The sequence below is a fragment of the Nomascus leucogenys genome, chromosome 14, assembly GCF_006542625.1.
Source record: "Nomascus leucogenys isolate Asia chromosome 14, Asia_NLE_v1, whole genome shotgun sequence".
Lineage (NCBI taxonomy): Eukaryota > Metazoa > Chordata > Mammalia > Primates > Hylobatidae > Nomascus > Nomascus leucogenys.
The window spans coordinates 78,457,965-78,529,586 of NC_044394.1; the positions used below are offsets into that span (position 1 = coordinate 78,457,965).

The window sequence follows — 71,622 nt, forward strand, 5'->3', positions numbered from 1 at the left end:
ACTGGCCCTCGTGTGGGAGTCCAGGCATGAGTCGGCTTGCTCTCCTGGCGGAGATGCTAGGGCAAGTTTCCCAGGCATGAACTGTGGCTTTGTTACCTGCTTCATGGAAAAGTGCAGCCACGTGTTTTTCCAGTCTGATTCACACAGGCAGCTCCAGGTCTTCAGAGGAATCAAGAACAACCAGCCCTGAGATGGCTCCAAGGTGGATTTTATATCACCCCTTTGCATCCTCTTTCTGGGACAAAGAGCCTAGATGGGCATGTGAACAATAATATCACATTATTTACTAACACATCAGAAATAGGCCTCTCTCAAACAGTGAACAAAATGGTAGCATTGATCCTAAGCACATATGCATATTTAAACTGGCACCAGGCTGTTAATTAGGTTAATGCCTTTATTGCACAAAAATGTAAAATTTACTATTAACTTGGGGGCTGACCTAAAGAGCTGCCAAATCTCCCCTATCCTTCCCTATCTGGCTATCTTGCTGGGCTTGCAATGCCAGGGCCTACTTAGAATAGCCACAGCCACACATGGGCATCATGGGAGACCACTGGGGGCAACTTCAGCTTCTTCCTCTGAAACGATTCCCAACTCCCAGAAATCAGCAGGTGAATTAAACCCAGCATCCTTGTTTGCACATATAAATTGCACAGCTGCCAAGTACAGACTCCTTGAATATTTCCCCAACAAAAACTTGCTTTGGCTTGCCCTCCCCATAGTCTCTTTCTTTCCCTCACTTGCCCCTTTTTCCTGCAGAGGGTCTCCTTTTGTTCTCACTGGGCCTGCTCCTCCCAGCTGGACTCTGAGGCTCCCTGTGTGTGAGCTAAAGCCTCAAGGCACGAAGGCTTTCTCCTTCTTTGGGCCACAGCACCCTCTCTCAGCCATTCCTACCCCCACCTCCTGCTGCTTTCTTGCACCCACAGAGAGGACACCATGACCTGGTGCTGCCTTGGCTCAGCCTGGTCTCCCCTCTGCCCTTGCTCTGCTGCCTGCTACATCGCGTTGGATGTAGGGTCCCACTGAAACTGCCTCTCTTCTGAGAGCTTCAGATGGAAAGGGGAAGAAAGTAATCTTTCAAGACTCTATAAGAGTAAGGCGCACTCTGGGTCTCACCTTCCTATACCAAAAATGCCACCCTATCAGCAGTCAAAATATGCTAATAAATAAGATGAACATCATAGTGGCAATCATGGTGGTAGTAGTGATGATGAATGATTGCTCCTCCAAACTCTGCATCTAGGATCAGGGCCATCAGGTGTGTGCTCAATAACTGTCTGCCCCATTAGTTCTGCTCCAGCCAGGAGCTGCTGTCCTTTCTCTGCATCCACGTGCCATTTGTAAATGAGGAAGCGTGACCTGTCCAAAATAAACGAATTCTCGATACAAAGCCAACTGGCTGGGTGAAGCTGTACTTCTCATAAAGGAAGGCTGTGATTCTGCAAGTGCCAAAGTGCTGGTTCCAGTCTTGGTTGGAAAGTGTTCTGAGACAGCCTGTGGATGCTCAAGTCAACATTGGGTTTACATGACTTGGAAATTCCCAGTCATCTCTGTGGTTTAGATGGTGATAGTCAAGGAAGGTGTGCATGTATTAGTTGAACTCATCTTTTGAAAATATTTATACATCCAAAATATGTGCAAGTGAGGGGAAAATACCAGTTTCTCAATCCAAGTGAATCCACCTTAAAATAGGTAGGGTTGAAAGGCAGTGGTCCTATGTGGGCCATCTCTGCCGGCTGCCTAGCAAAAGCACACCGCAACAGTGAGGGTACCTCTGCAAAGCCACAGAAGAGTTGTTGTCATGGCAAGTAGGCCTGCTTCCACAAATGACACATGCTCATGCTGGTAGAGATGAAAGAACCTTTATGGAATTTTTGTGGGAGACAGAATTTTTGTTTAACTTTGTATGTTACCACTTATACAGACAGAAATTTTTAAAAGCATTTGATAGAAAATCAACAACCCTCAAGCGGAAACTAAAGCCATGAATTTTCCAGATAGACTCCTAAAAATTAAGATGGTGGCTTCCGTTTGCAGGATGCAGATTTCAAGGAAGTCCCTCAATGAGTGACCTTCTCTGTGATTAAGGCCTAGGCTGGTGGTGGTGGTGGCAGCGCGCAGAGGATTGGGGCAGGAGAAGCAGCCCCTCACTAGCGAAAAAAAGCTGGACTCTGAGAAAGAAGCACCATCCCAAGAACGTCCACATGCACACTTCCCTGCAGCCTCATTTTCAGCTCTTCACTGTATCTGTGGATGCTATAACCTGGGGGGTTACTTCCTTTAATTCAGGCAGAGATTCCCAAGTTTGCATCTGCTGATATCTGGAAGGCCAAGCTCTCGGCTTTGCTTTAATTCAAGTTGTTTGCCAACTGGATCTTGGTACAAAGCCCAGACAACTCGACTGCCTAAATGGGAAATGGGCCTGATGTGTTTGCTCTGAGCAGGGTCATATAGAGCCATTGTATAGCAGCCTTATATTGGCTTAGGCATCTTCTTTTCTTCTTCTTCTTTTTTTTTTTTTGAGACAGAGTCTCGCTCTGTCACCCAGACTGGGTGCAGTGGCGCGATCTCGGCTCACTGCAAGCTCCACCTCCTGGGTTCACGCCATTCTCCTGCCTCAGCCTCCTGAGTAGCTGGGACTACAGGGGCCCGCCACCACGCCCAGCTAATTTTTTGTATTTTTAGTAGAGACAGGGTTTCACCCTGTTAGCCAGGATGGTCTCTATCTCTTGACCTTGTGATCCGCCACCTCGGCCTCCCAAAGTGCTGGTATTACAGGAGTGAGGCACCATGCCCAGCAGCTTAGGCATTTTCAAGAAGAGTGAATTAAATTCAGTAATACTGATCAAGTTGCAAAGTGCTGTGAACACAGATTCAAATGTCTCAGTTCTTGCCCCTAAGGAGCTCACGGTCTTTCCTCTGTTGTTATAAACATGGGAAAGAAGGAGTGGACTGGTCAAAAATGAAGCTATGATGGCTACCCATGAAGCCTTCCTAGCGGGGATACCTTATTTGGTCTAAGGATAAACAGGAGTCCACCAGGAAGAAGAGAGTGAGGAAGGGAGTTCCAGGAGTCACAGGATGAAAGGCTCTCCCCTCACTGGCTGCAGGTAGAACATGTGAGGTGCAGACAGAGTGAGCAGCAAGGGCTCTCAAAGACTCTCTCCTGCGCAGGTCGCAATGTCTGCTTTCCTGACCTCATCATTTTCCAAACATATTCTTAGAAAAAGAAAACCTCTCAAGCATTCTTTCCATCTGCTTCTACCCTGACCTGGAAATTCAAGGGACCAGAAGCAATACAGCAATACAGACAGACCCTCCATGCAAAGAGCGTGAGACAAAGAACTGAGTCCAGAAAGTGTTAGCAAGCCCGGGGAGCTAGATTACATTACAGCCATGTGCTAAATGGAAATTGAGTTTCAAGTTATTAAAAGAAAGGCAAAAAAAAAAAAGATAAGAAAATAAAAAGCTGTCAAGTTTAAAGATGGCTACATGAATAGTTTAAATATCTGATGGTGATTCACCGCTGGAACCCCTCCGGCCCTCCGTGGAGACAATGACTCCTCTGGTCTTACTGAGGAGTAATTGCTCAGCATCTCTGACTGTACACACGATTCCAAGTATATTTATAGTGTTAGGATGGCCCAGAATTTTTGAAGGTTTTTTATTTTTGCCAAACAGTCCTGCCAGGAGATGCTGAAGGTCAGATATTTTAGAAAATCTGTTTCTGATACATTCAGCAGTCAACTACTATTGCAATGATGAAGAAAGATGCTTGGTTGTTCCAGGAAGTTCTGTCATGACTCCCAGGTCCAATTTTAAAGTACCTTCTGAAATAGGTGAAAGATATTCCTGAACATGCTCTCTAGAACTTAAAGCATAGCTTTTCATCACACACAAATCTGTACCATGGGACAGAATTAGCCACAGGAGATATTCTCAATTGTTAATTAGCCATAAAAGTGGCTTGAGGAAAAACTAGATAATGTGAAATAACTCTTTAAAGGAAGAAGAGTGGTGGTACCTTCTTTATTTCACAGGTAATGTAAAGAAGACACACAAAGGTGAAGGGTGTTACCTGTGGCCACATACACTGCTCCATAGGGGCTCCTGGACCTGGGGTTCACCCCCTGCCTCCTAGAGCCTGGCCAGCCCAGGCTCTTTCTAGTTAGACCATTTGGATTTGCTGTTAATGACCCTAATCAAAGTGGAAATAGCACAAAATGACCTTGGTGGCAGTGGAGAGAGAACTTGGGATTTCAAATTTTTAATGTTGACTTATAAAGTTAATTCACAAAGAATAACAGATCTTGGTGTGGTTTAAAATAAACACTCTTGCCAGGCATGGTGGCTCACGCCTGTAATCCTAGCACTTTGGGAGACCATGGCAGGAGAATCGTTTGAATCAGTGAAGGCAGAGTTTACAGTGAGCAGAGATTGCTCCACTGCATTCCAGCCTGGGTGACAGAGTGAGACTCCGTCTCAAATAAAATAACATAAACATTCTGAGGAACAAGTGAGGCATGAGACTCCCCCATTTCAGAAATGCCTGGAAGAATCTCCCATTTCAGGTATTTTAGGGAAGCAAACCGTTCATTCAAAAGAGAATTTTGCCAGGTTTGCACAGACTTTAGACATTAATACTTACTTTAAATGGATTTTGGAATCATTGACAGAGGAAAAAAAGAGTAAAACTGCAAGAGAAGGCAGGCAGAGAAGTGAATGGATTGCTGCTGAAAAGGACTGAAATCAGAGACAAAGAGATCTCAAATAAGAAGCAAAGTTTTTCAGAGTCTACCTTACAACTACTTTTCATCTGAAACCATCCAGCAACATTTACTGGCCCAAATGAACTATGGGTGTGAATAGTTTCATTCTATTGGTCATTAATGTACCAAACAGAGTCTTTCTTAATGAGGTATAAAAGCCACAATGGGAACTGTATCTAATGCTCCAAATAAACGCTAACCAAGGGTGGGAAACTCGGAATCATGGAGTTGTTTGTGGATTTGGCTCAAAGTCAGGCATGTTTTGAGGCTTTAAACACTGATTATTTGCATCCAACAAATCAGTTCGTGAAAAAGGAGAGAGGGAAGAAATGGGATATGGAAATTTTGTATCTCAAGAGAGAGCCATGCATTTTCCCTCCTAACCAGAGCATGGCAGAAGGGAGAAAAGGAAAAGAGCTTGCCCTTTGTGGAAAGCTGAGATTTTCCTGAAAGTCTGACAGGCAAAGGAACAAAATTTGGATCCTGCAAGATCGTTCCTGTAACCAGATCAAGTTCCTCCTGTTTGCTGGAGGCCCTTGGGTCTCCCGTCACAACTGCACCCAGCTCATGGGCACAGGCAGGTGCACACTCTGCCCGTAGAGTCATCTTCTATAGACTTTCCTGCTGGATCTGGGCAAGTATGTTTTCAGAAAAAGCGAATCCAGCTTTCTGTGGCATCACCCTGGGATCTGGTACTGTGTCATGGGAAGGCATGCAGGGACTTGCCTCCTGACCCCACTGCCAGGAGGGGAGCTGGTTTGATCACTCCTGACCCCTTCCGGCCAGCGTTTATGATCTTAGACACTTACTCACCTTCCAACCATGTGAGGCAATTAAGAACGATTACCTCTGAATCAAGGGCAAATCATACACCAGTTTCCTGGCCAAGGTTTGAGGAACAGCTTGTGTGAAATCCTTTAACGGTGACAAAATGCTTAACAATCTTGATGGCAGTTATCAGTTAGGGTAACGAACATAGGGGGGTCTGACCTCCAGCTCATGTTTTCCTGTGTTCACTTTCTACCTGGTAATAGTGAGCTCATCCTAATCCCCCTGGGGTAGCCCCCATCCGTGTAGGAGGCTACTGTTTGCCCCTGCACAGATGGGTCTAGCCCACCAGCCTCCCCCGCCACGACCCCACCACAGGGTGGCAGTTGCGAGCACACGCCTAGAAGCCCTGCCTTTCTTTGGCCTCTCCCAGAGAACGAAATTTCAGCATTTGTACAGCTCAGACCCACTAGCTGAAACTTTTCTACCTCCTGCTTCCCTGAGTGAAGTAACTGACAGAGGAAGTAATACTTCCAACTGGATTTTAGAGTTCCTGAGTCTAGTCTGTGTTTAGTCTATCTCTATTTCACTCTCCCTCCCCAACCCGCTAAATTGACATTTCGTAGGTTTCTGGTAAATTACCGAGTCCAGAGTTGGAAGCCCTAAGTGGTATTTATTTTACTTCAAATCACCTTTAGTCATCAGAATCACCTGGAGGGCGTGTTAAAGCAGGAGCTGACCTGAGAATGTGCACTTCTAACAGGTGTGCAGGGGATCCTGCTGCACTCTGGGACAAGGCTTTGAGACCTGCTAGCCTAGCCGCAGGAAGTCTTTTTCCTCTCTTTCCTCCCTTCCTAGCTGTGCCTCTCCCGGAAGCCCACCTACAGGAGAGACGGGAGACGTTATGGGCAGTGTTGTCTCAAGAAGGAATGTCGGGATAATTGGAATAAACAAAAGAAGAACTTGAATAACTGATCACAGTCACCATTGATCCTTTCCCCAGGAAATAGGAAATAGTACTTCTTAATGTTTTTTTTTTTTTCTTCCATGACCTAGCCTTTTATCCATAGCAGAGAGGTTTTCTCTCAAGAAGACAACCTGTCATGTTTAGAACAGGTTCTGAACGTTAATTCTTCTTCTGGTGGGAGTTCAGTCCATTTCCTTCTTATTCTGGATTAATTTCCCCTTTGCCATTGAATAAAACAGAGGACTTCACTAAGGGCCTACTTCATGCCAAGTAATGTGTTAATAGTGCTAAGTGGTTTATGTGCATCTCAAAAGACCTTCGCCACAATTTCACAAACTATATGTTATTAGCCCATTTTACAAACTAGCAAACTGAGGGTTAGGGAAGTTTTGTAGTTACTGGGGATCACAGAGCTAGTCATAGGTAGAACAGAGATTCAAATCCTGGCTTGACTTCAAAGATCAAGCTATGCTGCCATAGATAGCATTACACTTTCTATAGTGAAAGACTTGTCACAAACAATTCTGTGATCTGTCGCCTACTCAATATACATATTTATTAAGCACATACTATGTGCCATGCTCTATAATTAGGTCCTAAGAATATAATGATGTACAAGATGGATGGAACTTTTCAAAACACATTTTCCTAGATTGTCTCATGAAAATTTGTTTTTAATACTCTGTCCTTCGATGGAATTGCTCATGAAAACATACATGTCATTAAACCCAGAAATTGCATTCCCCTCCTCTATTTCTTGCCAACCTCCTTTGACTTACTATTAATCTCAGTTTAACAAATTTGTTTCCTATTTTCCTTAAAGGAGTCTGTTGCTTTTATTTTTAAAATACATTTAGTTTTTAGGCCAGGCATGGTGGCCCACACCTATAATTTCAGCACTTTGGGAGGCCAAGGGGGGCGGATCACAAGGTCAGGAGATCAAGACCATCCTGGCTAACATGATGAAACCCCATCTCTACTAAAATTACAAAAAATTAGCCGGGTGTGGTGGCACATGCCTGTAGTCCCAGCTACTCAGGAGGCTGAGGGAGGAGAATCGCTTGAACCCGGGAGGCGGAGGTTGCAGTGAGCCAAGACAGTGCCATTGCACTCCAGCCTGGGCAACAGGCTGTTTTGTGTAATCACATTATCACCCCTAAAATAAATTATTCATTAATACTAGAAAATACCCTGTCAGTGTCATATTTTCCCAGATTGTCTCATAAAAATTGATTTTCTACTAGTTTATTCTTTGATTAGAATCCAATAAGATCCAAAAAAAAAAAAAAGAATCCAATAACATCCATACATGGCAGTTGGCTGTGTCTTTTTTTAATCTATTGGTTTCTCTCTCCATCTCTCTTCTTTTTCTTTGTGCATTGTTGTTGTAGAAACTGGGTATGTTTGTTTCCAGAGTCTGGATTTTACTGACCCTATCAAATGACCACAGGGGCATTTAAAATGTTCTGCTACCCATTAGGTCAAAAATTAAACACAAAATTAAATTGCAGAATTTCTTAATAATAAAGCACAACATAGCTGAACCTATGTGACACAGCTAAAGCAGTTATTAGAAGAAAAATAGCAGAACTAAATAACTCTATCAGTAAAAAAGCAAAGTTAAATGGATTACACCCTTAAGTCAGAAAGCTAAAAAAAAAATTAAAATGTAAGATAAAAGGAATCAGAAAGAAGATAAATGCAGAATTAATGTTTCATCATTTTAGGGCTTGTTTTTACAAACTGAAGCTTAAGGCTCACCATTTGAGAACTAGGAGACCATTTCCTAATTTGTAACGATATCGACAACACATCTAGGTAGCTGTCAGGGGCTGGGAGCCTTTTCTACACAAACTTTGCTCTGAATTTCAAAATACTAGCCTGCCTTGACACTTAGTGGAAATTCAGGTGGGGTGGACTTAACTCAGGTTCTTCAGGAAAGTGTCCTGTTTCAGGGATACAGTGGGGTGGGGTCGTGGGAGGGCTGTATTCCACACATCTAGTTCTGGCTGGGCTTATGGCAATTCTCAGTCCTCTGGAGTCACCTGAGTAACTGAGGGATGAGAGGCATTTCTGATCCCGTAATATACTTACATGGCTTTGCCATCTACCAGATGCCAGCTCAAATCTCAGCTGGCATAGTTACCTTTCACGTGGCCTTGAGCAAATCTCTCTGAGCTGAACTTTCCTCACCATAAATCTGGTAAAAATCTTTACCTTAAAGGAGTGTGGATCAAATGAGATACCAGGTAGAGCTAGTGCTCACCAAGTGGAAGCTAAGATGATGAAGCCCTTGATTCTCAAGTTCTGCGACTCCATGATGGAGATCCGTGAGGGCTACCGGACGGAGAGTATCAGCTAAAAGAAAGCAATCACGGAGTTCTTCCCGCCTTCTCTGGAGGATGTATTCCTATGAGCTGCCCTGAATGTTAAAAATAATACACCTGCCCCCAAAGTGCCTAGGACGCCTTTGTGGTCCACCTGCTCATCGTTCACCTGCTTCTGCAAGGGGACCGACCGGTTACCTGCTCAGGAGCAAAGTTGTCCATCACGACGCACCCTCTCCCAGGGATGGGCTCAGCCTGTGCTCTCCCTGTGACAATGTCGAACAGTGCCATCTGTCCCTACCCAGCGTCAGCGTCACGAAGAGGGCCCGGGCTTGGAGCGTGGGAAGTATGCTCCCAGCTCACTTTGGTTTTCCCACCCTGGAGGGGAATCCAGGGTGTCTAACTAGTCTTCTGGCCCCGAGAGGGAGAGGTGGGGATAGGACCTTCCTTTAGTCCCCTCCCTAGTGGAACGAAGGATTCTTTATGGTCATCTGTGGGGTTCATTTCGTAAAGAAGCATCTGCAGAGTAAGAAGGAAAAAAGTCCACCGTGCAAATATATCCCAGGCACATGCCTCCTAAGAAGCGGCCCCGTCCTCCCTCCGCCGCCCCCGGCACCTCCTCGGGCTTCGCCAGCCTCCCGCTCCTAGGAGCAGGCAGAGATCCCGGCGTGGGCAGACCCCTGCCACTGCGCCCAGGCCTCGTCCGAAACTCGCGCCCGAGAGCCCACGCCGGAGGCGACGCTCCCGATAACCACTGTGCTCCCAAGACCCGGAGGGCAGGAAGAAAGATCCCTGGCAAACAAAGGGTACGGGCCGGGACCGCCGCAGCCCTGGGCGGGGGCACGGCAACCGCGAGGCCTGGGGCCGCCCGCCCCCGCGCCCCACGCCGGGTGCCAGCGAGCCGAGGCGTGCTTCTCCTTATATGGTCAAATGACACGGCGGGGGTTCTCGAGGGCGGGAGCCGCGCAGCGCTCCATTCGGCCGGCAGAGGAGCAGCAGCCACTAGCCGCCCGCGCCCGCCCGCCCCGTCCGGGAGTCCCCGGCCCGCTGCGGCGCCGTAAGTACCTTCAACCCCCTGCGGCCCGGAGGGAGGCCGAGGGGCTTAAGCCACCAGAGCTCGGAAGAGGGGGCCGAATCCGGTGCGAGACCCAGGGAGAGGGGAGCAGAGTCGGAGTTGGGGAGACTGGTGAGAGGAGAGCAGAGCTGTGGGTCGGGGAAGACCACTGGGAGAGGGGAGCCGAACCGTGCGCGGAGAAGCCGGGAGAAAGGAGTTGAGCTGTGGGGTAGACCCGGGAGAGGGGAGCCGATCCCTGGGGGTTGGGGGTGGGGAGACCACGGGGAGAGGGGAGCGGAGCAATGGGAGGGGTCTAGATCCTGGGGGCGCTGGAGCTCAGAGGAGCCCACCAACCCATCCCCAGAGGGAGGACTGCAGCCGGCGTCCTCACCAGGTGGGGCACCGCCATGCGGGCAGGGACCGGGCGAGCCTGGGTAAAGGCTGGCCGCGGGTCCCAGCCGGCGGCTGCGGGGAGGTGACGCTGTCCGCCTGCTTCCAGGCGCGACCCCCAAGCGGGCTGTCCTGGCACGGTGGTCTGCGCGGGGGTGTCCGGGCCATTTCCCTTTAGTAGAAATAAGTGGAGTCTGCAGTGTGACCTCGCTCCTTGACTCGTGTAGACATTTAATAACTGAACCATTCGGTTAAAACAAAAATGACTTATTTTAAATGAAAAAGATTCTAAGTTTTTCTTAAGTCGCACTCGTGATATATCAGCATACCAGAAATTGAGGGAAGAAAATATTGAGTGTTTTTCTGATTTTAAATGAATCAGTCATATTTATTTTCATATCCTCAGTCGGGTTTTAACTGGAAGTAGGCTAATCCGGTTAGCTGAAATGTGTAGCTGGCCTCCAAGCAGCAGTGTACTTAGACATCACTGAACTTAAGGCCCGCACTCCCTTCCACATGTTTTGGAAGGTAATAAATCACAATTTGGGTTTAGAATCAGGAGAACTGTCTTGAAAACACAACTCCCAATATATCTCACATTTTTGGTGCTGACTCTACCAATGAGTGTTTTATAATAATATATTAAAGAAAAGAGGTTTTGCGCTATCCTAAAGATGTTTTAGACAAAACAAAACAAAAAAACCAAAACCATTTGCCGCAAGTCTTAGAAGTCCAGAAATTCCTAGTGTATCAATTAAACTTTAATAAAACCAAACTCAAAGAACATTTCATTGTGCGTTTATGTAAAATTTTTTCAAGTGTTACTGGATTTAGATCACCCCCCAGTTTAGGAGATCATCAATTAATACATAGAATTGTGTTTCCACGGTGTTTATTAGCCTGCCATGGTTTAAAATGCGTTTACACCATCACATGTCGATAAAGGCTAATGATGGGCTTACTACAGACCAGGAACTGTTCTGGGCACATAGGTTCTGTCTCATTTTAGCTCACTGTCTCACAAATAGCCACAGGCAGATGCAGTAGGCTAGAGGATGCGGGGGACTGCATCTAGGCTGCCTAAATTTACATCGGGGTCCCTCAGCCTGTGCAGCCTGGCCAAGTCACTTAATCTCGTGGTGTCTCGGTTTTCTCCACTGGGCAACAGGGACAATGATGTGGTCTTTTTGTCAGGGTTGTTAAAAAGCCTGGACATCATAGACAGTGTATACATATTTGATAGCCTCATTTTTACAGGTAAAGACACTGAAAACAGAGATCAAAGTAACTTTAACTCAGGGTTTCCCAGGCTGTAAATGGTAGCCCTGAGATCTGACCCCAGGCAGCTTAACTGGAGAACCTGAGTTCTAACCACTAAATGCACCACGGGAGGAACATTTGAATACTTATTTTTTTTTTTAACATTTGAATATTTCTATGAGGCCTTATGCTGCATACTTTGACCCAAGATGGCGTGTTAAACCATTTCCAGTACTGAAAGATATTTAAATTGCAGTCAAAAACGCCCAGTAGAATATTGCAAAAAAAAAAAAAAATTGACTACATGTCAGGAGTAGTTTACTCCTGTCCTGTGCCTAGGGCCAGTTACTCAGCCTCTGTGACTCAGGCAGCCTCCTTTGTCAGCACCGGGCCTGAGCTGCTAAGCGGCTCTCTGACTCAGATGCCCTGAGGTACAAAGTTCCTTGAGCTTGGGTGAATGGAAACATTAGACACTGGGTTCTTCTGTGCGGTTTTATTATGAGAATTTGATCAAAGCCACATTTATTAAGTGTCCATCTCAGGTTGCGTTATACTGAGTTCACTTCCTCAAGATGACCATCTGAAACAAAATGCATGTGCTTTCTCTAGTGGCTGAGAACTGTGTCTTCCTGGAGACTAGGCTGGCATTTTGACTTTGGAGTGAGTCAAGTAAATTTCCTCTGTCATCCTAAATTGTAGATTTCAGTTTTAGCTCCTGCAATGGTTACTTTCCTGTGTCAACTTGACTGGGCCATGTGGTGCCCAAACATTCGGTCATATGTTCTGGGTGTGTCTGGGAGGGTGTGTTTGGATGAGATTGACATATGAATGGGTAGACTGAGTAAAGCAGGCTGCTCTCCTTAATGTGAGTGGGCCTTGTCCAAACAGTTGAAGGCCTGAATAGAACAAAAAAACTGAGTAAGAGGGAAATCCCCCTGCCGGACTGCTTGAGCTGGGACATTGGTCCTTTATGCCTTTGGACTCACACTGACACATCGGCTCTTCTTGGGTCTATAGAGTCTGCTCTTTTCAGACTGCAACTTGCACCATCGGCTCTCCTGGGTCTCCAGCCTCCTGACTGCAGGTCTTGAGACTTTTTCACCTTCGTAATTGTGTGAGCTAAATCATTGCAATAAATCTCTCTATGTACATCTCTTGTTGGTTCTATCTCTCTAGAAAACCCTGACTACTACAGCTCTCTGGTCACATCTACTTAAAAAGTCTCCCCACCAGCTGTCATTCTCCCTTTTTTTAAGATTTGATCACTACTTTGCTCCTGGGAGTCTTGGCTTTCCTCTTGCTGTAAAACATGCTCTCTGCATGGGGATGTCACACGGGGTCTGCAGCAGCATCTGGTCTCCCGGGTCCATCCCAGTGCTCGTGGGTGGTGTCTCGCCTGGTGTGAACTTAGACTTCACACTCATCCTCAGCCTTCGTGACCCACGCCTTTACTACCCTGATTCTGTCTGCGGCTTCAAGATCCTCTAGGCATACAGTCCTGAGTGAGATGAGGGATGTCTGTGGCAGAAGCAGCTGCCCTGTTTTCATGGGTGAACAGAAGTAATGCCAGAATGTCCTTGCAGTATGTAAATATGGAGCTTGACAGTCAACAAGGAAATAGACCTGTCTGTTTGGGTTAATACAACTTTTGGAGCCAGTAAGAAGCAGGCAGTCAATGAAAGAAGCAGAAGAAAGTGTGCAAGTCTCTTGGGACGGAGTCCTGTTGCAGTGTGTCAGAGAAACCCCACAGAGCGGCAGGACTGCACTGAGGAGGTTGCCAGTCATTCATGGAAGCTGCTGGATGCCAAGGGAAAGGCCAGCATGGGGGTGGGGGACATAGGCACCTCAGATAGCTGGGAGAGTGAACAGTGAGCCGCACTTGGGAGGTGAGAGGAGACCTCTGCCATGAACAAGAGTGGGTGGTTTTCGTTTTGTAGGTGTAGAAGTGTTCGTAACTCACTCGGGGAAGGCATAGTAGAGCTATAGCATGCAGTATGGAGTCTCCCTTGGTCCCTACACTGGTGTGATTCACGGACCCGAGGCCACCCGCCATTCTAGCCTGTGCAGCCATGGTTGTCCTGCATGGCTGCAACTGACGTGTTTTGAGATTAAATGACAAGATGGGATCTTAAAGGTGATTTAAATTATTTGGAGCTAGAACTAGACTGGAACTCCTTCATAGACTGTGTGTCTTATCTCAGCTTTCCAGTGCCTCATGTAGCACATGGAAAGCAGTGGCTACTCAACGCATTCTTGTTGGCTGGGTTCAAAAGGCTGAACGACATCAAAACAAGTGTAACTCTTCTTGTAGTCATGGACTTCAGATCAGAAATTTGATATTTATTGTTTTCCCATTTTTTTTTTAGTATTCAGTATTCAAAAGATAATTCAGAAGACAGCAGTTTACCTTATTCAAACATTGCCTCACACAGAACCACCAGAGATGAATGAAGATGTTTATATTTTTTAAGTTGGAAGTTACCAGTTTATGTAAACTATAATACACCTCTGACACCTGCCTGTACATGCATGTAGTAAAGGCTCATTAAATTAATCCATAAATATATTATACAGTGCTAAGCATAGTCAATTTTATACCTTACAAACTAAGATTGTTTAAAATCCAACAATTTAAAAATAGATTTCAAGCGGATGCTAGATACATTTTTTCCTTTCTTTCTTTTTTCTCTCTTTCTTTCCTTCTTTCTTTCCTTCTTTTCTTTTTTTTTTTTCCAGGGTCTCACTCTGTTGCTCAGGCTGGAGTGCAGTAGCTTTTCACAGGTGCCATCATAGCTCACTGTAGCCTCAAACCCCTGGGCTCAAGCAGTCCTCCTGCCTCAGCCTCCCAGGTAGCTAGGACTGCAGGCACACACCACCATATCCAATTGATACAATTTTTTTTTTTTTTTTTTTTTTTTTTTAGAGTCCGGGTCTTACACTGTGGTCTAGGCTGGAGTATAGTGGCAGCACTACAGCTCACTGCAGCCTCGAACTCCTGGGCTCAAGAGATCCTCTCTCTTTAGGAACTCCAAGCCTTGATCCATTATTCTAGTTTATAAAACAGCAACTTTCCTTGACATGATGGCCCTCTCCATTTCATCAGAATTTCTATTTAAAACAAACCGTTTAGCTAGACAAATGAAGAGGTTGGGGGTGAGTGGTTTTTGTGTGTAGATACTCCCATCCGTTGGAAAACAAAATGGTGCAGGGTATTCTCTGAGCACATTTCCAGGTGTGAGAGTCCCGTGCCTTTGAGTGGAGGATCTTTGATTATAGGCACCACATGTCTGTAGAACATCAGGGCCTTCTGCTGACACCTGGAGCCCGTGTTGAGGATCTGGGCATTCTTCCCAAAGTGGGCACGACTCCCAGCTGGCTTTTCGCTTCTTGACCTGGCCAGGCTGCATCCTGGACTGTGCAGCTGTGTGTTCACATGGGACTGGAGTCCAAACACAATAAGAATAGTTCCATCCGCTGCAGAAGCAGCAGCTTATCTGGAAGGAGGGACGAGGGCAGCGATGGAAGCTCGTGATGTCATGTGCCAAACCACATTACATGTTGGGTTTGCTATGCAGAGTGGATTGTTCACATAATATGTTTCTAATTTTTCATGCTTGATTTTTGCCTGTATGTTTGTACTCTGACATGTTTATATTCATCCACCCGTCCATTCATTTGTTCATCCATTCCACAAGTGTTCAAAAAGCCCCTGGTCCTGTGTGTGTTCCCTGCTGGTGAGGTCTCAGCGACAGGTAGTGGGCACCCTTCCCAATGCTTACGGTTGGTAGAGGACAGGGCAATTGCATGAAAACATTGCACTTTTATAATATATTTTTTAAAAGAGCCCACATAGACCAGTTTTCCTAATTAGCTCTGGAAAGCTCTGGTTGATTATTGATAAGCAATTGAATGTCCCATGCGGATCCCTGGTGGCATCTAAAGATCCAGGGACTGACTTACCGAAGCTGCTTTTGCATGTGTTGAAGGGCTGCATGCAGGAAGGACTTGGGAACATTCACAGATTTCTCCTTAGGAAATGACTATGTTAGAGGAGGCTTCTGCAGCAGGGTTGATAGGGAGAAGCACTTGGGGTTTCAAAGGGGGAGGAGAAAATGGGCCCATTGGGGTCAGATCGAAGTAGGTAGTCAATAAAAGGTCATTAAAAAGGATGCTTAAATAGACTTCTTTTGCTAATCTGACCTCTTCAGGCTTTACCTGTAGGGATCTGCCAGGCTTCTGGACCTCCAAAGCCTGAGCCAGCAAGCCAAGGGAGGCTGTCTGTCATGGCAGCCCCTCCTTTGATTGAAATCTTTCTGGTTAAAAAAAAAAAAAAAAAAAATTAGCTGGGTGTGGTGACGTATGCCTGTAATACCAGCTACTTGGGAGGCTGAGACAGGAGAATCACTTGAACCTGGGAGGTGGAGGTTGAAGTGAGCCAAGATCGGGCCACTGCACTCCAGCCTCGGTGATACAGTGACACTGTCTCAAGAAAACAAAAATGAGCTTCCTGGCATGCAGGGTCCTTGCCTCTCTTCTGCCTCATTTCATTTACCCTCCTCCTTCCTTTCTTTGTCCTGTCACCACCCCTCTCCCCTTCTCTTTACTCTTTCTGTTTCCTTTTCCTTTTATGTTCCTCCAGCTTTGACACTTTCCCCACTCGTACTTTGTTTTACAGTTTTTGAATCTGAAAATTTGAAAATAGATCACATTGATACACTTGTGAACTTTTAAAATTAGTATGAATTGTGAGTAGTAGCTGTGCATTGTTGCTCCCTGGCCCTCTGAACCTTTATTCTTACATCCTTTTTATTTCTTTTTTTTTTTTTTTTCCTTTGGAGACATGGTCTGTGTCGCCATGAGGCTGTTTCCTTGAGGCTGGAGAGCAGTGGTGCTATCATGGCTCACTGCAGCCTCGACCTCCTGGGCTCAGGGGATCCTTCCACCTCAGCCTCCTGAGTAGTGGGGACCACAAATGCATGCCACCACACCCGGCAAATTTTTTGTGTTTTTTGTAGAGATCGGGTCTCTCCATGTTGCCCAGGCTGGTCTTGAACTACTGAGCTCAAATGATACACCTGCCTCGGTCTCCCAAAGTACAGAGACTACAGGCATGAGCCCCTGTACCCGACCTATTCTTACATCTGAGTCAAGGCTGGGCTAGTAAGAGACTCAAAGATCAAAGCCTTCCCTGGGCCTTCCCCAGACCTCCGAGCTGCACCTGGCACCTGCCTCACCCATTGCAGTTCTCTTGGCCTGGAGTCAAGCCTGTATCCTAAGATCCAGCTTTTTCAAATACCCTATTCAGGGCCTAAGGGGTAATGACATCACAGAATGATTTAGCTTGGTGAGGAGTAAGAACTCCAGGAAACTGTGATTTGAAATTTGATTCAATGAAATAACAAGGAGGGGTCGTGCCTTATGTTTGGGCATCTCCCTGCAAGCGGTTGCCTGATGCTTTCAGCATTCCTGTGTAGCAGCTAAGGGGCAGGAATTATTGATAACCTGTCAGGAGGGATGTGGAGTTCAGAAAGAGTAAATGGATTGTACACATTTAGGTTAATAAGTCCTTGTAGAACCAAGATTTCCTACTTTTACTTGAAGAAATCATTCAGAAATGGACTCTTGATACCCTGATACATTTTTTAGCAGTCATTGCCCCCTGTCTTGCATAGTAAAGGCAGGCTTCCATGCAGTAAACTTTCACTGGGCTGTCCGTCTCCCCACTGCCTGCGAGGTACATCCAAGTCCATGAACAAGGCACCCAGGCCCTCATTGCCTTGGCTGTTGACTGGGTCTTCCATCTTCCTGGGTTCTCTGCCTACCCTACTCTGTCTCTCATTTCTCTGGCTTTGCCTACTCCACCCCTTGACCTGACCTGCCATATCACCTGGCTGACCTGTTCCTAGCACAGATAGCATCTCCTCTGGGATGCCTGCCTGCTCTCTCAGGGGCTCCTCCTCTGCATGCCCATCATACCTGTGCACCTCCAGCACGCACTGAGTATAGGGCTTGGTAGTCTGTTTGGTATATATCTATTTTCCTCACTAGACGACACGTTCCTTGACGGGAGGGGCCTGCATTTTATTCATCTTTGTATCTTCTGCACTTTTCATGACTTTAGACACATAGTTCCAGCTCAACCAATGTTTATTCAGTGAATGAATGAGCAATCAGGTATTTATGGGATTTAAAAAATGCAAGTGGCTCACGCCTGTAATCCTAGCACTTTAGGAGGCCAAGGCAGGAGGTTTGAGACCAGGAGGTTTGAGGTCAGGAGTTTGAGACCAGTCTGGCCAACATGGTGAAACTCTGTCTCTACTACTAAAATACACACACACACACACACACACACACACACACACACATTAGCTGGGTGTGGTGGCGCGTGCCCATAATCCCAGCAACCCGGGAGGCTGAGGCAGGAGAATCACTGAAACCTGGGAGGTGGAGGCTGCAGTGAGCTGAGATCATGCCACTGCACTCCAGCCTGGGTGACACAGCAGGACTCTGTCTAAAAAAAAAAAAAAAAAAAATGCAAGTTATAGGAGATTTCTAACATAGGACAATAGATATACTTTTAAACACGTTGTAATAGAAGGGAAGCTCTGAGCTTGCTTATTAGCTCATGGACTGTTTATTCTGACGCTCAGGGCTTGTGCAGTATGTAACTGTGTGGAATTCCTTCAGGGGCCTGCTTTCACACAGTGCATCCTGCTGTGCTCCTAGGTAGCAGCAGGTGTTCATTTTATGCTCTGCCCTGTTGGTTATGCTCATTTTATGCTCTGCCCTAAGTAGAAATGCTCTCTGCTCATTGTAGAACTCTAGTGACCTCTTAGAAGATGAGGAACAAGGTAGAAGAGGGATCCACCACTCTCAGAAAGAATTCTGTAGAATTAGGAGCTGAACCACAGGGCCAAGTGCCTCCTCCCAGGTGGACCCACTGAGCAGATAGCAGCTGCTACTGTTCCTGCTGGGAGCTGGTATCACTGATGATGATATTCATCATATCACTGATGATGACATTCGTCATGATGACATCCATAACCTCAGTCGTACTTTGAGCAAATGTGGAGCCTTACTTATTTTCAGAGTTTTTTCTCTTAGATTTTTTTTCTTTTTTTAGACGGAGTCTCGCTCTGTCGCCCAGGCTGGAGTGCAGTGGCACGATCTCAGCTCACTGCAAGCTCTACCTCCGGGTTCATGCCATTTTCCTGCCCCAGCCTCCCAAGTAGCTGGTACTACAGGCGCCCGTCACCACGCCCGGCTAATGTTTTTTTTTTTTTTTTTTTTTTGTATTTTTAGTAGAGACGGGGTTTCACCGTGTTAGCCAGGATGGTCTCAATCTCCTGACCTCGTGATTCACCCGCATCAGCCTCCCAAAGTGCTGGGATTACAGGCGTGAGCCACTGCACCTGGCCAGATTTTTTTTGTTTTTGTTTTTTTCTGTCTTAGTCCTGTAGAATCAGAGGAAGTGGAAAACACGCATCAGGTATATGAGCACCATGATCATGATTATTACCTCAGAGGAAAACAGGTGTACCCCTTTCACCAGCTGCCAACATAAATGGAGCTCTGCAGACATTAACAGAGGCTGTAGACTGTCTCCCTTCCCTAGCAGGGCTGGTGCTTGTCCTGACCCACACAGATGGCCTTGCAAGTTAGATTGGGAGTTCATTTTCTGTAAGTCAGATGGCTATTTGAGAAAGCTCAGTGGACCCTCTTTTTCATAAATATGCCTGGGCTTCAGTTTTTCCATCCATAGAATGAGGAAGTTGTCATAGATAATCTGGGGATTTGTTTCCAGGTTTTACAATTCCACGATTTATAGTTCTCTGTCCTTTCTTGGTTCTTATTTCAAATTCCCAAATTATTATTCTTATGTTTGTGGGCACAGAATGGGCAGTGAGCCTCTTGTCCCACAGCTAAATCGCACCCTTTATCGGAAAAATATATATGTTGGAAAAACAGCTCTCAATTGTGATGAAATAAATGACAGCCACTTTCAAGGCCAATAACTGAACAATTACAGGAAAGCATTGAATCTTGTGCCAGCATGGCTGCTCCAACCCGAGATGGCTGCGTTACAAAGGATATTTATACGTTGGGTTTCAGAATAATAATTCAAGTGCTCAAGAGCCTCATCTTGTGATGTTATCACAAGAATGTCCAGACAATGTTTTCTTTAACTCCAGGAAGAGTGATTTAGAAGGACAGATCTTGCCACATGTGTCCAGCTGCATATTTATTGCCCTTGGAAGAGAATTATTCTGTAAACACAGAAATATCCAAGAATGAACTCTTGAAAGATGATCTTTTCCTTGCTTACAGTTGTCAGGACTGTGTATATGCAATAGTACAAAATTACTGTAATCATAAACCAGGCGGCAATATTTTATTTGCATCAGAAGGTCTGATTCTGGGATTTCACTCTCCTGTCTTTTGAAGACTTCAAATTGAACCAAGTTTTCTTAGAGCCTGTGAACCCTTGCTCAGAGTTACATAGCCAACCACTGTACCTATTTTTTTTTTTTTTTTTTTTTTGAGACGGAGTTTCGCTCTGTCACCCAGGCTGGAGTGCAGTGGTGCCATCTCAGCTCACTGCAACCTCCATTTCCTGGGTTCAAATGATTCTCCTGCCTTAGCCTCCCAAGTAGCTGGGATTACAGGCATGTGCCAACACGCCCGGCTAATTTTTTTTGTGTGTGTGTATTTTTAGTAGAGACAGGGTTTCACCATGTTGGCCAGACTGGTCCCCAGCTCCCGACCTCAGGTGATCCACCTGTCTTGGCCTCTCAAAGTGCTGGGATTACAGGCATGAGTGATTGCACCCAGCCCAGTGTACCTGTTTAACAACAGAGAAAACTTTCCACTTTTAGCAAATGGAATATTGCCATTTATTCCTGAAGAAAATTGTCTGTGTTTTTAATGCCCTATGGCCGTTTCTCCACACCAGCTATTCCTGCGGTAGGCTTTTTCCCTCCAGGATCATTCTAACATGATTTTATAGGAATGGTCATAAGAGGAGGGCCTGTCACTTGCTGCTTATGCACACCGCGTATTCATCCTAGAAAAATGCAGTGTGCCGAGCATGGAGATGCCTTTTTTTAAACTTTTATTTTAGGTTTGGGGTACATGTGCAGGTTTGTTATATAGGTGAACTGTTGTCATAGGGGTTTGTTGTACATATTATTTCATCACCCAGGTATTAAGCCTAGTACCCAAGTGTTATCTTTTCTGCTCCTCTCTCTCCTCCCATCCTCCCTCCCCGCTCAAGTAGACCCCAGTGTCTGTTGTTCACCTCTTTGTGTTCATGTGTTCCCTCATTTAGCCCTCACTTACAAGTGAGAACATGCAGTATTTGGCTTTCTGTTCCTGCATTAGTTTGCTAAGGATAATGGCCTCCAGCTCCATCCATGTTCCCACAAAAGACATGATCTCATTCTTTTTTTGTGGCTGCATAGTATTTCATGATGTATATGTACCACATTTTCTTTATCCAATCTGTCATCGTTGGGCATTTAGGTTGATTCCATGTTGTCGGTATTGTGAAGAGTGCTGCAATGAACATTCACGTACATGTGTCTTTATGGTAGAATGATTTGTATTCCTCTGGGTGTATTCCCAGTAATGGGATTGCTGGGTCAAATGGTAGTTCTGTTTTTAGCTCTTGGAGGAATCACTATACTGCTTTCCACAATGGTTGAACTAATTTACACTCCCACCCACAGTGTATAAATGTTCCCTTTTCTCTGCAACCTCGCCAGTGTCCTGTTCCTGTTGGAAGGGCATGAGGTGTTGCCCAGGGAGCCACTGACTGCAGCCACTGCATTTCTGACTATTTGATATCGTTGTTTTGGGAAGTGAGTCTTTCCTTTTATCTTGCTTGCTCTCAGGGTACCTGGGCAGCTGCAAGATGATCTTACCCGCAGGGAGCAATGATTCATCCTCAGGGACTTTGGCAGTTTTTCTTGTGCAAGGTCAGCTTGCACTCTCAGTGCAATACTGAGGTCAAGGGTAATAGTGCCCTCGTTGCATCTAATCTCAGGTTTCCCAGGTCAGATCTCCCTCCCTTTTGCCACTGTGATTTCTTCCTATTCAAATCATGAATCATAAAAAGGAGCTCATGGAAAATCTTTTTATAGAAATGGACATATTATTTCTATGCCTGCCTTTCTATTTTGGAGGCAGGGAGAAGGGGAAAATGCAAGGCCGGGTCACAGCTGGACAGGATGGGGGCTCTGGTGCCAGCCCTTACCTGCATTTAAAACTGAGATAGCTTTTTCTGACACAGTAAAAAATAATTCGTGCTTTTCAAGAAGTGGAATGTGACCAGGCGTGGTGGCTCACGCCTGTAATCTCAGCAGTTTGGGAGGCCGAGGCAGGCAGATCACCCGAGGTCAGGAGTTTATCACAAGAATGTCCAGACAATGTTTTCTTTAACTCCAGGAAGAGTGATTTAGAAGGACAGATCTTGCCACATGTGTCCAGCTGCATATTTGTTGCTCTTGGAAGAGAATTATTCTGTAAACACAGAAATATCCAAGAATGAATTCTTGAAAGATGATCTTTTCCTTGCTTACAGTTGTCAGGACTGTGTGTATGCAATAGTACAAAATTACTGTAATCATAAACCAGGCGGCAATATTTTATTTGCATCAGAAGGTCTGATTCTGGAATTTCACTCTCCTATCTTTTGAAGACTGCAAATTGAACCAAGTTTTCTTGCCACATGTGTGCCAGCATGGCTGGAACAGAAAGTTCTAGCCAACATGGTAAAACCCTGTCTCTACTAAAAATATAAAAATTAGCTGGGCGTAGTGGCAGGTGCCTGTAATCTCGGTTACTCGGGAGGCTGAGGCAGGAGAATCGCTTGAACCTGGGAGGTGGAGGTTGCAATGAGCCGAGATCGCACCACTGCCCTCCAGCCTGGTCAAAAGAATAAGACTGTCTCCAAAAAAAAAAAAAAAAAAAAGTGGAATGCATTCAAACACAAGACTGCCCTAGCTAATGAAAAAAAAAAAGAAGGTGTTATCATTGAAAATTATGACCGATTAAAGGGTGAGTTTTAATTATTCATCCAGAGGAATTAGCCACCTTTCAGCTAAAGATGACAGACAGTGGGAAAGTTAATGCCTTTGCGTGCACCCCTTTCAGAGAGTGCTTAATGGGACCTGGATTTTCTCTTCTTTTTGATAGGTTGCTGAAAAGCCAGGAGTCAAAATGACCGAGCGCTTTGACTGCCACCATTGCAACGAATCTCTCTTTGGCAAGAAGTACATCCTGCGGGAGGAGAGCCCCTACTGCGTGGTGTGCTTTGAGACCCTCTTCGCCAACACCTGCGAGGAGTGTGGGAAGCCCATCGGCTGTGACTGCAAGGTACCTGCTGCGGGCCTCTGCGGGTCCCCGGCGCTCCCCTAGGAAACACGGGTTTCTCTGTGGTTTGTGCTGAAGCCCTGATCCACCACTGAAGTCTGTCTCTTGAGCCCCCTCTGAGGGGTGTGGACCCTGCATGTAGCCTTTTGGAAGCTTCTTCCCTCTAGTGAATGTGATCTCTGCCCACAAGCACTGGGTGAGGGCCTTGCCAGGACTTTTGTGCTTAGTGTCTCTAAGTACATTTTCTGTATTCTAGCAATTAGTGCCCTTATCTAACTACCTAGCTGCCTACCAATACTGGAACTTTCTTAAGGGCGGTGCTCTCTTCCTCTTGTCTGTTTGCCCCGTGGTGAGTAATGTGGAGCAGGTGCTGTGCTCAGTCAATATTTGATGAATGAATGTGTACATGAGAAAACCAGAGTTGGTTCCTGGATAAATGGGCACATAAAAGCACAAAGTCCTTGGAAGATTGTGGGCTCTTTTCCTTTAAAGAGAGAAGGACAGGATTTGTATTGTTTCCTTTCAATGGGGAAATGTGTTCACGGCTCTCCTGGTATGGCACAGCATGGTTCAGCAGAGACCACTGGTCACTTGTACCGACTGCCCCATGGTTGAGGGTGGTGAACCCTGACCTGCACCTCTCAGCAGACCCTTGTTCCAACCTGGATTGCTGAAGGACACCCTGGGGGACCCATCCATAGCTCTGAGCTCTCTGATACCTTCACCCGCAAACGGCTTCTAAAACACCCCAGTGAAACCCCTCATGTGGCTGTCATCCTGAGTGCCATGAAACTGGCTACGAAACGGGGTTCCTTTGGCATCTCTAAAGGGATTCCCAACTGAATGGGCACCAAGTCAGTTCATGGCATTTTACTATCTCTTTTCTGCTCTCGTTGCTTTGTGCTCTGTAGGGATTTTTGCCGCTCTCCTCCCTGGTTGTTAATATCAGCACGTTGCCACTGACTAATTGACTTAGGCCATGCCTGCAGTTGGATCATTCTAGCACATCCAACATGTGTTCCTTCTATTTCTCTCTCTGATCACATCATTCTTAGGACAGACAGGAATCAGAAGGCTGCGCCATCACTTTCTGTTCCCAGGGATTTAGTAACAGTTGAGGGATGGTTTCCATCTTGTAGCAAAAGAGACCTCTGCCCTGAGCAGAGACAAAAGAGGTACAGCACCAGCCCCCAAAACTAATGCTGCAGCCCTGTGTCTTTTGGCTTCAGGGCAGATGCTGTGCTGAATGTAAAAGAAACGAAACTCAACAGTGGTATTGTGCCAAACCTTCGAAATACCATAAGCAAAAATAGCTGATCTGGCTACTCTAAAAGTTGTGTATCTTCCTGTATCCCGTCTTGCCTGCTGCATGTCTCACTGTACCTGACAACCTTTCTCAGTCCCTTTTCATGTATTTAACAGGCCAAGCATGAGAGCTCAGCCACCAGACTGCCCAGTTCCAGCCCAGGCTCTGTGTCTCACTTGCTGTGTGGCCTTGGGTCAGTTACTTGACCCTTCCGTGCACATCTTCGCATCTATAAAATGGGTAGAACCAGTCCAGGGGCATAGGCTCAAAGCCTATAATCCCAGCACTTTGGGAGGCCAAGGCAGGTGAATCACTTGAGGCTGGGAGTTCGAGACCAGCCTGGCCAACGTGGCGAAACCCTGTCTCTACTGAAAATACAAAAATTAGCTGGGCATGGTGGTGCATATCTGTAATCCCAGCTACTTGGGAGGCTGAGGCACGAGAATCACTTGAACCAGGGAGGCAGAGGTTACAGTGAGCCGAGATCATGCCACTTCACTCCAGCCTGGGACACAGAGTAAGACTCTGTCTCAAAAAAAAAAAAAAAAAATTGGGGAGAACCAGGGGTCTGCTTCATAGGGTGGTTCTAATATGTAGATACAAGCCCTCGCACTCGTACTCTTCTAGCAGCTGACAGGGTAAGCTCCAGACTGCCACCTTTCTGCTGACTACTTCCTTATTCTTTTTGTGACATGTCCCTTCCACACACCTTTCAGAAGCTTCACCCTCTCTCTTTGTTGCTTTTCATTTTGGAAACATCAATAAAAATGTCCAGTTTGAGGAAGAACTAGATAGCCCGAGAAAAATACAATTATAAAAGCTTTACCTGGAAAAGAAATACTTACATAGGTGAGAGTTTCAGGTATCATCTGGTAAAAGATAAGTCTCACTTTCAAGGACAGATTTTGGATATTTGGGACTAATCATCCCTGACCAGTGGCTGAAATAAAAACAAAACAAAAATCAGTTGCTGTTTCTCCAGTGATTTAGTGGAAAGACCCTTAAAAGCAGTCATCCTTCCACGCATGTTTTATGAGCAAATAAACAAGAGTCTCCCAAATGGAGCCAAAATCATCAAGGCTGCTGTCAAGCCAGGAGTGAATTGTGCTGAACTTTTCAACCCAGATTAATGTTTTGAGATACGTGGGGTTACACTGTATGATTTTCTACATTTTGGAATAAAAAGAGACATTGAGTTGAAGCGAGACCTTGGCATTGGGGGCTTTTGATGCTTTAGGCGTGCTTTTCTTGACTTTCAAAAATAATCAGGTAGTTGGGTTTGTAGTGGAAGCAATGATAGAAAAAAATGTTTCTATTTTTTTCTGGAAGTAAAGCCCACAATCCTGGCAGGCGGGGAGATACCTGATAGAGGAACTGTGCTCTTAGGTCTGGTGGCCAATCTCTTCTCTTAAAATAGCACAGCCACCACAGGCCTCAGCTACTTCCCTCTAAAGGACGTGTTCATGTGTGCGAATTTTAAATGTTGGCATGCCTATGGGAATTAGGCTAATTTTGAGAGTCCTGACCTACTTAAATGAGACAGGCAAGATTTCAGAGCCTGTTCTATAGTTTGAACATCCTCTCTATGTAGCCACTGAATTGTAATCTTTATTAAGGTACTCTGGGAAAATGCTGTGATCTCAAAGGGTAAAGATTATTCATTTGTATGGCCAGTGTAATAGTGGAGAATAGGCAATGCTAATACAGTTTTATGATCCTCTGACATTACATCCTTCATGAACGTTTTCTTGGATACCTGTTAGTATTAACAAAATATTTTCGTAGACTGATTACAGAGTTTTTGGGGGATCTACCTGCGTTCTGGGCTTCAAAAATTCAACAAACTAAAGAAAAAATAGGGCTAGGCACAGTGGCCTATGCTTGTAATTCCAGCACTTTGGGAGGCCGAGGCAGGTGGATCACTTGAGGCCAGGAGCTGGAGACCAGCCTGGCCAACATGGTGAAACCCCATCTCTACTAAAAATACAAAAATAAGCTGGGTGTGGTGGCGTGCACCTGTAATCCCAGCTACTTGGGAGGCTGAGGCAGGAGAATCGTTTGAACCTGGAAGATGGAGGTTGCAGTGAGCCGAGATCGCGCCACTGTACTCCAGTCTGGGTGACGGAGGGAGACTCCATCTTAAAAAAATAAAAATAAAAAATAGGCTGGCCAATAACTCCAGAGATGGCTGCTAATACTGTGCATTTAACAAATTGGTGATTTTAAGCCCTGGGCGACACACCTAACACAGACTTTGAATGTTCCCTGGGTCTGCAAGCAATGCCATGAAATTGGATGGGCCACCACACCCACTCATGTGCTTAGGGGGTGTTACAAAGAGAAAAAATAATAATAAACAGAACAAAAGATCTGCAGATTAGAAACTAGCATTCAGGGTTTAGTTTCCAGTAGTAGTCATTGAAACCACTGTGTATCACCTGATGACTTGTTCCAGGCACTTGTAAATGCATGATCTAAATTCCTCCTAACACCCTATAGGTAGGAACTTTTTTCATTCCATTTTATGGAGTAGCGCTGAGGACTAGAGAGGATGAGGATCTTGCCCAGTGTTAACGGGATTAGGAAGTATCTGAGGTACAATTTGAGCCCAGACCCAGAGGGTCCTCATCTAGCATGCTATGCCATCTGCCACCTGCAGCCTCGGGCAGGACCCTGTCTATGCGACTTTCGGGCCAGATATGGTCAGTCCTTACGAGTAAGAGATGGTGACCACCTGGCCTCAATCAAGTGACCTTCAGTCAAAGGCCCCTACTCTTCTCATGGGCTCCTTTAGATGGTGATGATTACATTGAAGAATTGAGGCTCAAGTTGTTTCACAAACTCTCTTTCCAGTTTTTGTAGTAATTAAATAGGAAACATTGAAGTGATGATCAAATTGGCACAAGTTTAACCCATCGTGCTGTAAAAGTCTCAGCTAATGTTTGGTAATGGACAGAAATGTTCAGTGATATTTTGGCAGAAAGCAACCTGGCAGGGCTCTGAAATAGGAGACGAAGGTTTTTACACATACGGGTTAAATCTAGATGCCCCTGGTATATTTTGGAAGGTTTCTGACCAAGCCTAGTGAAAGGTGTAGGTCAGGTTTGAAAAACCCAGCCTTCTGTCCTCAGTGTGACACAGGCCTCGCCTGCTGGTCTTTCTGGACACTTTTCTGGGAAGAGCGCCTACTCCAGTCACATTCTCAGGGTCCAGCCTGCCAACCTGGTGCTTTTTTATTTGTTGGGGTGGTTTTTAAGTTCTCAATGAGCAAATTACCTTTTTGGATCTTCTTCCGTGTAGAATTTGTCCACAGAGTTTGTAACGAGCACTGAAAACGTGTATTTATTTGGATTTCCTCCTACAAGAGAAAAATCTGTTTGTGAAGGGAATTTAATCAAGGAGGGTCCTAGGATCAGGAGCAAAGCTGTCTGGTTGGATTCCATGAGAAGGGCCTGTCAGTGCATGAAACCAAAAGTTCAGCCACAAGACATAGCAACAGAGGTGCACAGCGCTCAGCAGTGACCTTGCATGCACCGAGGCTGGACCCCGGATCCAAATCTCCCTGGCTCCACCTTCGACGAGCTGCATGAAGGGGACAAGTCCTGCCACCTATAAGCCTCTGTGTCCATGTCTATAAACTGGGGTTCCTAGCTCACGGGACTGTAGGGGTAATTGAGTGAGTTAACGTCTAGGGAGCACCTGTGACATGCCAACGCAGTACTGTCATTTCTGCTGTTGTCCATTTCTCTGCATCATTTTTTGTAAGGATTTGAAAGAATGTACAGTTGGAAACCTGATGATCTTAAGCATAGAATATCTTTTCATAATGCTGAGCATGCATGACATGAGAATCATGTCTGAAGTGAAATCGTATGGATCTGAAGAATGGTTGGTCCCAGCCCTGGTGGAATCAGGTGCGAAGGAGGGAGGATGAGAGCCAGATGTTTCAGTCTGGGTGACCCTGCCACCCAGAGCCACCTTCCATTAACTGAGGGGTCCAGGGCTCCCTCCAGGCCACTTGCCACTAAAGCTCAGCTAAAGTCTCAAAAAGGACACATTCGGAGCCAAGCAACAGGCACAGCCCATGTTAGGAATGTTTCTGAAATGGAAAAATACAAAACCAGAAAGGAAGTGTGTGGGCCTAATCTTACATGTTTATCAACATTTTACTGCAATGTATGACATTTCTGTGAACACAAGATTAGCCTTGGTATTTTTTTCTGGGAAGTATAAAAGACTTTTTTTTTCTTTCTTTTTGTTTTCAATTTCTCTCTAGAGGAATTTAAAACCGGATATTTCCATCTTAAAGTTCTTGAGCAAGTCTGTCAAGGTGTCCACATTTCTTACCCTGTTGCCTCTCAGCATCTAAGTGCTATCTCTGTTACACTCATGTTTGCTGTTCACAGTGGAGTACTAATGAAATAGCAAAATGAAGCTACTGGCATGGTGCTAATAACTGAAACTAAAAATCGGTTTGGAGCTTTTCTGTTTGGAAAGAGTCACTTGAGCCTGGCATGGTGGCTCACTCCTGTAATCCCAGCGCTTTGGGAGGCTGAGGCAGGAGGATCACTTAAGGCCGAGAGTTTGAGACCAGCCTGGGCAATATAGCAAGACCCCTGTCTCTAAACAGATAGATGATAGATAGACAGACAGAACAGACAGACAGAAGAAAAGAAAAGGGTCACTTGGCACTAGGTCTTCACAGGTAAAGATTCAGAGTGTGGTAGGAAGCACAGGCTCAGGCACCTGGGTCTAATCAATGACAATCTCACTTCTAGGCCTTTTGGTGGCATTTTCTAGTCTACCTCTAAGCTCTAGGGAATCGTGTGGCTAAAATCTTCCCTCGTGCTGAGACTCAGAGAATACCATGTTGGCCAAGATCTCTAAAAAAATCAAACCTGGCAGTATTGAGTTACCTTCCTCTTACCATAAAGTCTTTCCTCACTTCCTCCTTATTGTGGACTTTCTTAAGAAGCGAGTCCAGGAGGAAGCAGTGACATGAATTTTATTAACTTGACTCAGACTTTTAAGAGAACACAAACTGGGCACCCCATTCAGAGAGTGACAGGGAAACCCCATGGCATAATTAGTTACCTACGAGTTTCCAAATAGGATTTGGAAAGAGACATACAAGCTAGGTAGCCGGCGTGGCACATGGCTTCCCTGAAGCCAGCATTGCCCTGGCCAAGGAAGCTTTCCAGAACAGATGAGATTTCAGCTGGGACTTGCAGCCAAGTGGGATTTGGCCTTTTGAGGAGAAGGGAAAGGGCATTCGAAGGCCAGAGACAGAGTATAGTCAAAGGCATGGAGATGAGGAAGAGGGGACCAGAGCAGAGGGTCAGGTTGGAAAGCGAGTTGGGGTCAATCTGCAAAGGGGCTGACGTGCCAGGTAAAAAACAGGAGCACGGTTTAGTTTTGTTGGATCATTTCAGGTGGAAGGGCAGTGGGAATGTTGGAGAAAACACTTTTTGGTGTTGTTACATTGAATCTGCTCATCTATAAGAATAAAACTTTATTTCATAGAGTTATTGTATGGCTCAAAATAGGTATGAAGAATTAAGAAAAAGAATTTTAGATTTAAAAGGGCTGAGAAAATGAAAAAGCACCTACAAAAGTAGAGTGGTAGAGTCACCAACGTGGAGCTTTAAGGTGGCAGATATTCTCATTGATAGGACTGTCTTCATGAGGAAATGTAGGTTCAGCAAGTGGCACATTGAGGCAGCTCTTCTCATTATTAGCTGTGGTCTAAATAATGACTTATACTAACATCCACTGAGCAATTACAATACATACCAGCAACTGTTATACATGCTTGTCACAGCCAGTAGTGGGTCCATTATTCCTGCTGTACAGGTCAGAAATCTGGTAGGAGAGGTTAAATTACTTGCCCATGGTGATGTACCTGGCATGGGGCGGAGCCAGGATTTAAGTTTAGTCAATCTGGCATTTGGGCCCTTGACTTGAACCCCTAGGGTGAAATAACCGAGCAATTTAATCACGTGCTCCTGGGATCCCAGAGGGGCAGGCGCTTGGCCCACAGTGGTACAAGAGATGTGGACTGTGGGACCTCATGCTCTCCCATCCTGCTTGCATGCAGCAGGCATTCAGGCATTTCTGGCCCAGGAAGCCCACCACCCTGTACTGCAGCAGCGAGGTGGGCCAGTTCTGTTCCCACTGAGGACCCACCAACAACAGTGATGCAAGCTTGTTTGTAGAGTATTTTTAGTTATTGTACACCACAAAACTTAAGAACGTGAGCATAGGTTAATATTTATCTTCAGGGAAAAGAGTTTCCTTTAGAAGGTTTTAGAATTAGGAACTGCTGCATGCATATTCACTCAGGAATGCGTGTGTGTGCAGTTCATAGAGGTAGCTGAGGGAAACATTGTGGAGCTGAGTGCAGACGGCCCCAGGGAATGATGCCGAGATAACGCAGCCCTGGGCAGGAGAAGGCACTTTGTGGAAGGCACTCTGTCTTCTGTTTCTTAGGACAAAACCTGGATCTCTGCATGCCCCAACCCGAATGGGATGGGGAGCACTTTCAGGTGTCCACTCTACACCAGCCTGAAGGGAAAGGGCAGCATCTGGCAGGAGCCAAGGCGCAATGGTTCCCAGGGGATATAGCAGACCAGGTTGTCCTGAGAGAATGCAGCCTGCACCTTGCGAGGTGGGATCCGATAGAGCAGGGTGGGGGAGAGAGGCTGCGCCTGCAGAAGGTCTCCAAGTCTTGCATGGATGCTTAGTCCAGTAACATGTGGATAATATCCACATTTAGAGGGACTGTTTCAAGTGTCACATGTCAATGAATCAGTCTTAAGCTGTAGCTATTGCATTTTTGTGCCATAAATATTAACTGTAGGAAAAATTGAATTCTGCAGTGCCTTGGACCCATGTGCATGTCTTAGCCAGCTTTTCCATGTCTGTCCAGGCACGCTGATGTGCTCTTTCCTCCATCTGGGGCCTTAATGACCAGAGCGCTGGCTGTGGTGACATCTAGTGGCTTCGCTCTCATGTTGACCTTGGAGATTTCTCTCTCAGATTTTCTTGAAGGTCAGTCCCAAAAGGCAAATTTCCCAGAAAGCGTATTTATTTTCCTTCTCTTGTCACGGATAACTTGCCACCCCTCTGTGCGCAATGCCTCCTCCCTGGGCAGGGCAGCCACCATGTAGCAGCAACCATCTTCCCAGAGAGAGGCCAAGGATCTCCTCCCCTCTCCCTGGCACCTGCTCCTCCGGATCTCTTGTCCCAGCCAGACAGTGACTCTTGGGTCATGGAAAACAATCTGCAGCTTTTCCCCAAACGAGCAGTCCTCTATGAGGTGGCTCGCCTGCACGGGGGGACAGAGATAACTTCTGAAAAGGTGTTTTTCACCTACTACATGACAATCAAGACTTACTTTTTTTTCTTTTGGAAACATTTTCACTCTTGTTGCCCAGGCTGGAGTGCAATGGCGCGATCTTGGCTCACTGCAACCTCCACTCTCCACCTCCCGGGTTCAAGATTCTCCTGCCTCAGCCTCCTGAGTAGCTGGGATTATAGGCATGCATCACCACGCCTGGCTAATTTTTGTATTTTTAGTGGAGATGGGGTTTCACCATGTTGGCCAGGCTGGTCTCAAACTCATGACCTCAGGTGATCTGCCCACCTCGTCCTCCCAAAGTGCTGGGATTACAGGCCTGAGCCACCTCGCCTGGCCAAAACTTACTTTTTTATTCTTTTAATTGTGGTAAAATACACAGAACATCACACTTACCTTCTTAACCACTGTTAAGTGTACTGTTCAGTAGTAAGTGCATTCAGATTGCTGTGCAACCAATCCCCAGAGCTTTTGCTTCTTGCAAATCTGAACTACTACCCCCATCAAACCCATTTACACCTAGTATTCCATTAGTGGAATGCTAAGCATGTGGGAGTTACGTGTATCTTACTGCTCAAGATCATCACCAAGGTCTGATTGCAGAAATTCAAAAAATTGCAACCTCAGGCATGAATGGGTTAGAGAACCCAGTGGGTTACAGAACACATTCTCACTCCCATTCCCCTCTCATCTCACCCCTGGCAACCACTCTTCTACTTTCTGTCTCCATGAAAGTGACTTCCCTAAGTATCTTACATGTGTGAGATCATGCAGTATTTGTCCTTTTGTGACCGACTTGTCATTTCACTTAGCATCATGTCCTCAAGATTCATCCACGTTGTAGCATGAGTCAGAATTCCTTTCCTTTCTAAGGCTGAATAAAATTCCGTTGTATGCACAGACCACATTTTGTTTACCCCTTCACATGTTGATAGACGCCTGGCTTGCTCCCACCTTTTGGCTATGGTGAATAATTCTTCAAGGAACGTGGATGTACAAATGTATCTTTGAGACCTTACTTTCAATTCTTTGGGGTATATCCAAAAGTAGAATTGCTGAATCTGGTAATTCTACTTTTAATATCTGCCATGCTGTTTTCCATACAAAATTTATTCTTAATGCATTTCTTCCACAATCAGCATTCTAACAGTGATAACATGAATAAAATCTCCATCTCTTCTTAAATTAGGCTGATTACTGTTTTGGGTGGATAGGACTTCTAATGATTTGTTCAATTTTATTCAAAGTCTAAACAAAGGCAATACTGAGCCACATTCATTTAGGTACAAAATACGTTCTAGAAAGTTGACAGAGTTTGGACGTTTCTGGATTTTTTTTGATGGACACACACACACATCTCCTCAAGGCTATCTGTTTTGAAAGCGAAGAGTAACACAGACCCGACCAGGATTTTGTCTGGGCTGGTTCAGTGGAAATAACTTTTGCATCAGGAGAACTTGAGCTCGAAGCTTGGCTTAGCTCCGTGCCAGGTATGTGACTGGGCAAGTTATGGAACTTCTCTGACCTTCAGTAATAACATTTACCTTGCAGGGCTGTGCCGTGCCTGGAGCTCACAGATGGGGTAATGATGGTCATCACTAGTGTTTCAGATGTCTTTTTGAAGCCGGGGCATGTGCATGGAAAGAATGGAGACCATGCCTGTTCCTGAACGATGATGATGTCCATGTGGATTGTGGGCTTTGCTGTTTCTCATGAGTTTGCATGTGTAGACATCAACTCAAATCAAAGCAGTTTGTCCTCTATTTCACTTGTCAAAATAACCAATAAAGCACAGGTGATTTTCCCCTCAGATTTCTGAAAATACTTTAAGCTAAAAATACGAAAGACAGGTTAGCCCTCTGCCCCCAACTCCCAGTGCGTACCCAGTTTGGGTTCTCAAGGATGGAGAGGGCTTGGGCATTTCAGCAACCTGTCCCCGAGTCCCCCTGAGAGGCAGTGCCTACCCCAGGGGACCCACGATACCCAGAGGTGCTGGGCTCAGGTGAGAACTAATTCCGCAGAAACAAGGGCGTTTAGTCCGGCTTTCAGAGCACTCTATGCTCCTCTCACCTTCATTCCTTTTGTTTTGAGACGAAGTCTCCTTCTGTCACTCAGCCTGTGCAACCTCCACCTCCCAGGTTCAAGTGATTCTCCCACCTCAGCTTCCCAAGTAGCTGGGACTAAAGGCATGCACCACCACACCCGGCTAATTTTTGTATTTTTAGTGGAGATAGGGTTTCGCCATGTTGGCCAGGCTGGTCTTGAACTCCTGACCTCAGGCAATCCTCCCGCCTCCTTCTCTCAAAGAGCTGGGATTACAGGCATGAGCCCCTGTGCCCGACCTCTCCTTCATTCTTTATCATCTTGCGTCAGCAATAATCCTATTCCCAGATGTTCTAGGAAGCAAACTTCTAACAGGGATAGCACAAGAGGTCACCCCTCACAAAGGCCATAGTCATGACTGTCTTCAAAGTGTCTCAGCGTTCACATTTTTAAAATTCCTTGAACTAAAACAAAATGTGCAAAGAGATCACCAAATCAAATAACTTTAGTTTGGTTCCAGGTTCCGGGAAAACACACATACACGGACACACACACACACACACACAGATACTTCAGCAAAAGAGAACTGTTTGTTCTAGTTTTGGTTCCGAGTTAGTTGGTGTTTTAGGACTTTCTAATCAAGGCCAAGATCCATGTCTTCACATCCTACATTCAGCATAACTCCAGCTTCGACTTCGGTTTCAGTAACAGAGACATCGTGGGCAGGCTCTTCTTCAGGGCCATCGCATGAACAGCCCTCCTGCGCCCTGTTCAGGATACCTACCAACTGGAAGCCTGCTCAGGAAACCATGCAGAGCCTAATATTCTGTTTCTGCCTCATGAATAAATGGATAATGATTTGGGGTCAGAGCTGGGAACACAAAGACTGCAATAGAAACATATCCTTTCTAAGATAAAGCTGGGCATAAAGAGATTGTTATTTTAATTTTGTATTGGCACTTTAAAAATGCTGTGTGTCACCTTCAAATATGGAAGTTTCTCTTATTCCTCAGGCAAGATGAAGCCAATTGTGGAGTCGAGTTTTCTGCGGGGCTCCTTTCTCTCTCTCATCTTTTACTCAAAAGCATGCATCTGTCTTCTCAGGGCCTCTCCCATGTGTGCCCAGTTTTTGTCTCACTTCTCCCACCCTCACCTCCCTCCACTCCCACATCCTTACCCGTCCCCCAGTCCAAGCACTTCACTCTCCTGTTGAAAAGCAGCTCCCCACTGCGTTCAGGATCAACAGAATCTCTACGCAGACATAAAAGGCAAAAAGGCAGCCATATGTTCCGGTCCAGCCAGGCCGGGTGGCCCTCCCATCTCGCCCCTGGCCTGTGGTTCCCTCCAATCTGACATGCCCCCCGTCCCCAGATCTTCTGTGTCTGTGCTCTTTCTCTGCCTGAAATTCCCCTCCACCGCCAGCTCACTGCCACCCACAGAGGTAGCACCCACACACGCAGTCTCTCCTGACCCTCTCCCACCGAACAGTCCTTGGGCCTCCTGTGAACATCCCGACACCCAGAGCCTCTCTGCCATGCCAGTGACCACAGTGATCTGAGTTGGGCAGGGCTCCCTCAGCCAAGGACGTCCTGCAGTCTGTTTCTCTGTCGCCGGATGTGGTGTGAGACGAATTGATAGGTGTTCATGTTTTCTGTTTCTCTTTCTTGCAGGCAATGCATAAGGGAAATCCCTTTGTTTTTTAGAAGCATCTCTCACACACAGACATGTGCGTACATGCACATCTGTCTAACCTGTTGCTCTAAAATGCAGCAAGAGAAAAGCAGCCTAGTCTTAATTGATTTCAGCAGTTAGGTGGTCCTGGGGTATGAGTGTGGGTGCGCCAGGGTGCCTCGGCCCAACTTCTTTCCTTGTTTGCTCTGCAGATTCGCAAGGGGCCTCTACGCTATGGGTCCAAGCCCTCCTGTCCTGCCTCTGACTGTCTTGTGTGGTCTGGCCCCACAGGACTTGTCTTACAAGGACCGGCACTGGCATGAAGCCTGTTTCCACTGCTCGCAGTGCAGAAACTCACTGGTGGACAAGCCCTTTGCTGCCAAGGAGGACCAGCTGCTCTGTACAGACTGCTATTCCAACGAGTACTCATCCAAGTGCCAGGAATGCAAGAAGACCATCATGCCAGGTCAGGAGACACTCCTTTCTCATGCATGAGCCAGTCTAGCTTCAGGCCTTGTGCACGTTCCTCTGACCCCCCTGTTCACATTGACTTGGTTCCAGACACTCGTGTTGACTTTCCAGTTTGACCTTGAACTACAGAGGAGTATTTAGAGTACTTACGAAGCAGGGACATACGGGTTCTATCATGGGCAGTAACGGGATCTTTTTGCTGTGCACATGGAGCAGTGTTATGCAGTCAAATTGCTAGAGTAAGTGAATTGGTGGGCATCCCCCTTAAAAATACATCTCCTGCCTCAGCCCCCACTTTCCCACCACCATAGATGGTTTCTGTTAGGTAACATGGGGTACCTTAAATGGCGCCGTACCTTAAGATGGGGCTGGTTCCAGGTTCTTCTCCCCTCCTTGACTGGGCACTGTCTGAACCCGCCAAAGGAGGGCCAATCAGAAAGAAGCATCTCCTGCCTTCCCTTGGGCCCGCCCCAGCCCAATCCACATAGGCCCAAGGGATAGAAAACCCAGCACACCAGCAGCCCTCTCTCTCTTCTCTTCCTTCTCTGCTCAATACCTCCAATAAAGATCTCTTGACCGCGACCGGTGTAGTTTGATCTCCGCCCGGCCCCTTTCAGTTTCTCTTTTCTTCCCTTCTACCTGCTGAATTTGTACTCTTTCAATTATTTCACCAAGTGTGCATGGTGCCCTTGCGTGCCAGGCACTGGGCTCGAGCTGAGCATTCGTAGGGTGTGAGCCAAGGTGCACCTGGTCCTCTGCCCTTGTAGAGTTGGTGTTCTAGATGGACAGTCAAAAAGGGCACAGCCGCAACTGGGCCAGGTGCCGAGGATGGCAATAAAGGTGCCTTGTGTGTTGATGGGACTGTGTCCCTCATGGTTTTTTTGTGTGTGTATGTGGGGAGAGTTATTTGTTTTGTTTTGCTTTTTACGTAGGAGAGCAGAATCTTTTATTTTAAAAAGCAAAGTGGACAAAAATATATGGAATTTCAAAATACAGAAAGAAGCTGGGTGCGGTGGCTCATGCCTGTAATCCCAGTACTTTGGGAGGCTGAGGTGGGTGGATCACTTTAGGTCAGGGGTTTGAAATCAGCCTGGCCAACATGGTTCAGTGGTGCAATCTTGACTCACTGCAACCTCTGCCTCCCAGGTTTAAGAGATTCTTCTGCCTTAGCCTCCTAAGTAGCTGAGACTACAGGCGTGCACCACCACATCCGGCTAATTTTTGTATTTTTAGTAGAGACGGGGTTTCATCACGTTGGTTTGCTTTGTTTTTGATAATGAAGAAATGCTGAAGAGACTGACACGGGAAATAGTTTAGAAAGATATGTAGGATGCCAGATGTGGTGGCTCACCCCTGTAATCCCAGCACTTTGCAAGGCTGAGGAGGGCGGATCACAAGGTCAGGAGTTTGAGACCAGCCAGGCTAACACGGTGAAACCCCGTCTCTACTAAAAATACAAAAAATTAGCCGGGTGTAGTGGCAGGTGCCTGTAGTCCCAGCTACTTGGGAGGCTGAGGCAGGAGAATGGCCTGAACCCGGGAGGCGGAGCTTGCAGTGAGCCGATATCAAGGCACTGCACTCCAGCCTGGGCGACAGAGCAAGACTCCGTCTCAAAAAAAAAAAAAAAGTTATGTAGGATAAGGAATAATCATTTTTTAAAAAGGCAAGGAGGTAATTTGACCTTTGGTAAGATGGTTTCTTACTGCTACTACATTTCTCTGGTTAATGTAACTTTAAAACAACTGTGACACACTATGAAGAAAAATGCCCAGGCTGACACAGCCCCAGCCCTGTTGGCAGCTGTAAGGGAAGACAGCTGTGGAAGCGCTGCATGGTGACTTTAGATGGGGCAGCTCCAGGCAGGAAGGCCTCTTCTAAGATCACGTGGATCCTGCAGAGGCTGAAAACTCGGGCCCCAGTGATGTGCGACAGTGCAAATGAGAACTGAAGCCCGCAGAAAGCCAGGCTGACCTGTGTCCTGCCCCACAGGGAGTCACTGCAGAGACACAACACTCTCGGTAACAATAAGAACCACAACACTAATTGAAAAATAAATTAAACCCTTACTAGTTTCCTGAACAAGGGCCCAAGGAAGCTTCCACTGGGAACTCTAGGGGCTATTTAAAGACTTTAACTGTTAGCACCAACCATGACATAAAAAGTATGCATATTTCCCGGATTTTGAATTTTTCACCTGTCTTGACTTTCTGTGTTAGTCAGGCTCTCCATAGAAACAGAATCAAAGAAATGTATACACTTAGATACATATATATGGAGAGAGAGAGAGAAAGATATATTTCAAGGGATTGGCTCATGAGATTGTGGAGGCGGTAAGTCTGGAATCTATAGAACAGGCCAGGAGGCTGGAGGCTCAGGGAAGAGATGATACTGCGGTTCCAAATGGGAGCATTTGAATTCCGTAGGGCAGCAGGCTGGAAATTCAGGCAGGGTGTGTCTATTGTAGTCTTGAGAAGAATTAGTTGCCCTTAGGGAAATCTTAGTCTTTGCTCCTAAGGCCTACTACCGATTAGATGAAGCCCGGCTCTGATACGTGGGTAACATGCTGCACTCGAAGCTTACTGACTTAGATGTTAATCACATCTAAAAAACGCCTTCACGGCAACAAGTAAACCTGTTTTTGACCAAACAACTGGGTACCAGAGCCCAGCCACACTGACACATAAAATTAACCATCACACCTTCTCTTTCTCATGGTGTTTACTGGGGGCAGGGCGGGGCGGAAAGAAAAGAAAAACATGATCAGATAAGAAGTAAAAACCTAATGTTCAGTGAGAGGTAACCCATACTGAATATTTGAGAATTAACTGGCCAGCAGTCTCTTCTATTAAGGAATGAGGGAAGCTGGAATTCAGGCTCTGTGGTAAGAAATGCTGTGAACTAATAATAACAACACAGCTACAGCTACCAGCTCCTGAGCACACACACAGGGGTTAGACACTCTGCTGCTTTACAGAATTCCATTTAATCTTCAGTGTCCCCTGGGTTGGATGGCTTCATCCCCATTTTACAGGTGCCTCTGCCAGAAGAAATGGACTGGGCACCAAAGGCAGGGCGTCTAGAATAATCCTGGTGTATGCAAAACAAACAAACTACCACCAACAAAACGCTGAATCAAAGCACTTGCTTGCCTGGGTTTGATTTTTAAAAGTGTTAGAACCCATTCGAGATGAATATGGGTTACAGCGTCAGTGCACAGCTTTTGCAGTGAATTTACATTTAGAGGACAAGTGAAAAACTCACCCACCAGCTCCACATCCCCACACAAGTAAGTTTCCTGATGACTAATCAGGAAACTGGAATACCATCAGTAACCCCAGTGCTGGGGTTCACCAGCTCTCGCGCCCCTATTAGCAGACGTTGCTTACAGACGCACCACAGCCTCTGAGCAGACTCAAGTAGCGATTCTGTCTCCAACCTTGCAACCAAATTTCTGACTCCTCATTTGACTCTTTTTTTTTTTGAGCCAGGATCTCGCTCTTTCGCGCAGGCTGGAGAGTAGTGGTACGATCACTGCTCACTGCAGCCTTGACCTCTCGGGCTCAAATGATCCTCCCACCTCAGCCTCCTACGTATCTAGGACCTCGGGCACACACCACCACACCCGGCTATTTTTTTTTTTTTTTTTTGGTAGAGACAGGGGCTCCCTATGTTGCCCAGGCTGGTCGCCAACTCCTGGGCTCAAGAGATCTCCCTCCTTAGCCTCCCAAAGTGCTGGGATTACAAGGCTGAGGCACCGCAGCCAGCCTCATTTGACTATTTGAATCAGATTAAGACATCCCTTCTTCAAGACTGCGCTTCCGTCTGCGGGAGACTTGGTTCAGTGTGCGATTCAGTTAGGAGAAGGAACGCTCCTGCCACCTGCCGGTATTGCTGCATATGACCACGCAGGCCTCCGGCCACTGCTGTCGCCATGCCTCAGAGGTGCACGTGCCACGTCCCTGAGGCTCCAGGTGCCCCGTGCATTCTCTGCACGTAGAGTTGCCCTCGAACTGGTGTTGATCTGATAAGACTTATTTCTGAACTCGGAAAGAATGCCGTGAGAGTCATAATTGCCCCATATTCATTGGCAAAATCCTTTGGCATCTGGGCTGCTTGATCAGAATGAAGGTCAGAGATCCAAAGAGCAAGTGACAAAAGTATGCATGGAGGTTGAAGAAAGTCTTTGTGAAGTCAAAGTCCTTCCACTATTTTTACTTGAATTTCAATTGCTTCATGTAATGTTCGTTTTAGGATTCATCACCCCACAATTGAATTCCATAGATTGTACAGCTTAGTTTTGAATTTTAAGATCACTGAGTGTCACCATCCCAAATTCCCTCTCACACATTGCCCCCCAATACACACCCTACTTATTTTATATAATCTCAAATATCTGGTCTTGGAAGTACAGGAAGCTGAGAAAATGATCCTAAATAACAATCATGTGATAATTCTCAGCACATTCGTAATTACTGGAGGACAGACATTTCATGACCAACTTTCTAGCCAGCTAAAATACAACCCCTAGCTTCGGCCTTGGGACCATAAGATTTTGGGGCTGAGCTCTACAGACTAGTCTATAGATTCCTATAAGCCACCTGTGTTACTGCAGCTGCTTCCACCAGGTCTGGAGCGGGCAGTCCCCCTGTTGGCTTGATTCCCCATGACTCCCTGACCTCCAGTTGAAGTCACATGTATGTGACCCTCATGCCACAGTCCCCAGGGATTGGCAACATTTTTCCTTCAAAAACCAGATAAATATTTGGGGCTTTGTGGACCATACCATCTCTGTCACAACTACTGAGCTACTACAACTACACAACAACTGCACACAGCTGCACACTACTCGGCCGTCTAGCGTGAAAGCGGATGTAAACAATGGAAGTAAATTAATGGGCCTGGCTGTGTTCCAATAAAACTTCATTTGAAAAGCAGGCAGCAGTCTGGATTTGGTCCTTACACAGTGGCCAGGCCCGTCAACTAGTCCAGGCACTTACAACACTTTCCTGTTTCTTTGTCCATAATACTCATTTCCCCAGATCGTTCTTTACATTTGCTTTATACGAAGGGTACTTGTTTATATGCCTATCTGGAATCATCTCTTGCTATAAATAGATACATTTCTTTCTGGCAAACAAAAATGAAAAAAATGTCAGTCTTTGAACAAACACCAAGCATTTGCAGTGAGTCCAGCTTGGTGGTGGCAGGGGTGACCCATAAGTGTTTCAGTTCTCTAGAGCTCCTCAGTTCACTTGGAGAAATGGTAGAAACGTATCAAATGCTAATAGTTATTCAAAAGACAATGGATGGTGCAGGTTTAGGCAATTACTAAATGGGATGGACAAGTAACACATGAAGATTTCAGCCAGGCATGGTGGTGTGCACCTGTAGTTCTAGTTTCTCAGGTTGAGGCAGGAGTTTCCCTGGAGCCCAGATGTTCAAGGCTGCAGTGAGCCAGGATCGCACCACTGCACTCCAGCCTGGGTGACTGAGCGAGACCCTGTCTCGAAAACAAAAAAAAACTACATGTAGGTTTTAATTATAGCACTTAGTACAGTGCATAAAACTACCAAGATACATCACAACTTGGTTCAACAGGCAGTATGTAAAGTGAGTGTTGTAGAGGCTGCTCACTGAATCAGGTTCAAGGTTCCAGGTTCATTCACACTCCAGCTATTTCCATCCTGCTGCGAACCAGACAGGGTGTTCGTTATCAGGTGTGCAGTAGGTGAATACAGTCCCTAGACTCCAAAAGTCATGCTCCATGGGAATTCATCGGAGCTATGCCACACTTCTCTTTATACTTTGCATTGCTGAGAGAGACTTGACTTTTTTTAGATTTAACATTCCTAACCATGATATTCAGTAAATAAATGTTAAGTACCTAAAATGTACATGTGTTGTTCTAGGAGCTGGGTGTACAGTAGTGAACCAAAAGACGAAGTCCATGCCCTGCACAAAATAGGAATTACCTCCATTTAGAGGCGGGCCTTCAAGAGCTGAAGTGACTTGCTCTGGTCATAAAACTAGAGGGCAGCAAGCTCAGTGGGTGGATTGCTGGGACTCCACACCCCTCTAACCATAACTCTGCTGTGTTCCTCTTGACACTGATGACAGGTACCCGCAAGATGGAGTACAAGGGCAGCAGCTGGCATGAGACCTGCTTCATCTGCCACCGCTGCCAGCAGCCAATTGGAACCAAGAGTTTCATCCCCAAAGACAATCAGAATTTCTGTGTGCCCTGCTATGAGAAACAACATGCCATGCAGTGCGTTCAGTGCAAAAAGGTATCTCAGATTCCCCCTTGGCCCTTGCACGTTCTGGCTGATTTGCCTCCATGGTCCATGTCTGTCAGTTCTCTTTCCAAAAACAAGGATACCTGTGATACTTAAATGGCGTGGGAGCTGTGCCTGTCCTGCCTTACATTCCAAGCATTTATCCATTAGGTCTGGGCGCCCATCCTTCTTTCAAAGACATCAACACTGTTGAGCTCTGTGATCAAATCGTTTAACCCTGCCTTCTTCTAGACCATTTCTAAATATGTTCTCATGTCGATGACCTGTGGTTAGAGGGAAGGGGAGCCACTATCCCAAAGCTGTCTTGTTCAGCTTCTCTCCATGAATAAAACAAGAAAACAACTGCAAGCTTGAGAGGGAGAGAAAGATGGAGGGAAGAGCAGGGAGAGGAAGGGAGGGAGCAGGGAGGAGAGAGAGAGACGGATGTGAGAAGAAAAGGAGAAAAGTCTGTCCCCGTGGATATGGGACAGATCATTTATTAAATGTATCTACTCTGGCCGGGCATGGAGGCTCACGCCTGTAATCCCAGCACTGTGGGAGGCCAAGGCTGGTGGATCACCTGTGGGAGGCCAAGGCTGGTGGATTACCTTAGGTCAGGAGTTCAAGACCAGCCTGGGCAACATGGTGAAACTCCATCTCTACTAAAAGTACACAACTTAGCTGGGTGTGGTGGTGCACATCTGTAGTCCCAGCTACTCGGGAGGCTGAGGCAGGAGAGTCGCTTGAACCTGGGAGGTAGAGGTTGTAGTGAGCCAAGATTGCACCACTGCACTCCATCCTGGGCGACAGAGCGAGACTCCATCTCAAAAAAATTTAAAAAATAAAAATAAATAAACTTACCTACTCGATAATGTGCCATTCCAGTCATGGCTCTGTTAGGGTTAAAGAAAGAAAGGGAACTGCATATCTGTAGGAAGCCATCTATCTGCCCAGTTGCCCCCTGACCTACACCCTTCAGGGTGTAGCTTAGTTTTCTGCTGTGCCCTCTGACTCTTACACACACGCAACTCTTATTATGCTGTAGCTTCCAGCGTCTCTGTTTTGTTAGGATTTGTGTCAGCCTGTTGAGTGGCACCCTCCCACTGCTCACTCGCCCTGGGCAGTGCCAGCTGTGGAACTCATCACAGGTTCTGTTTGCTCTCATCCTCTTATTGACTCTGCTCACCCAGCTTCTGCTGTTTTGCCCTTGGGGCCTCTACCCTTGCATCTGGGCCATGGAGAAACATCCCCGATACTGCTACCTGTACCTGGCTGGCCTAGGCAAGAATGTCCCCACCTTGCCCGCACCTTTTCTAAGTGCTGAGTATTCTTACCAATTTCCAAATTTCCATTCAGCCTTTCTCTCGTTTCCATTTGTTCTTTTTTTTGAGACAGAATCTCACACTGTCACCTGGGCTGGAGTGCAGGGGCTTGATCTCAGCTCACTGCAACCTCCACCTCTTGGGTTCAAGCAATTTCTCCTGCCTCAGCCTCCTAAGTAGCTGGGATTACAGGCATGCATCACCATGCTCAGCCGATTTTTTTGTATTTTTAGTAGAGCTGGGGTTTCAACATGTTGGTCAGGCTGATCTCGGAATTCCTGACCTCAGGTGATTGACCTGCCTCCACCTCCCAAAGTGCTGGGATTACAGGTGTGAGCCACCACGCCTGGCGCCATTTGTTCTTTGCTGTTATTTTAAATTTCTCTTTATTTCCTCTCCTTTTATGCTTCTGTTTTTTTCTTTTTTTGAGACAGTTTCACTCTGCCACCTGGGCTGTAGTACAGTGGCATGATCTCAACTCACTGCAACCTCTGCCTTCCGGGTTAAAGCGATTCTCCTGCCTCAGCCTCCTGAGTAGCTGGGATTACAGGCAGGTGCCACCACCACACCCACCTAATTTTTGTATTTTTTTTTTTTCTTTTTTTTTAGTAGAGATGGTGTCTCACTTTGTTGGCCAGACTGGTCACGAACTCCCGTTTTTTTCTTTATTCTTAGATTGAGCTCTCATTCCTGCTTTTATTTTAGGAACCCTCTTCCCTGTTCTCTCCCCTTTTCATTTTTATTTTGGTTTGTTTTTCTCATCAAGACCTAACGGAAGTTCATTTGAATTGCTCTTCCTCTGTCATCTTTCCAATATGTGCTTCATTCATTTGCAGAAATGAAAGCAACACATCCTCTGGGATGCATGCCTTTTGTGTGCATCAAATTATGTTTTATTTGTAATTTATAAATTAATGTTCATTAAATTAATATAAATTAATAAATTTATAATTTATAAATCAATGTTCATTAAATACACACAAAACCATTCATGCCAGAAGCATCCATTCCTCGACATGAACTTGGCCCTCTCAGGCACTGGGGATCCGATGCTGGACAAGACACAGACACTTAACTGTAGTCTAGGTGGAAGTACACTCCAGTGTCAAACCCGTCAGTAGTTACTGAGCAGTGTGCTATGGAGGAGAAGAGCAGAGTGTGGAATGGAGGGACCTCAACTAATCTGAGGAGTTGAGGGCCAGGGTGGCGTTTAGGGAAGGAGTCTCTGAGAAAGCCATGCTATGCTCAGAGGCATCAAGTTAGCTGATGTGGGTGGGAAGCATGGAATCTGGAGCAAGGGAGGACTGAGGATGTATGTTGCAGGCAGAGGAGATGTCTCACACACACAGGCTACTGCATTCACATGGATACGTTGCAACCAGGTGTGTTTTGTGTTCATTCTCTTGTGCAGTGGGGTGGGTTATAGGAAGATGCTTCATGATTTATGGTTTAATGAAAAGAAGACAAGGTAGAAGGGAGTCTGAAATTCTAGTTCCTGCTTTGTCATTAACCAGCTATGAATTCTTGGGCAAGTCACTTTTTAATTTCTCTGAGTCTCAGTTTACTCATCCATAAAATTAAGATAATATCTTTCTTACTTCACAAGCTTTATTTAAAAACCAAAGGAGTTACTGGATGATACCGAAATGTTCAAAAAATAAAATGCAAAAAAGTGTGATTGTGAGGTGCTTGCACTCCATCTTCCATGGCCTTCGTTTGCCAAGCTGAGGCCACCTACACTCCTCTGATATCTTACTCAGCTCCACCAAGCACTCATTTTTAAGTAGAATGTGAGATGCAACATTTGGAGAAAAATACCAGGTAAAATTGAGGTACTGATGGCCAGTTCCACCTCGTGTGGCTTTGCAGCTTCACCTCACAGATGTTCTAAGACCACAATACAGGTGAGAATAAAGGCATCTGGCTTATTTTTCCCCAGACTTCCAAGATGCCCATCTCTTTTTGTGGCATCAGCAGGTGCCAGTCCCGGCTGTCCTTTAAGTCTCTTCCTTCTTTCACCATAAGTAGCTGGAGAGACAGGCTTGTGAGTGGCATTGGAGAAGTTACCACTTGCCAGGATTTTTGTTTTGTTTTGTCTTTGAGACAGAGTCTCACTCTGTTGCCCAGGCTGGAGTGCAGTGGCATGATCTTAGCTTACTGCAACCTCCGTCTCCAGGGTTCAAGCGATTCTCCTGCCTTAGCCTCCTGAGTAGCTGGGAATACAGGCGTACCATCACACTCAGCTAATTTTTTGTATTTTTAGTAGAGATGGGGTTTCGCCATGTTGGCCAGACTGGTCTCGAACTCCTGACCTCAAGTGATCCACCTGCCTCGGCCTCCCAAAGTCCTGAGATTACAGGTGTGAGCCACTGGCCTTGCCAGGCTTCTAAGTAAGGACTCCTCATCAACTTACCCATTTAACCTCATCACTCTCACTTCCTGGATGAGAAAACTGAAGTGCAGAGATCTTTATTATAACCTGCTCCCAGCCACAGGGCTGGTAAGGAGTAGGGTAAGGATTCAAACCCAGGTCTCCTTGATGCTGTATTGAATCCTGACCCCCTCCACTGTGCTGCTTCCCTGCTCAGGAAGGTGGCAACACCACTGAGGCGCCCTATGCCTTAGATCCCCAGCATCCCTGGGAAGGGCTGAGGGCAACCCCCAAGCTCCAGTTTCACTAATGGGAAAGCCAGGGCCTATGACACTGGAATGAAAGCGTGTGGCGAGGGTAACAAGTGACTGTGCAGTTTGTACAGCAGCTTCTTGGTGACAACAAACTGGACGTTTTCTGGATGAGGATCTTGCATCATCCAGTGGCAGTAGCTGAGACTGAAGATGTCTGCCAAGCACAGAGGCCACACTAACTCTCCCCCTCATCCCTGCAGCCCATCACCACAGGAGGGGTCACTTACCGGGAGCAGCCCTGGCACAAGGAGTGCTTCGTGTGCACCGCCTGCAGGAAGCAGCTGTCTGGGCAGCGCTTCACGGCTCGTGATGACTTTGCCTACTGCCTGAACTGCTTCTGTGACTTGTATGCCAAGAAGTGTGCTGGGTGCACCAACCCCATCAGCGGTGAGTGTCCTGGGGTCCCCACTTTGAAGAGCGATTGGAAGCTTGAACAAGGCCTAGCATTTTAGCATGTGACCCTGTCTATATCCCTAAACTTCCCAGACCTCCCTAAGGCTCTGAACACAGCAGACTTTTCTGTCTACCTGCTTTCCTCTCCTTGGTGCACTGGCTATGTTTCAGCAAGTAATGATTACTTCCTCTGCAGCCCACCCGGTGATCACAACCATATGGCCTGTGCTCCGGTTTAGTTTCGGCTTTGGGTTGGATTATCTCTAAAACTGCAGTTTGTGAGCCTGTGACACCACAAAAGCACAATAAAAACTGGCCTTTTCAGGCTTAGCAGCTGTGCTGTGTTCTTAGAAGTGTCCTCTAGCATCTTAGTGGGACGGTTGTACTCCAAGGCATCTGAGTGGGAAATTTCTACCACAAGGCCATAGCTATATGAGGGCAGAGGGTACATTCTAAGGAGTTTTTCATATTGTATTCCCCCAAAGAATCTGGCTAAGTGAGAGCCCAAAATCTGGCTGGCTGGAAGACCAGGCTTCTGGACTAGACTATTAAGCAGGTTGGAGAAATTCAGTGTCGAGAACAGATGACTCCACACTAAAGTCCTTTAAATGGTCATCACATATCACTACACAAATTAGTGACTGGGTGGGGAGAGAAAAGTGTGTATTCTATAATAACACAGGAGAAGTTTTATGACGCGGGATTTGCAATCCCGTTGCATTCAGTTGACTGGTTCGTTCCTATCAGAGGAAGGTGGCAGACACTTGGAGTACCTGGTGGCCTGGCTTTCCTATGCGGCTTTTCAGTGTAACTACAGAAACACATCTATACACCCACTGTGTGCTTCTCCTTGACTTTCTTTTCCCTTAGGCCTAGAACCAAGTTCACCTAACTCAACTAACTCATCTTCCCAGGTCACTAAAACAGTTCTCTCATGTGTAATGCAGAGCTCATTTCCATGTGAAATTAAAATATGAAGAAAAGCATAGTATTTACACTTTACCTATGTTGAAATATCTGTTTCTGGTCGTTTATATACCAGATTTCCCTTGGAATGGTTTAGGGGGAAAATGTAATCTTTTGCCAGAACATACTCATCTTTAATGCTGTTTTCAGCAGCAATTTCTGTTGAGGTAAATGTTTATAACATTAAGCTTTATAAAATGATACAATCTACATAAAAGCACTTTTAAATGTAAAACGTTAGATATGAATGTGAATTGTGGTTATTGTGGCACTGAGAAAAAACACTAGGTAAAAACCAACTGTATTACAATCAGGGACCAATGTACCTTAAATATTTGATTCCATTCTATCTGTCTGCAGCTTTCTCAGGATCTTCCCACTGCAACAATATCCCTCTCCCCTCATTCCCACCCACGTCGCACTTCATCTGTGAGGCCTTTCCTGGCTATCCCAGGGAGGATTAACCTTTTCCTCTTCTACACTCCCTTCAGTTATTCAATCATTAAGTCATAAAAATTTGAGCACCAGGCAACATGAGGCACCTAGTGAAGACATAAGAGAAATCTGCTCCCTCTTCTTGTGGAGTTTCATTTTGTGGGAAAACACATAACAAATACACAGTCAGCATTCTTTGATGGCACTTGTCACATTGTTTTGGAACCAGTTTATATATCTCTTCCGATATTCACGAGATCCTCCAGGCTGTGCACAGAATCTGATTTATATATGGATTCCCAACACCCAGTCACTAGAAATTCACACTATCCATATTACACAATCCAAACTTTGAAATGAATCAAACCAGAATTCCTTCTTCAGTCCCAGTGGCCTGATTCTTTCTTCATCCGGTATTATTTTCTCTCTGTTAACAGGACTTGGCGGCACAAAATACATCTCCTTTGAGGAACGGCAGTGGCATAACGACTGCTTTAACTGTAAGAAGTGCTCCCTCTCACTGGTGGGGCGTGGCTTCCTCACAGAGAGGGACGACATCCTGTGCCCCGACTGTGGGAAAGACATCTGAAGTCAACACAGAGAAGTTGCTGCTTGTGATCTCACACACAGATTTTTATGTTTTCTTTCTCACCCAGGCAATCTTGCCTTCTGGTTTCTTCCAGCCACATCGAGACTTTCTTCTAGTGCATTTCAGTGATACTCACGTTTGCTTAAACCCTTTAGTGCTTTGTGCTAGTTCAGTCCCAGGGAAAGACAAAACTCGCCCTAGGCCCTAGGTGGGAAGATGGTTTGAAATTTTTGTAATCGAGTAAGGCACACCCAAATGTAAAAATCCTTTTGAATGATGTCTTTATAAATCTTTCTCTCACTGCCTATTTAAGTGCAATTAACATATGCCACGAACTTAAAAGTTTGCTAAACTCAATAAGGTAATGACCAGTTGGTATTTACAGCTCTGTAACTTCCTGTTGCGTCAAGTCTAAACCAAGGTTATGTGACTTGCAATAAAGTTATTCAGAACACAATCTTTGCCAGGCACAGTGTGTGAAATCATGATTAAAGGTTGAGGCACTGAGTCTAAGTAACACTTTATTGCATGGTCCCATGGTCACTGTATGAAGTGCAGTTCCAATGGCCTGGGGCATTGCCAACTGGAATAGCATCACACCCTTTAAAGGAAGCCTTCGGCTGGGTGCCGTGGCTCACGCCTGTAATCCCAGCACTTTGGGAAGCCGAGGCGGGTGGATCATGAGGTCAGGAGATCGAGACCATCCTGGCTAACATGGTGAAACCCCATCTCTACTAAAAATTCAAAAAATTAGCCAGGTGTGATGGCGGGCGCCTGTAGTCCCAGCTACTTGGGAGGCTGAGGCAGGAGAATGGCATGAACCCGGGAGGCAGAGCTTGCAGTGAGTCGAGATGGCACCACTGAACTCCAGCCTGGGAGACAAAGAGACTCCGTCTCAAAAAAAAAAAAAAAAAAAAAAAAAAAAAAAAAAAAAAAAAAAAAAAAAAAGCCTTCAGTCAGCACCAGGCACCTCTTCCTTGCTACCTTCTCTCCTTTTTTTTTTTTTTTTTTTTTTTTTTTTTGAGACAGAGGCTCACTCTGTCGCCCAGGCTAAAGTGCAGTGGCACAATCTCAGCTCACTGCAACCTCCGCTTCCCGCGTTCAAGCAATTCTCCTACCTCAGCCTCCTGAGTAGCTGGGATTACAGGCGCCCACCACTATGCCCGGCTAATTTTTGTATTTTTAGTAGAGATGGGGTTTCACCATGTTAGGCTGGTCTCGAACTCCTGACCTCGGGTGATCCACCTGCCTCAGTTCCCCAAAGTGCTGGGATTATAGGCATGAGCCACCGCACCTGGCTACCTTCTCTGTCTTTCCCATACTCTTTCTCTTGGAATGTGATCCTCTGCATTTGATGCAGTAACATAAACTGACAGTGAAGCCAATTTTCAGGTCATTTTTCTTGACAGAGCTTATCGGCTCCGTCCCAGTGTTATGGATCCACATCTTACACCGACTTCCATAAAGTGAAAGATTGCACTTCAAAAAGGGCAGTAAAGCAGGAGAGACACACAGTCATTACAGTAAAAATAACATTCTGAGCTACTAGTGTGGCAGTAGTCTGTGAAATAATCTCAGATAGCAGTATACAGTTGGGAAGCATGGAGCCAATGTATGGGATAGAACATTGCACAGTTCTCTTTAGAATGGGAGCATCAGTGACTTTTTGTCCTTAGTTTTCTAAGACAATGCAATATAATAAAATGATACGCTGAGCAACAGAAAAATTTGGTGGATATATCAAGTCCGATATATGCTGAGCATATGTGAAATCAGTTTCTTAATCTGAGTGGTAGTCACTGTTAGAATGTTTGATAATGTCTGGAGTGAGTCTTTTGGATTTATAGTTGACTTGAGGTTTTGCTTAAAAAGAATAATTTCATCCCTTATTAGTTGTTTTGCTGTTTTCTACTTCATAATATAAAAGTAAAAGCACTCCAAATTTCATTTTGGAACATCTTACCTGTTCCTCATTAAAACCATAGACTCTCCCAACCTTAAATTACCCATTCTAAAATTAATGGTTAGGGGGAATTCCACTTCTAGTAAATAGCTCCAATTGGACTAATTCTCCTCCAAATTAACAGTCATTCTGGACAAAATATTTATTTAATTGTTGAGAACACTGGAGCATGATCCAAAGCAGGCAGATATTGCAGGGGGGTAGATACTTGGAAGAAGAGAATGACACTGGGTGATTTTCCTCTTTTGGCCTTTTATCCAACGGCAGGCCCCAGCCAGGGATCTAAAACTCTGTTAGGAAACCTGCAGACTTACTGGCCTGAGGAACCAGAGACCAGAGTTTGGGACAAACAGCCTCTGGAAAGTGAGGAAGAAAATCCTGAAAAGGAGAGCCCCAAGTTCGTTGCATGAACTTAGAAATTTCTGGCTGACAACTGAACCGTGTATACTTAGGCCAGACTCCAAGCAGCCCAGCCAAGGCTAAAAGCATTGACTGACAGGACTTTACGGATAGTGGTGTGCAGGGCTTAGCTGACCCACCCTCTTCCTACTGAAGGAAATTACTTGTATATAAACCACACAACACAAAGTCTCTGAAAATTTCCCCAGAAGCATACAACAAATAAACATTCATTCAGGAAAATCCACTACTAAGTCTTAGGAAGAACAGTGAGTCTGTGGCATTTGAGCCACAGCCTCATCCTATCCCATGCCCACTCCCCAGCTTCATGTGACAAACTCTACTCTGGATCAATGCAGCCAAAAATTAAGGGGTCTCTCTTCCTCCAGCTACCAGTCTAGGGCTTTGCCCCAGGTGCGACAGGCTGAGAATCCTAGAGCTCCAATTGCCCCTACCCTAGCCTGCTTAGTGCAGAGGCTCCACATTGGGAGGGGCAATCTGAGAAGACCGGCGGCTATCAACCCACTCACAGAGAAGGGATGTCACTCCTGGAGAAGCAGGCCGCTGTCCAGCCCCCAGAGGAGATCCAGGCTCTGAGACTGGTAACTCAGCAGTTATGTCCAAGGGGACTGGTATTTGGTATGGAGAACGAGAAATCTTTGCCTTAGGGGATTGTCAAAAACAGTAAGACATCTTGCCAGTGAGCCATTAAGGAAGGGGCTGGTAACTCCATGCTATTAGTAGCAAAAAGCAAAATGACAGACCAGCCAGAAGTTTAACACAGAAAACCAGAGAAAGAGATAGCCAAGAAGAGCCCTCCTAGAATCTGGTTTATCCTTGAGGTTCGGGAAGTATGTATGGACTGGGCTGTATCCACTCAGGAGCAATCAGATGTGAAACAAACTTGAAAGCATTCTCTAAGGCATACACAGATCCATCAGCAAACAGCAGAAATCTTATTAGCTCCAAGTGCTTAAGTAGAACCTCTGACCAAACACTGGCTGAACATATAAACATGTTTGTTCAAAGAACTAAAGGAAATCATATTTAAAAAAGGAAGGTAAGAGAACAATTACAGTTGGTCCTCCATATCCATGGATTCCTCATCTGTGGATTCAACCAACTGTGGATCAAAAGTATTTAGGAAAAAAAAAAAAAAAGTTGACACAGTTCCAAAATCCAAAACTTGGATTTTCCACATGCTGAGTACTATGTTGAATCCATGCAAATGAAGTGATGTGTAGGCATTGTATTAGGTATTATTGTAAGTAATCTAGAGATTTATTTAAAGTATACAGAATGATGTGAATAGGTTATATGCAAATTCTATGCCACTTTATGTAAGAGACTTGAGCATCCACGGAGTTTGGTATTTGTAGGGGGTCCTGGAATTAATCCCCCACAGATACCAAGAGATGACTTTACTCACCAAACCAATAAAGAGATAAAAATTATTTTTAATAAATGGAATTCTGAAGTTGAAAAGTATACTAAACGAAATGAAAAATTCACTAGAGGGGCTCAATAGTAGATTTGAGTTGGGAGAAGAAAACCAGTGAACTTGAAGATGGAACAACAGAAATTATACAATCTGAAAAACAGAAAAAAGAGTGAAATGAAAAGAGCCTCAGAGAAATGCAAGAAACCATTAAGCATACCAACATATGTGTAATGGAAGGACTAGAAGGCTAGGAGAGAGAAAAAAAGAACAGGAGAAAATATGTTTCAGAGTTAATGACTAGCCAGGTGCAGTGACATGCGCCTGTTGTCCCAGCTACTCAGGAGGCTGAGGAGAGAGAATTGCTTGAGTCTAGGAGTTTGAGGCTGCAGTGTGAGAAAACTGCACCTGTGAACAGCCACTGCACTCCAGCCTACACAACATAGTGAGACCTTCTTAAAAAAGAAAAAGAAAAAAAAGAGTTAGTGATTGAAAAAGGCCCCAAATTTGATGAAAAATATTAATCTACATATTCAAGAAGCTCAAAAACTCAAAGTAAGATAAATGCAGAGACCATACCCAGACACATTACATTCAAAATGCTGAATGCCAAAGATAATGAGAAAACTCTGGCTAGATGTAAAATAATATAGCTATATGATTAAGACTTATTAAATTGGGAAATTAAACATACATATACAAAAGTACACAAAACAAATGTTAACAGGCAAAACTAAACCAATGAGATGTTGGAATATTCTGTATCAGGGGTTGTAAACTATGGTCTCTGGGCTAAATTCTGCCCACTGCCTGTTTTCTTTCCTGTTTTATTTTTTTGAGACAGGATCTCGCTCTGTTGCCCAGGCTGGAGTGCCGTGGCATGATCACAGCTCACTGTAACCTTGAACTTCTGGGTCAAGTGATTTTCCCACCTCAGCCTCTCAAGTAGCTGGGACTACAGGCATGCACCACCATGCCTGGCTGTTGTGTTTTGTTGTTGTCGTTTTGAGACAGAGTTTCGCTCTGTCACCCAGGCTGTAGTGCAGTGGCATGATCCTGGCTCACTGTAACCTCCACCTCCTAGGTTCAAGTGATTCTCCTGCCTCAACCTCCTGAGTAGCTGGGATTACAAGCGCCTGCCACCACGCCCAGCTCATTTTTGTATTTTTAGTAGAGACAGGGTTTCACCATGTTGGCCAGGCTTGTCTTGAACTCCTGACCTCAGGTGATCCACCCGCCTCGACCTCCCACAAGTGCTGGGATTACAGGTGTAAGCCACCACACCTGGCTGATGCCTGGCTATTTTTAAAATTTTTTTTGTAGACATGAGGTCTCACTATGTTGCCTAGGCTGGTCTCAAACTCCTGGGCTCAAGTGAGTCCCCCAGTCTTGGCATTCCAAAACGCTGGGATTACCAGCATGAGTCATCACGCCTTGTCTGTTTTCTTAACAAAAAAGTTTTATTCAAATACAGCCATGTATGTTCATTTATGCATTGGTTTGCTGGCAATTTTTTACTATCTGGACCTTTACAGAAAAACCTGCCATCTGTGCTGTATTGTGTATCTTGATCTGGGTAGTGATACACACACACACACACACACACACACACACACACACACACACACACACACACATTTTTTCTCCTGAGCTATATAACTTAGAACTTTTCTAACTTTACAGCATTTTATTATAACTCAATGAAAATTTTAAAAGTTTAAAATATGTTACACTTTGAACTTGAGTTCACTTGAGTACACTGAGTTACTTTAAAGCTTGTCTTTTTTTTCATTAAACAGCAAGCCAACTTGTTTGATCTTTACTTGGTTATTACAATATGTGAAACCTTTGGGGGTCAGTCTCTACTGCCTGATGTTTCTGTTGCAGCCCACACTGAGTCAACTGTTTTCTTATATGCAAGGATAACTTTGACTTGTGTTAATCACTACCTTTAAAAAGTTATCTGGGGTGTTTCTTGAGACTTAGAATAAGGATGTCTTCCTGCAGAGATGATTGTCATTGTCTTTACCAGACACCGGGGCTACCACCAGACTAGAACTACTTCCCAGTCATTTCCAGAGTTACTTTCACCTTCCTGGGGATGTAAATCTTAGCTACAAGTCTGTATGAGAGTCGGCTTGCCTGCCTCCACCCCACTGCGTCCCCTTTCCCTTTCCTATTCTTCCTTCCTTCTTTTTCTTCCCTCCCTCCATCCATGAAAAGAAAAGATGTATTTCGAATTCACACTTATATGTGGTGGTGTTTTTTGAGGTCATACCTGTTAGGTTCCCCTCTTGGAGCACTCAGAGATTTGACTTCTCTCTCCCTTACATTACAGTCACCTGAACTACAGCTCAGTTTCAACAGAGCATCAAACAAAATCGCCTGCTTCTCTGGGTTCTTGCTGTCTCTTAGCCTGTCAGCTCTTCTGTGCTTTTATGTTTAAAAAAACCATTTTTTTTCCCAGCAGAATTGCTCCTTCCATTTAAGAAGAGCAAGCCTTTTTCTCTAATGTTTAGCAAATGAAAAACCTAATTATAAATATTGTATTAGTTACTTCTACTTTGTTACACATTCTACAATGTTAAGATTTACATTAATTACATCTATTTCATTGGTTTAAGCTTTAATTTAAATGCACAACTAGCTTGTAGAATAAATTATATATTGAAACTTTGTAATAATATTTAATATTTAGGATATTATAAAATTCTTTTTTAAATTTTTTTGAGATGGAGTTTTGCTGTTGTCGCCCAGGTTGGAGTGCAATGGTGCGATCAGGGCTCACTGCAACCTCTGCCTCCAGGGTTCAGTTGAGTCTCCTGCTTCAGCCTCCCAAATAGCTGGGATTACAGGCACCTGCCACCATTCCCGGCTGACCTTTTGTATTTTCAATAGTGATGGGGTTTCACCATGTTGGCCAGGCTGGTCTCGAACTCCTGACCTCAACTTACCAGCCCACCTCGGCCGCCCACAGTGCTGGGATTACAGGCGTGAGCCACCATGCCCGGCCAGGGTATTATAAAATGCTTAATAGAACTAGTCTACCCTCAACCAGAACAATGAAAATTTAGTCACTGAAGTAAGTGAAAGAAACAGTTTCACTGATGAGGCAGTCATTCTACATGAACCATAAACAAGGCAAGAAGCTCATTAAATATATCTGCTGTGGTGCGATGTGCCCTGGAACTACAATGGTTACTACTCCCTCAATATTGCCCTTAGTGAAAGCTTTATCTCTGGAAAAACTTTAGAGAAATGCCTGCAAAAGAACTCGGTGCTGTTAGTAGAGCAGAACTTTAGAAACTAGTAAAGAAATCCTTGTGATCACAAAAATGAAGCCCGAGGTATACGTACTGAACATCGTGCACTTGCTACAACTAGACACTATCCAATTTGTAAGCAGAGGGCTGCCCTCAAGTCTTTAAGTCAGCACAATAAATAAACCCTAACTCCTTTGGACAAGACTTTGTAAAACTAGTTATATTAAAGCAAAATAAAAGTTATATTAACTTGCATATCACTTAATCATATTACTTTAGAAACTTAAAATATATACTCAATTCTCAATCATCTTTAGTGATGCCCATTCAGACTTGAGAGCACCTCTCATTTTCTGCCTAGTTATTAAATGACAGATTACAGAGGCTTAGGGATAAGCATAAGGTTAATTCTAGAAATATCAAGAGTCTCAAGGATAAGAGTGAAATCCATCTCCTTTGCAAAGGAGGAAGTGGAAGCCCAGGAAGAATAAAGCTTACTCAAGACTGCAAAGAGGCCTACACACTAGAAATCAGAAATCTTGACTCCTAGACCACTGTCCCCTAAAACATGAGCTTTTTTCTTACACATAGAGATGAAGATGGGGTAACTGCCATCTCTAAATACATGAGTTTTTAAACACTGAGAAGGAAATGTCCAGGTGACATACATGCCAAAATGTATGTAGTGACCTTTCAGTGAAAAAGAAAAAAAAATTGAGACTAGAACTCTGTTATAAAAGAGCAGACTGACTTCATCCCTGATATCTATTAGCATTTATGCATTTTACTCACTACGTTCTGAGGGTGCTATGGTTTGAATGTCTCCCCCAAAAGTTCATGTGTTGAAAACTTAATTGCCATAGAAACAGTATCAAGAGACAGGGCCTTAAAGAAGAGATTAGGCCATGAGGACTCTGTCCTCATGAATGGATTAATACCATTATCACAAGGGCAGTTATTATGGAAGTGATTTCTTGATTAAAAAAAAGAAAGATGAGTTCAGTCCAAGTTCTGTGCTTTGCATACTCGCTGCTCTTTCTGCCTTCTGCCATGGGATAACCCTCACCAGGTGCCAGTGCCATGCTCTTGGACCTCCCAGCCTCCAGAACTGTGAGCCAAATAAACTGGTCTTTATCAATTACCTAATCTGTGGTATTCTGTTATAGGGAGAGAAAATGGACTAAGACAGAGAGGATCTTCTACAAGAAAAATCAGGTCGTTTGTTTTTGATGGGTTTCTCTAGGCTTCGAGGAATTAAAAAAATATAACTAGTAAACTACCTAGTGCACAGAATACTGTGACTTTGTTAAGTGTTCTTCAGATTCCTTCTCAAATTTTTATCTAGATTGAACAACTGGGATTAAGAAGAAGAAAAGGCCCAGCCGGGCATGGTGGCTCATGCCTGTAATCCCAGCACTTTGGGAGGCCGAGGCGGGCAGATTACAAGGTCAGGAGATCGAGACCATCCTGGCTAACATGGTGAAACCCTGTCTCTACTAAAAATACAAAAAATTAGCCGGGCATGGTGGTGCACGCCTATAGTCCCAGCTACTTGGGAGGCTGAGGCAGGAGAATCGCTTGAACCCGGGAGGCAGAGGTTGCAGTGGGCCAAGATCCTGCCACTGCACTCCAGCCTGGGTGACAGAGTGAGACTCCATCTCAAAAAAAAAAAAAAAAAAACCCAAACAAACAAAAGAAGAAAAGGCCCTCGAGGACAGGGACCATGTTTATTTACTCCATTTCCTTATTTGGAGCCTAAGTATAGACACCTTAAAACTGTTGAATGGATGTTTGTCTAGGGATTTATTTTGTTGTTAATAGAGAAAAGTCTATTTGACATTCTTTTTCATTAAAACAAAACTGTGAAACTATCTTAAATGATATGACTTAAGCAACATTAGAAATGAGTGGAGTCTGTAAGATTAAAGGCAAAAGGAATGAACATAATCACTCTCATCTAGCTGATAAAGTCGTTTCTCACATGGGTACAGGCTAACAATTCTGCAACCTCTATACATGTGTACTGGAATTGAACAATTAAGTAAATGGATGGTGGTTGGTAGGAGCCATGTTTCTCACTGTTGGAGTGGGAGGTTCCAGACATGCAAGGGAAGTCTGGAACGATCAACATGGTAATAGATTAGAGTTAGAGACATAGTATGAACTCATGTGTTAGTTACTATAGATACAGATGGTTACATATAGAAATATCTATAGAAATGTACACCTATAGGGGTTAATATACGTACATATATTTCCTTGCTCTGTCAGTTGAGGAGGCCTAAAAACAATGACACCCCAGTAGCAATCAGCATACTTAGTACCCAGATCTCAGTTTTTAATAAAAGGAGCAAAGGCTCCTTAGAGAAATGGCTCATTCGGCCGGGCGCGGTGGCTCACGCTTGTAATCCCAGCACTTTGGGAGGCTGAGGCGGGCGGATCACGAGGTCAGGAGATCGAGACCACGGTGAAACCCCGTCTCTACTAAAAATACAAAAAAACTAGCCGGGCGTGGTGGCGGGTGCCTGTAGTCCCAGCTACTCGGAGAGGCTGAGGCAGGAGAATGGCGTGAACCCGGGAGGCGGAGCTTGCAGTGAGCCGAGATTGCGCCACTGCACTCCAGCCTGGGCGACAGAGCGAGACTCCGTCTCAAAAAAAAAAAAAAAAAAGAGAGAAATGGCTCATTCTAGGGCTTGGGCAAGAAATATACAAAATGACACTAGAGCATCCTATAGTACCAGAAAGGATGTGTTCAAAGAAAACACAATGATGGGATAAGTCACAGGGAAATGGGAGGGAACTGAAAGAGCTTTCAATGGCCAAAGCAGAAAGAACTGGAGTTAAAAAACAAAACAAAACAAAAACACACATTAGACTTTAAACCAAAATATAAAATAAGTATCCATGAGTCATACTGACATAAATCATTGAATAAAATTAATGGTAGAGAATAGTTAAGTCTCCTGTGCAGAATTCCAAATAATTTAGGTACTTCACCAGCAAAGTAACTGTGCATTCCTTAAGTGAATTTGTTCCAAAGAGCACAGTATGTATGAAAAGGGGAAACAGAAATAACCTTTTTTCTTGGGCGGGGGGGACGGTGGGCAAAAATGACATTTAGAAGGGAAAAGCAATAACTATAGTGGAAAAAAATGACAAACACTACATCGGCCAAATGAGATTAAGGTTAACCTCAAAAGTAATATCATGTTTACAGCATGTGTCTGCAAAATAATGTGATGAAAATGGCAATTTACCTCTGTGGTCTTCCCCCCAAAACACAGAGCCCCAGTCTAGTCATGAGAAAAACAGAAAAATCCCAATTGAGGAACATTCTCCAGGTATTTACCTGACCATTATTCTTCAAAACTGTCAAGTCATCAAAAACAAGGAAACTCTGAGAAACTGTCACATCCAAGAGAAGCCTAACATGACATGACAACTAAATAACATGGTATCCTGGGTAGGATCCTGGAACAGTAAAAGGGTATTAGGGAAAAACTCAGAAAATCGAAAAAAATTAACAACTTTAGTTAACAATGAGTCATTTCAACAAAGGTACCATATGAATGTATGTTAGCAGGGAAACAGCGTGGGGTATGTTAAAAATCTATACTACTGTGGCAATTTCTCCAGAAATCTAACTGTCCTGGTTTATTTTTTAAAAGTTTATTTTAAAAACTTATATAGCAAGGCAGAACAGACATAACAGAAGGCTTTGAAAGACAGGATGGTTTTATATTTATGAAAAGCATTTGTCTTTCACCATAACTGGTAAAGCATTTTACAGTCTCCTAAAGGTTTAACTGTTAGTCAAAGAAGTAAGTTTTAGTTTAAACTATTTACCTGAAGATTAAAAAAGAAAACAAAACTTGGCTAATTTTACTTGAGGATAAAAGATAAAAGATAGGGCTATTATAGACTTACTCAACTAGTCTATTTTTGATTAAACTGAATGCGTGGTTAAGTCTCAACAGTTAACAAACAGCTTCCAGTTGGTATTAGAATCAAATCCAAAGTCCTACATTCATACATCATCTGGCTCCTGCCTACCTTCTTTGACTTCATTTTATACTACCACTGCCCCTGTTTTCATTCACTTGAGCCACACCAGTCTTTCTGTTCTAAGAACCTAGTAAGCCTTAGGGCTTTCATGTTTTGTCCTTGTCTGGGACCTGTTACCTACTGCTGGGTAGCAAACTACCCCCAACACTTAGTGGCTTTATACAACTCCCATTTTATTCACTCATGATTCTGAGAGTCATCAATTTGGACTAATCCCACCAGGAAGCTCATCATGCAGCTTTGGTCAGCCGGCAGCTAGACCGGAGGGGACAGGTGACTAGCGGTCACATGTTTGGCAGTTAGTGCTGGCTGTTGGGTGTTGGGTGAGCCATGTATTTCCAGTGGGTATGCCTGGGCTTTTTCACATGGCTGTGAGCAGAGGTCCAAGTGTAAGAGCAGAAGCATTCACTTGATCAAAGCAAGTTACAAGGCCAGTCCACATACAAGTGGTGGGAAGCTGACTCCAGCCTTGACGGGAGGAGTATGCAGCCATCTAAAATTGGACACATGTAGAATGCTTCTCCTGAAAGCTTTCCATAGCTATGCCTTAGGCATGCTATCTTCAAAATCTAGTATCTTCAGAGGGCTTTCCTAACCACTGTATTTAAAATAGCTTCTCATCCTACTTTCTTCATCCTTCACCATTTCTTGACCCTGTTTTATTTTCTACCATTACAATTACCCATTATTTCATGGTTCACTTGTCTGTTTTCTTTATGAAAGCAAGTACTTAATCCGCCTTGTTCATTCCCAAGAGCTAGCATAGTAGGTACTCAACAAATATACAGGCAATTCAAATCTCTATTTTTTATTCCACAATAAGATGATCAAGTTACTAAACAACTGAAAAAGTAATGCACTTTAGTTAGTAAAATGCACTTTAGTAAAAACAATCTAAGTGGAAATAAGATTTTTGTCTCTTCTGTCCAGACAAAAAAAATGAAGAATCTATGTGTTAAGTACAAAGTAGAAGCTGGGTGTGGTGGTGCATGCCTGTAGTCCCAGCTACAGGAGGCTGAAGCAGGAGGACCGCTTGAGCCAAGGAATTCAAAGCTGCAGTGAGCTATGATCATGCCACTGCACTACACTCTGGGTGACAGAGCAAGACCTCATCTCTAAAACAAAACAAAAGACAAAGCAGAAAGTTACCTGAGTCTTTTCCAAGTTATTTAATTTAGAGCGTCAGTCTCCAAATATAATAATATTAAGATAGCAGTTTATAAATTAACTTTTTTTCAGATCACTCTAACATAAAATCTCTCAACTGAATCTCTAGTTTGTCTCATTTTGTTAAGAGCTTTAATATTACATGGGAAGTTCAGAGACTTCTATTTCCATCCCTCAACATGTAGTGACAGTCAACATGCCAGGCTCTGTAGCACCATGATATCCCAGCACCAGACCACTCCAGCCACCCTCTCATTCAAAGAAGGGCTACAAGATATGGCTGGACTACTCGAATCACATCTGATCTTAATCAATCCAGGTATAGAAAGTTGTACTATAACGAATACTTTCCAAAATTGTTTATTCAAATAAAAACAGATCAAGTCATTACAGAGCATTTTTCCATTTTAATAAGAATAACAGACCTACTCAAGGTAATTTTATTCTGTTTATTTAAATAAGGATAAGGCTACTTAAAAGACTTTTTACATACAAAAATGTACAAGGTTAAACTTTTCTGTACTGAATTACAAAACCTGCACAAGCATTTAATAAAACAGCACACTTAAAAACATTCTGACCATTATTTAGCCTCTAAAAATTACTGAAGTTCAACAGTAGTAAATAGAGGAAGCTCTTACATATATATACATATATATATGATTTAATCTACTGGCAGTTTTACTTAATGTAAGTTTTTAAAAGGTCACATTGCTATTGAATGAGTCTCTAGATCAATTTTAGAATCGTCTCTCAAAACTTAAGTCAACCAAAATATTATTTCAAATAGTAATTCCAATTCTGAAGAACTTTAATACTAGCAAATATATTATGGCCTCATAGCAGTAACTGAACCAACTTTCCAAAGTGCCTGGTAGCTGTCCAGATGAATTAGGCTACTTTGGAAAACTGTACTGTCTCTACAGCCATTGAGAAGCCATTCAGTGCCCTGGTACTGTAGGGTCCTGAGACTTTCCAGAATTCACACAGCAGTCTATGATCCCTCAAATGTAAGAGGACAGGGGGTCAGCCTATCTTCACCTCTCAGTGAATGAGGAGGGCCAAGCAATACGACTTGCAAACCTAAGCCAGAAGCTTGGGATCTACAGTAAGGAGGAAGGAGAATTAAAGTAGAGAAAGAAAATGTGTAAGGAGAAAGGGAAAAGAAGGAACAAAGAGGGAAAGGAAGAAAAAACAACGGTGCCTGCTAATGGCAGGAAGTGGTAAAGTGCCTATAACTAAAACTTACAAGCCACCCACTAACTCTAATGCCATTCATTTGCCTACTCCAATAATAAGAAAAGCTGGCTTTACTGGAATATAGAATCAAGAGCAACATTACCCACCTATGTTAGTGAGTAACTAGTATTCTAAAGTTGTTTGCCATACATATCAAGTTCTTCTAACCTTTAAAGCAAACCAAAACACTTCAAAACATAGGGCTCCCAGGGCTGCTGCTCCAGATTCCCAGCATTCAGCATGCTTCATTATGTGGAGAAAGACATTTCAAGACAAGCTGTTCCATACACCTTCAGAAAGAACAAAGCTCTAAGAAGGTGGGATTATGTTAACACATAGTACATGGTTTAGTGTTTCTCCACATTTCAAACTCAAAATAGCTCAATAATATGCTGCTACATGAGCATTGATTCTGAATGTTCATAATATAAACTTCAATTTGAAGCAACAATGTTACACAGTTCAGCTGTTATTACCAACCTACTCTGTAAGTTAAAATACAAATAAAATATTAATTTTATTGAGTAACTAAAAATAAGTTCCCACTGACTTAAAATCGTCAAATGGCTAACTCTCTCTCAACTAAGAGAGAAACACAGATGGAAGCAGAAAGGACAACTGAATATAAAATAAAATTTGTCAATCTATAATCTGCACTTTTAAAATCTCCTTTTGCATTTATTTATGTATAGGATCACAGTTGCCCACCAACATTATGTCTGTCAGCCCTGCAGATAACAATTTACTGTTAACATTAACAATTTATGCAATACTTAGTATGTTTTATCCTATGTGTACAGATTTACAGTCTGGAATAAAGGCAGAATGATTAAAAACTATTGGGTTAAAGTCTTAGTACAGTACTTACCTGCAAGGCTGAATTAATTTTTTGGAAGGCTATTCAATAGCTGAACTAAAATGCTTGTTTTAACAAATCAAAAGAGGAATAAGACTACTTTAAAACATATTGAAAAAGGTAAATCCCAATTTGAACATCAATCATATAATGAAAAAAGTATGAAGTATCCTTTGCTCTTGCTTAGAAACACATAGCAGAACAGTAGAAACTAGAACTCATGAATATAAGGTAAACCCTATCTTCCCACTGATTTCCATTATACAATTGGAGTGAAAATACCACTCGAACAAAAATAAACAAAAAACCTTAGCAGGTAATTCTGTGTGGAACAGCCATGTGGGAATTGTCTATATTACAGCTGCAGGGAATCTCATGTAAGCTAGGAGTCCATCTTCCTAGGTTGCACTCTGCAGTGACTTCCGACTCCAGTAGCTCCTCTATTGCGTACTCCATATTACACTAATTTTTGCTCCTGACTGCTATGCTTCCTGGACTCTTATAAAAATTCTAGAATTCTACCCCCACTCCTAATTCTCTAAACTTTCTTCCATCGAATACCACCTCTAACATGATTATTCTGCCTGAAGACTTTTTAAATCAACTTCATTTTGAAAAGATTAAGCTCCCACAAGCGAGTAATAGCTGAACTCACAGAGTGAGATCACAGACTGCTCACGAAAAGAGTAGGTAGGACTGCTACATGACAAGAACATTCTAAAGGATGGGCCAGGTACAGAATCAACCAGTCAACTCATAATATATATATCAATTGTTATGACTTCAAGGAAAGGAGCAACAGCAAGCACTGATTCCTTTTTGCTTTTTATGGGAAGAAACAATGTAAGCAATTAAAGAACAGCATTTTTATCTGTATATTCTGAATAGTTTTCCAGCAGTACTACAAAGATGCTTTTCTTGGTGAACCTTTAAGGATTAATGTTGCAATATTTACTAAAATACTGTGATAAATTGTTATATGCTTCTGCTTTGTAAAAGAAATAAAAATGGCAAGCAAACTAGTAAAATATTTGAATTTAAAAAAAAAAAATCTCAAAAATCTCAAATTTCCCCCAAAGACTCTGAACAAGGCTAATGAGAGTAACTCCTAAAATTCACTGAATGCTTTTTTTTTTTTGAGATGGAGTTTCGCTCTTGTTGCCCAGGCTGGAGTGCAATGGTGTGATCTCGGCTCACCGCAACCTCCGCCTCCCGGGTTCAAGCGATTCTCCTGTCTCAGCCTCCCGAATAGCTGAGATTACAGGCATGCACCACTATGCCCAGCTAATTTTGTATTTTTTAGTAGAGATGGGGTTTCTCCATGTTGGTCAGGCTGGTCTCGAACTCCTGACCTCAGATGATCTGCCCACCTCAGTCTCAAAAGTGCTGGGATTACAAGCGTGAGCCACTGCGCCTGGCCAATTCAATGGATGCTTTATAGCACACTTGTAGCTAATGATTTCAGTAGGGTCAATATAAATGACATATACTAAGCCATTGGTTTAAAAAGATATTCTTTCCTAATCATGGCAAGACAGGCAAGAATTTTAAAAAAGGAAGGGAGGGAGGGAAGAAGGGAAGGAAAATAAATCCTTTTTTTTTAAAACCTATTTGAAACCTCTTAAGAAAATTCCACAATAATCAGGATTTCTGTAAATATTGTCAATATATATGAACATATTTGAAAAACTACAGTTACGGTATATTTACATTTTTGGAAACTTTTCTTCAGGGCCAAGTAACATGTTGTATCTTCCTTTTTGCTTGTGGGGGCTTCAGGTTATTCTGAAAGACATGAACAGAAATCAGTTTATACTTGCAGAAATATCAGAAAACAACTAAAACGAACATTTTAAACAACCAAGGTTTACTATTAATATATTAATGGAAGATCACTGCTGCCATCTGGTGGGAATATATTTAAAGAAACAGGGGTGAGTTTTCTAGCTCTGTGGTTCTCAAATGTGTGTAGTTTAGAATAACTCAGAGCACTAAAAACATGCCCCAGGCCTGGTCTTATCCCAGAACCAATTAAACCAGAATTCATAAAAGGTAGGGGGATAAGGCTCTGACTTCTTTTTGCTCTTTTTTGGAAGCTCTTCAAGTGATCTTAACATACAATCAGAGTTGAAAACCACCGACTGCTCCAGATCTGCTTTCTCCCTGTCCAGCCCATCTCCTCCATCAACTTTACAATTTAACAATCCAAAGTCAATGCAAATAGGCTGGGCAGGTGGCTCACGTCTGTAATCCCAGCCGAGTCAGGCAGATCACTTGAGGTCAGGAGTTTGAGACCAGCCTGGCCAACAGGTTTGGTGAAACCCTGTCTCTACAAAAATAAAAATAAAAAAATTAGCTGGGTGTGGTGGCAGGCGCCTGTAATCCTAGCTACTCGAGAGGCTGAGGAAGGAGGATTGCTTGAACCTGGGAGGCGGAGGTTGCAGTGAGCTGATATCTCGCCACTGTACTCCAGCCTGGGAGACAGAGCAAGACTGTCTCAAAAAACAAACAACAACACAACAAAAACACAAAGTCAATAGGAAATGTTAAGAAGAAGATTTATATGTGTGCATACATAAAAAAGAATCTTTTATCCTTAGTGTTTTATATATAGCTCTCTCACGCTCTCGCTCTCTCTCTCTCTCTCTCTATATATATATATCTCCTATCTATAAAAGAGTAAAATTTTCTAGGGTACAGAAATGCTGTTTAAGAGCCTGGAAAAAAAATTCTCTGAGGCTTCCTCCTGATGGCAATATTTTAGATGTGGCTTTATTGTTCTAACTCTTATCCCACACCCTTCTCCTCTCTCCCACAAAGGTAGCTGAAAGGAGTATGGAGGCAGCATGGCCTCCAAAGTGTGTGCCCTGGGATCAAACAAACCTAAATTCAAATCACAGCCTGGTGGCTTACTAATAACTCTGGAATTCTGGACAAACATTTAAATTTACTAAGTTTCTGTTTCCTTATCTGTGAAATAGGAATAACAAAGATGCCTACTTCATAGAGTCACTGACTCAGTGAACTAATAAAAGTAAAAAACTCAAGACCAGTCAGGTGGTTTTCTTTTTCCAGGGTCTACTATTTTAGAATGTTTGAATTTTCTGAGTTTTGATCCCTTTGATACATGATTAGATGATAATAATAATAAAGCCAAAGCATTCCACAGGAATAATGGCTATTAAACTACTAGGTATTTAAAAGTAAAAGCACTTTTCTGAAGAGCCTGTAGCTATTTTATACATACATAAAAAATCATCTCACAAATTAAACTCTAATACATTGTGTTAACTGCACCAAATGTGCCAACAAACATCCAAATGATTCAACATAGTGGAGCACAACATAATAGATTTCCCCAACTTCTGCTATCCCCACAAAGCTAGGTAAATTGAGCAGTAGGCGAGACAAGTGGTAAATCTTAAAAGATTCTGGTGTCTGGTGTGGTTTTAAGGTATGCACAAACAGACAGACTTAAGGTCAGGCCCCAAATGCTACTTAATAAATGTGTGACCCTGGACAAATTACTTAATGTTTTAAACCTTGCTAATAAGGGAATATTTATCTGTTTTAGTTCCAAGACAGTTAAAGGAACTAAATGAGAAAAATCTAGGAAAACTGCCTAACAGATCCTCTCTCTACATATTTTAAGCAGAAATAACTTGAGTGAACTTTTAAAAACATTAATCACCACGGATTTTAAAATTCCAGGATTCAAGTACTGGAGTAATGAGATGTATTACACAAATCAGACAGACCATCAAAAGGGTTCAAGAACAGAACGTAGCACAGTCGACCCACCTCCCGTCATGAGGCAGACTGCTCAGGTTTCATTCAGACCACTTACCAGCATGGAAACCACCCCCATACTTACCATGGCCTCTGCTTCTTCTTTAGGAGCTGCTCGCTTTAACTTCACTGGAGTAGTTCCAACAGGGGACAACGGTGGTGACTTCACAGGGCCTGAAGGACTTTTCCTATGCGTTAAGTCATGGTTCTGTTTAGTGTCATTATTATTGTGTTCCGTTTTATTGTTCATAGGCAAATTGGAAGACAAAATTAGGGGTGAAACACTCGAAGAGGAATTTGATAATTTTCTAAAGGCATTACTGGTAAAGCTTGCCTGAGGGGGAGGCTTGAGTCGATCATTATCTCCATTCTCTGTCTTTTTCACTTTTATGCTTGTACTTGTTGAACTTCCATCAAATACGATGAGGGGTCTTTTCCTTAACCCATCTACAGTGCTACTCCTGAAATCAAAGAGATGCACTCTTGAAAAATACCATCTGGAATGGCAAACCAGTTCACTGGAATTCAAGTTAAAATAAGCAGTAAACAAAAAGATTTTCTGATAAGACTAATCTGAGACTATTAAAAATGAAATTTTCTATGTTCATTCTAAATGAAAGAATTTCCTAGTGTTTTATTTCAAAGTTTAAAATATTTATGTACAAGAAATTCAAAGTTAGCTTTAGTGTATACACAACATGCAGCTATTTTTAAAACATCAATTAACCATCTAGCCCTGGAACTTAAAATGAGATTTCCTAGTTAAAAAACAAACACCAGCTTATTGATAGGGTTATCTTAACCATGTAATCAGTTATTATTTTAAAAGCATAATAAACTATAGAACTATACCAAGACTACCACAGTAGCAGTCTACAAATGAGGCACAGCATTCTACTCCATTCAGTAAAGGTCTCTAAAGCCAAGACATTTTCTAAACTAATTGTAATTATGACATTTGTACAAGTTCAATTGTAAAATTTGGCAAGTGTCTCATATTTACCTTCTGGAAATCTAATTTTCACTCTTAATAGTAAAGGTTAATAATGAAAGCATTCATTTGCTTATTACTTATTATACCTCAGATAATATCTATATCACAGATGAATTGAAAAAAAGAATTTTTTTTTGAGACAGAGTTGTGCTCTTGTTGCCCAGGGTGGTGTGCAATGGCACGATCTCCGCTCACTGCAACCTCCGCCTCCCAGGTTCAAGTGATTCTCCTGCCTCAGCCTCCCGAGTAGCTGGGATTACAGGTGCATGCCACCACGCCCAGCTAATTTTTGTATTTTTAGTAGAGATGGGGTTTCACCGTGTTAGCCAGGATGACAGCTTGTTTAATCTAAGATTCAAGAGGCACATTAAAGTTTGAGAAGCACAGGGCTATGTTGCTATGGACCTGGTCCTAGCTCTGTGTGACCTTGGGCATGTTATAGCACTTCTCAGGATCTCAGTTCCTCCACAGATAAAATAATAAGTAGTTCAACAATACAAGATGATCTCTTGGATCCTTCCAGTTTTAATGCTCTGATTCAATTGTGAATTTAAAAAATAGAGTCAAAGATCCTTTCCAAAATGATTTTGGGGTACTAATCAAGACATTTGTACGAAGATTGCTTCAAAGGAAAGTATGACTGGCACATAAAGTTTTGCTTACTAGAACAATATGCCTGAATGTGCTGATCAAGAGGAAAATACTGGCTGAATAACAGCAAAAGTAAATTAAAAGCCATATGCAGTGTAACCCATATTTATGAAAGTTAACATCGTTACATAGCCTGTACTAGTGAGTAAAGTAACCATCAAGCTAAAATGGCCAATCTGAAATGCATTCTTGATCAAAGGTCAGACTATGTGTGTATTTTCCAAAAGACAATGAGCGGACATGTATTCTTCGACTATTCTTCATACTTGGAGAATAATCTCAATCATTAAGTTTTTCTTTGTAAAACAGGGATTAAAACTCAGAGGAACATACTCCCTTTTACCCCTACCCTCCTACTCTGTCTTCTCTCACTGCTTCTAGTGAATTGCCTATGACGGTGCCTTACAAATAGAAGGCCCTAAAAAAATTAATTGATCACTTGAGATATAATAGACACAGAAGAGTTCACTTAAGGATCTTAGGACACTTTGTACTTATTAACCAATCCACAACACTGATTAATCAAATGTAATTTTCTTTAAAAAAGAAAAATCACTTGCTTGTGGTTTTATAAAACTTTTTTTGAAATTAAATAATTTTAAATAGCATAACTTAAGCTAGTTAACAGGCCCTTCATTTGTGTATTATTCAAAGACCTTAGAGTTTTATCTGACTTGACTTTTTTCTCAAAATTCAGGAAATCCTATTGGCTTTATCTTCAAAATACACGCATGCTCCAACCCACCAAATTTACTATTGTAGTCAAAGCTGCCGCCATCTATTGCCTGGATTACAGTACAGCCTTCTAATTTGTTTCCCTGCTTCCACTCTTATACACACCCCTTCCCCTCCCCACACGCCTTAAATCACTTTTTAGGACAGCAGCCAAAAAGTGATTTTTGTCAAAATGTACATCTAATGATGTCACCACTCTGCTTAAAACCTTCTAGTGGCTTCTCATCTGAGTACAGCCAAAGTCCTTACAATGACTTACAAAGCTTTACATGATCTGACAATCTCTCCCGTTCACCCCCAGTACAACTTATTCTTCCTACTTCTCCATCCAGCCATGATAGCTGCTTTGTTGCTCCTGGTATATGATGGGCACATTCCAGGTCCAGGCTCTTGTATTCTGCCTGGAATGCTAGCTTGTTCTCTTCTTCCTACAGGTCTCTCTACTAAAATGTCATTTTTCACTAAGATTGTTTCTGGACTATTTACCAAAAATTGTAATCTTTCTCCCTGGCCTTTATTACTATATAACAATACCATATCTTAACTGTTGTTATGTTTCTCCCAACAAAAATATGAGCAGGGAATTTTGTCAGTTTTATTCACTGCTATACGCACAGTGCCTGGTGCTCAATAGATAGTTACTGGGTAAATAAATTTTTTACTTATCTCAGGAAAAATATAACTTTAGTTATATAAGATAAATTGAAAGCTAGAACCACCAAAAAGTACCTTTTAGTCTCATTTTTAATCTCATGTTGTTCTCTTTTCTTTTCCATCATTTTCCCCCATCTATTCTTCGGCAAATCCCTCTGAGGCAATGGTATTGCATGTTGGACATAAAGGTCAGTAAGACTGTCTTTGTTTACTCTTACATCAGTTTCAACGGCTATGTTCTTCTGTGGGAAAGGAAACAAAAGTAATTTCAAAACAACGTTTTTAATTTTAATAAGTAACCACCTTACCTAACACGGTAAAACATTACTGCTTAAATAACAAATTATAAAAAACCATTTTCACAATAACACACGCACTTAGAGGCAGTGTTAAAGGTTAAATTCTGTAGATATTAGGTTCAGCCCCATCTTAAAAACAATGGTCATATTTTCTCAGTGTGACAGGGATTGCTGTCCACAACTGCTCAGCCAACAAACCAAGCATGAAAGATCATTTCCAGTAAAATTATCTTAACATACAAAGGGGATTGAAAATGGGAGACTGCCCATTGACAAAAGAAAGCTAACAATGATTAACAATCACCACATTCTGTCGATAAGCTACCTTGAGTGTTACTATCATGATCAGATTAGTGGGATGAAGGTCTCAGTCTGTCTTATATTTCTGGTGCTTCTCTAATCTGGCGCTTCCTAAATCGAAGTTAACTACCAAGATTTCAAATAGAAACTGTTATTCCCGTACTGATGACAGTAGCAGTACATCATTAGAAAAGCCTGCACCCCATTTTCACTGGTCCTTTCAAGTAAGCTTCCAGTCATTGTCCAACCATCTGTATCAAAATCACCAAATTCTTTCTCATTTTCCAATTTGTTCTTGACATCATGAAAAACATAGCATAAGCACAGGAGTAGTCATGAAGACAGAGTTTGGATTTAAGGAGAATGGAAATGAGATCACAGTCTCTTCAATTTCAACTCAGAAAGGATTGAAAACATTTGTGTTTAGTACCACTGACAAGCCTATAACCTCTAACAAAAACTAATAAAAGCACATTTTACTTCTCTTTCGTATATTGGACTAATCTATTTTTACCCCGTACTCGCTCAGAAGTAGGGGAAACTCCCAGGATTCTCTTGGACAACATTCCCAGAGAATTCATAGGTCCATTACTTTGGAAAGTATTGCCTTAGGGCAGTGGTTCTCAAAGCGTGCTCTCTGGGCCAGCAACAAGCTGATTAAAAATGCAAAATTTCAGCCGGGCGCGGTGGCTCACGCCTGTAATCCCAGCACTTTGGGAGGCCAAGGCGGGCGGATCACGAGGTGAGGAGATCGAGATCATCCTGGCTAACATGGTGAAACCCCGTCTCTACTAAAAATAAAAAAAATTAGCCGGGCGTAGTGGCGGGCGCCTGGAGTCCCAGCTACTGGGGAGGCTGAGGCAGGAGAATGGCGTGAACCCGGGAGGCGGAGCTTGCAGTGAGCAGAGATTGCGCCACTGCACTCCAGCCTGGGCGACAGAGCCAGACTCCGTCTCAAAAAAAAAAATGCAAAATTTCAGGCCACATTCCGGAACTACTGAACGAGAAACTGGGGACGGAGCCCAACAATCTGTGTTTTAGCAAGCCCTCGACTCATTCTTAAGTACCTAAAAAGTTTGAGAATCACAGGTAAAAACTTACCGACATAATTAAGCTCTACTTGGCAAGAGGACTTGAAATTCAACAAAGATAGGGTACTAAGGGGAAAACCATATGGAAAACAACAAAATACGCTACATAAACCCCAAGGAAACTTTCAGTAATTCTCTATCACTTAAAACATCACTTTTTTCCTTTCTCATTTTTCTCATCTTATCAGAGGCCACACCAGCTGGAAAAGAGCACGCACTGCATGGAGAGCCAGGAGCCCTGAATTCTCCTCCCGGAAGTACCATTTACAGATGTTGTGACCTTAAACAAGTCACT

The 71,622-nt window shown here is 43.8% G+C and overlaps 2 protein-coding genes across 7 annotated transcripts in view; one reads left to right on the plus strand and one right to left on the minus strand.

Annotated features, from left to right (window-relative positions):
* Window positions 1-9,195: 9,195 nt before the first annotated feature.
* FHL2 (four and a half LIM domains 2) lies at window positions 9,196-48,878 on the plus strand. 4 transcript variants are annotated; one of them, XM_012495730.2, is made up of 6 exons: window positions 9,196-9,640; window positions 22,735-22,914; window positions 35,580-35,754; window positions 41,877-42,046; window positions 46,242-46,428; window positions 48,273-48,878. In XM_012495730.2, the coding sequence occupies exons 1-6, from the start codon at window positions 9,404-9,406 to the stop codon at window positions 48,422-48,424; spliced, it is 1,101 nt and encodes a 366-aa protein (XP_012351184.1). In that variant the 5' UTR covers window positions 9,196-9,403; the 3' UTR covers window positions 48,425-48,878. The 4 variants fall into 4 exon arrangements, with proteins under 4 accessions (XP_012351184.1, XP_004090509.1, XP_003277474.1 ...); XM_004090461.3 differs by lacking the exon at window positions 9,196-9,640 and adding an exon at window positions 9,743-9,891; XM_003277426.4 differs by lacking the exon at window positions 9,196-9,640 and adding an exon at window positions 9,812-10,020.
* A 12,225-nt stretch (window positions 48,879-61,103) lies between these two features.
* Window positions 61,104-71,622, minus strand: part of C14H2orf49 (chromosome 14 C2orf49 homolog) — an 11,159-nt gene continuing 640 nt past the window's right edge. The window contains exons 2-5 of one of the 3 annotated variants that reach the window (XM_012512419.2): window positions 69,713-69,879; window positions 66,938-67,064; window positions 66,689-66,811; window positions 61,104-64,599 (exon numbers count right to left, since the gene is read on the minus strand). In XM_012512419.2, coding sequence (XP_012367873.2) covers window positions 64,543-64,599; window positions 66,689-66,811; window positions 66,938-67,064; window positions 69,713-69,879 — 474 coding nt within the window. In that variant the 3' untranslated portion in view covers window positions 61,104-64,542. Of the gene's footprint in view, window positions 64,600-66,688; window positions 67,065-69,712; window positions 69,880-71,622 lie in introns of all 3 variants that reach the window. The other 2 variants (XM_030827765.1, XM_003277425.3) reach the window with 2 other exon arrangements.

Coding starts and splice junctions, on each gene's coding strand:
- FHL2 (XM_012495730.2), top strand. CDS start 9,404: ATGCCTCCTAAGAAGCGGCCCCGTCCTCCCTCCGCCGCCCCCGGCACC. Junction 9,641..22,734: donor AGATCCCTGGCAAACAAAGG/GTACGGGCCGGG, acceptor TCTTTTTGATAG/GTTGCTGAAAAGCCAGGAGT. Junction 46,429..48,272: donor GTGCACCAACCCCATCAGCG/GTGAGTGTCCTG, acceptor CTCTGTTAACAG/GACTTGGCGGCACAAAATAC.